The sequence below is a fragment of the Candoia aspera genome, chromosome 1, assembly GCF_035149785.1.
Source record: "Candoia aspera isolate rCanAsp1 chromosome 1, rCanAsp1.hap2, whole genome shotgun sequence".
NCBI lineage: Eukaryota > Metazoa > Chordata > Lepidosauria > Squamata > Boidae > Candoia > Candoia aspera.
The window spans coordinates 196,164,253-196,236,341 of record NC_086153.1 but is presented as its reverse complement, the minus strand read 5'-3'; the positions used below and the strand labels follow the sequence as shown (position 1 = coordinate 196,236,341).

Here is a 72,089-nt window from a genome sequence, read left to right as displayed (position 1 = left end):
TATGGCAGAAAAGGCACATCTTCTAGGACCCACCAACTGGCATTCTTTGGCCAATGGACCCGAAGCGTGCCCATCCTGCTTGACTGGATCAGACAGGTAGAAACAACTGGGAAGAGGTGGTCCCTCAAGTAACCTGGTTTTAAGCCATGAAGGGCTTTAAAGGTGACAAACAGCATCTTGAATTGCATGCAGAAGCACACTGGCAACCGATGCAGCTTATGGAGTAGTGGTGTTGCATGTGCTGAGTAACCAATGCCATTTACTACCCATGCTGCCACATTCTGCACCAGTTGAAGCTTCCAAATGCTCTTCAAGGGCAGCCCCATGTAGAGCGTGTCACAGTAATCCAGACAAGAGGTCACAAGGGCATGAGTGACAGTGAGCAGGGTCTCCCTGAATTTACCTTTCTGTGTCTGTGTTAAAAAGTGTATTATTCTCCTTTGTATACCAAGTGGCCTTAAGATATCTCACAAATTATTTCACAGTTTGTAAAATAAAATATCTGTATTTTTTTTTCCTTCAGTGATATTGATGCCATTTTGTTAGGATTGGGCTGTGTAGCCCTTTAGGCTTGTCCTATACATGTGTCTTGTCTGCTAATTGTATGAATATAAGAGTTACTGTGGGCATTTCTTTTATGTTTCCTGTAATTAAGAGAAAGTGATAAAGAGGCATCTTACTGTTTCTTTCATTTGAGTCTGTTTCCCATATATTCTGCTGAACATTATATTTATTTATTGACCTGTCAAAAGTCTGTCTTGTGCTTTTTGGTGTCTTTTAAGATATCTATGGGCATTCTCTTTGGAGTGCCATAGTTTTCCTATGATCAATAAAAAGTAAAGCATCACGAATCTGATCAGTATTGTGAAGAGCAGGCTGTGAATTCCATTACCTTAATATTTGTTTGTTTGTTTTCCATTGATGCCCCTCCTTTCCTAGTGACCTCAGGATGTCATCCTGGGTTGGGGGTTGCCCTCACAATACATATTCCATTCTTGTAATAGGCCTGCAAAGTACACTAAGCCTAGACAGTGACTAGCCAAGGACTGCCCAGTAAATATAAAGTTGATCAGGGATGTTACTTAATATCTTTTCAGCCAAGAGCCAACAAATTAACCACACTGCCTTTGCCTGTTACTGTCATTTGTTCCTGATAATTGTGTATTACACAGTTGTTCTTTATGGCCATATATCATATGTGTAGCCATATATGTGTGGCCATATATCATATGTATCTATAGAAGCATACATCTACACCAGGGTTTCTCAACCAGGGTTCCGTGAGAGGTCACTAAGGGTTCCTGGGAGATCACGATTTATTAAAAAAATTATTTCAAATTCAGCAACTTCATATTAAAGAGGTAAGTTTCATTCTTTATTTTTAGTTTAGGAAGACCGGTAATGCATCTATACAGGCCTCCACATGAAATGAATATAATAATTTTATAACTTCTGGCCTATCTTTGAGCCTGAAGGTGCAGGGGTTCCCCAAGACCTGAAAAATATTTCAAGGGTTCCTCCAGGGTCAAAAGGTTGAGAAAGGCTGCTCTACACATTCATTCAAGGGTTAAAGACATGCCTACATAAAGCCAAGCTTGATTTTTAATTCTAGTTTGACTGCTGAGCTGGGAAAATACCACTAACCAGGCAAAAGAAAACCAGTTGTATTTATTAAAAGCAAAAGGTGAAAGCTCTCTAACCCTCCAGCAATGACTCTGGCAACTTTGACAGACAAATGTTTTAGCTTCATTTCTCCTATTCCTGTGACAGGTACATGTGATAATACTGAAGGTGTGAGAGGAATTTTAATGAGGGAGTCTGAAGAAGATGGCAGCTCAACCATCTTCTCTGCGTGGGAATCAGATGATGAAGCACCTAGTGGCATAAGTGCTGATGAGGGTGAGAATGTTAATCTGTCCATTCCCAAACAGTTGATTCATAAGCAGCACAGCCACAGGGGCTAGGAAAGGTAGATCTACTGTACACTCTTATTAAGGGAACATTTCTGGTACTGTAATGTTTTCACTTTGGTTATATGTGAGCTTTTGAAAACTCAGGGTAGGACAAACAACATCTAGCCACCATTTTAAAAAATAATGAGGAGCTTTCCACAATTACAACAACCCAAAAAAAGAGAGGTCCAATCAAACTGTGCACAAATGAATACTGTTTTCCTTTCATCCACTTTGCTGATATGTCAATGACAAAATAACAGCTTTGTTTGAGTTTGTCAGTATGTCATGTCAGGTATGATCATCTCCTTGTCTTGCTTTTGGCTAATTAATTAATTAGCCAGTTAATATAAACCTTAAATCTCAACCCAGGTATGTGCAATTTTTAGCAACATATAATAAGAATTTTTTTTCAGTTAAATCAAGCCACACTGTTTATTAATGAGAAAACTATTCCATTAACGTAAAACAAATTCCCTATATCTCCAATAGCCTTTCTCAGTGGTTATGAAGCATGCCGCAGTATCAAAATAGAGTAAATCATCACACCAGTGACAGCAGCATGGCAGAGTTTAGGCTCAGCCTATCCAAATATCCTGCCACTTGGTTTGGAAGAACTGAACTTTGAGTTACCAAGATTCTTCTTTCCATTAAAACTTGCATTTTCTCTACAGAGATAGTGCAAAGTTGCATGTTGAACTGCAATTGGCCACCATGGTTATTCCCAATCAACTTTTGTGCTGATAATGACCAGATGGTGGTATTACTGATGATGATACCTCTGTCTCCCTATTTGAGACAGGGAGATTTTTAGGTCTATGTAATTGCTATTTTACTTGTAGAATTTCAAAAAAAGCCTATAATCCTTTTTTATTGGGGGATGGGGGGGATGGAAACCAGTACTGCCATGTTGTATACAGTTAAGCATGCTGCTCATACTGTAATAGTGACTGATATTATGCCGTTAATACCACAATGCTTTTAGACCTCAGAGTGACTTGGCTTTCCACTTAAATTTACCCAAGCGTTTTTGACACAAAACCCCTGGCTAGTGAGTGATTTCCCAGCAGATCTTCCCCATTATGCCATTGCTATGTCATGGCTGGCTTTCCACTTTTTGCTGTTTCCATGACAACCATGATCTTTGATCTGCAAAAGAATAATAATGCATCACTAAGAGGTAGAAAACATTTTTGGAACATAAAGTGTAGTTCCCTCAAAGGAATAGATTGCAGACAGCAGGGCACTTATCATTAATCAGTACCATAATTGCAAGAACACAGTATAAATATGAATTCCTGTTGATGGCAGACAGCAAGCAACGTCTACTAATTTTCTAGACTCCACAGAAAAACTTGAAAATACGGGAAGCCTGCTTACAATAGCAACATCATTAGCTGGCATTCAGCTCCTGCTGCTGCTAGTGACAACTACAAACAGTAATGAAATAATAGCACAAAGGAGGCTTTGCTGTAAATATAAGGACCAGAAGGGCTTAAGAAAGATTAAGGGGCAACTGAGAAACGGGTGTTGGCCTAGGTAGCAGAGAAAAGCAAGAAGTGTTTACTACTGGGGGCTTCTTGTACTGTACTCAGTAAGAAACAAATTTAAGAGAACCTGTGGTAGATTCTGGTGCTGCTGCTAGTTCTCAGGAAGAGGGGAGCTCATTCCAGGGAGATAAAAGAACTCTCAGCAGTCCAGAAAGTGTGGGTGGGAAAGCAAAGGTCTCCCCACCCTAGTCTCCCAGGTTATTTGTGCTTAGGTCAGGAACAGTAGCTTTAGTCTTGCAAGATTCTGTCTATATGGTGAGAACAATAAAGAACTGGAGTTGGAGATATTGGCTCAGTGTGATTCTTGGCCTGGTTCCTGACAGAACCTATGTCATGAAGTCTTCTTTGGGACTTTCCTGACCAGTGCCAGGAGTGGCCACCACTTATATTTCCATAATGTCTGCAACCAAATATGATTCCAAACTTTGGGGTAGCTACCTGGGACTGTGGGGTGGGCTAGGGATAGGGGGAATTGGGGTAGGCTCTGCAGAAGACAGTAGAAATTATGAATGGGCAGCGGAGCTTCTGTGCAATGAATTTGGGTAAGGATATAGCTAAACTTCAAAAAGAAATTTCCTATACTTGACAAGCAAGCATATATAAGTAAATTATAAAAACCGCACAAAATAAAATTCCAGTCTGCTTATAATAAATCAATATTCTTACACGGATTATGTGCTTGAGCACAGATAACTTGCTACAATGAATCAATAAGGCTTTATAGTTTGTTTGCAGATGGCGTTTTATTTTGCAAAGCCTACCAGGTACTACATGCTTATTTGTAAGTCCAGTAGTGTCTTGGTTTGATTTACTGAGTTTTTGCATAAAAGTAGATAACTGAAGATATCACAGCAAATAGAGTAATTGCAGCATAAAGAAACCGTGCCTTCGGGTGCAGCAAGTGCACTCTCACTGGATCCAAGGCATCATTCCTGTATCAGAGCCAACTCTCTGTACACTAATGGTTAGCAACGTAAAGTCATCGGAATGAACATTTTTGCCAAATACCTAAGCAGCTGTCAATACCTAGCTGAGCATGGCTGGTCTCAAAACAAGCTAAGAAGGGTTAGACTCATTACAAGCTGAACGAGAATCTGTCAGGAAATATCAGGACTGCGTGCGACTGGGACGTTGCAAAAAGATTGGAAGAAGACCGTGAAAACCGCTTCTGTAGTGTTGCCCAGAAAACTGCATGGGCATCTCCACATCATCATGAACAGTCAGGTTTGCCTGAATTGTATCTTTTAAAAAAAATCACCTTTGCCATCTAATATTATTGAGGTTGTTGGCAAACCTCTCATTGATTTTGTTTACATCACTTTTTTGAGAGATTATACTATTCTTCAACTTATTTTTCTTAAACCCTGAAATGAAAAACAATAAAAGAAAATCCTAGTTTGAAAGCATTTGGGGGTAAATGGCAACATTTTCATCAGTTTTTGAAACCCAAGAAACCTGCTATTTTATTTATTTATTTATTTATTTATTTATATAATGTGCAAATAAGTGAAATCAACCAATACTGTATTTGTTTCTATTGTTAACCCACCCACCCACCCCTAAAATGGCCAAGGCTGCCAATACTCTTTTGGTACCTATTCCCTGAATTTTTAAAAAATGCTTTTTAATTAAAAATAAATAAATAGAAGGCTGGTTAGGTTCCAACCTAATTTTTTCCCCAAAATATACTTCTGGATCCTTGATAAGCCCCAAAGGAATTATTGAAAATAGAAATGGTAGATGGCTGCATTCCAGTACTGCACTAGAAGAAAAACAAAAACAAAAATCTCAGGTAGCCTGTTGCGTTAGAGAGGAACATTGAGAACTAAAATAAAGGTGGGGGCAATCTGCTTTGCTTGTGATACATGTGTGTGTGTGTGTGTGTGTGTGTGTGCGCACGTGCATATTTTCTGTTCTTTCTTTCTTTTCTTTTCTTTTCTATTTTTTTAGGGTGCATGAGTTTTAACCAGTGGCATCTGCAGGCTCTCCCTGCATTCATCAGAATGATGAAAGCAGTGTCAGGGCACTGCACCATAATTTCTGCCCCTTCCATCTTTGTCTGATCTTTTTCGGATCAGTTACTATCTGTCCATTGGCATCCTTTAGCATATCAGTTTGAGGCTGGAACCTCCTGAGTTTGGAGATTGTTTTGACTATCTTGCTTTTCCCTGTCTGTTTCCAGCTTCAATGTCTTTACAGATATTATTGTAATACTGCTTCATGTTACTTGATTTCATTCCACAGTTCCTCTGGTTCCCTATTAATGAGGTTCAGGACTTTGGAATAATTCCTGATGTCTGCCTTGCAAATGGTGGGTAGATGGTCAAGATCATACTGAGGAAACTGGTTGGCTTTTTTCTTCCAATTTAGCTTAACTTGGAACTTGCTCATGAGCAGTTTGTGATCTGCTCTACAGACACTGTGTATTCCATCTGGTGTATTCCATCTGGTGATATCCATGTATATAAGCATAGTGGGGTTGTTTGAAGACTGTGTTAGCAATGAAGAAATCATTGAATTGGCAGAAGTTAAGTTCACTACTTAATTTATATTGATTTACACTAAGTCTACTTGCCAAGGAATAAGTCCCATGGAATTGAGTTGAAAAGCTTACATTTGAGTAAACATGATCAGAATCATACTGCTAGTCTGTGGTAGTCCAAAACTTATGTTTGTTAGCAATTTTTATTTCTTGCTTTTGTATCTAGCTTGTAATATATAGATAGTCCTATACCATCAGTAGCATTGTAAGTACTATATATACCCTATACTCCACACTGATTTATCCATGTTGCATTAAGGGACTTCTTACACAGTTTCAATATTCAAATAACTTATTATTCAGTATTACATGAATTACATTAATATCCACATTGTACCTAATCAAATGATTAGCATAAGAATTCCAATTTTCAGAAATGGGGGGGTGGATTTTGAGTTTTGTTTAGCCTAGATTAATGTTGGCAAATGAAAATATATTGATGAGCAGTTTTCTAGAACTTCCAAATGCAGAGGTCCCAAGAAATCTTCCAGTGAGTTGAGCTGTTTATTTGCTTTTGGAAGACTGCTTTTGAATGGTAGATCTGCTCATTTTCTTCACATGCTAAAAGGAGGACAAGCAATTTTGCCTCAGGAATTGTAGAGCCTGGGAAAATGAATATATCTAAAAGAATGTCTCTAGCTGCCTTACTCAAAAAAGGATCTCCTTTATACACTTGGCAGCTCTCATATTCTTTCATTCTTTCAACTGACATGTTGTGGTGTAAGTGCTTTTGGAAACAATTTACATATTTGTGGTGTTTGTATGTAACATTAAACCATGGTTTAAGTGATCTGCATATAAAGCTCCATGAGCCCTTATAAATCTGGTCTCTCTCACTACATTCCTTTTCCTCCCAGTCAGCTGGGTTGAGTAATAAACAAGATTTCCATTGCTATTCCTAGCTTGCCATTACATACAAACCAGGAACTGTGATTTAGGACAAACTCTAATTGAATGCTAAATAAGCCCCTGAAAACACAAAACTGTTCTGCTGGATAGTTTCACAATCTAGGTTCTTGGTTTGAACATAATGACAAGACAGAGTGAGAACATTTGAAACCCGTTTTGACTGCTCACCTAGCTACCGGAAGGCAGAAAGGGCAGAAAAGTACCCTAACCACCGTGCTTGTTTGCTTGGGTTCACAAACTCTAGTTCCCAAAATGCTACATTACATCTTAGGCACCACGTATCAGCTGGCCTGGCCCCTATCTTTTGCAACATACTCTTGCTCCAGCTTAGTTATCAACTGTTTTTTGTTGTTGTTGTTATTATACCATCACTGTGATGGGGGGAATGGGGTGCAGCCCAGCCCAGAGCTGCTGGCCTGAGTCTTACAGCCCCCTTTTTTCTCATTACGTGGATGGTTGCTCATTATCGAAAAAGGGTACAATTCCCAGCATATTATGCTGCCTGCACTCTCTGAAGAGATGAAGGCTCAGTCACATGCAGTTTGTAACCATGGTATTCAGACCGTATTCTTGTGTTCTCATGCTCAGGGTTGACTAGTTCCACAGCGCAGCTTGATTTCACAGGAAAAATGTGAATCAGCCTATGACTGTCCCTTCAGATCTTTTCAGAAATGGATTTACTCTCTCCAGTAAATCTGATGAGTAGTTGCCTACTCATTAGGCTGACCATATTTCCTTGAGACAAAAATGGGACATTGGGATGGCAAAACGGGACAGGGTTAAATGGAGGCGGCAGCACGCTGGAGAAGCACAGGAGAGTTGAAGGCGGCAGCGAGCTGGGACAGGAGGACAGGAACGGAGGAGTCTCATGAACGGTTGTCCCCAACAACCTGTTCCTCTCCGGTGTGCCCTTTTATTTTATTTTCTTCCCGCCATTTTGGTTTGAGAGCCAATCAGCTTCTTTTCTGCTGGGCACACTTTTCCAACTGTCTTCCACTGCATTGATTGGCGGCAGCGACTCTTCCTCTTGCTCACCGCCAATCAGCTGTTCCTGCGGTTCCCGCTTTAGGTTTCCCGCCGGATTGAGAACTACTGCCAAGTCAGCCTCCTTTTCAATTTCAATTTCAATTTTTTCCTGCTTTTCCCAATAACAGCTCTAATGTTTTTAAAAAAACAGGACAAAATTGACATTTATATTAAAATGACAGGACGGTCAGGAAATGTTAAAAAAACGGGACTGTCCCATTCAAAACTGTATGTATGGTCAACCTACTACTCATAAACTATAGTGTGGCTTAGTAGAATATTGGAATAAGGTGGGGAGGTGAAAGGTGGTGAAAGGTCCCCTGTGCAAGCATCGAGTCATCTCTGACCCTTTGGGGGGACACCACTTTCGTGACGTTCCCTTGGCAGACTATAGAGCGGGGTGGTTTGCCATTACCTTCCCCAGTCGTCACCTTCCCCAGCAAGCTGGGTACTCATTTTACCGACCTTGGAAGGCTGGAAGGCTGAGTCGACCTGAGCCGGCTCCCCAAGAGAGAATCCAGCTTCCGCTGGGATCGAACTCGGGTCGTGGGGAGAGTTTTGGTTGCAATACAGCCGCCTACCACTCTGCACCACACAAAGCTCAACGTGGGGAGACCCAGTTTTAAATCATTAAACCAAGTGATTGGGGGCTGTCTTTCCCTATCTAATCCAATTTGAAATGTTTCTTTGAGGATAACACTGGGGAGGGAAAAGATGTATATTTTTCAGAGTGAATTTCTTAAGAGCTTCTGCATTTTTGAACTTATTCACTGTTGCCAGAGGCTGGGAGTGTGGAGTTTTGTTTATTCGTGTTGCACATCTGTCCAGCCTCTCTGGCTTCCCATACTTTCTGATTCAAATAAAAACCAAACCAAAACAGCCCTTAGGAGGAGTTCTCTCATCATTTCTTCTTTTGGAAATACATTGGAAGGGGGAAGATGGCTCTGTGAAAGATCACTGTAGAAGATTGCCCAGTGAAAGACAGGATGCTGATAACATCTTATAGCTGAAATACAAAAATCCCACACCTTACCCTCGATCTTTTCTTCCCCCTTAAAAGAAATGAAAGCAATTTCTTTTCCATCAGATTAAGGAGAATGGTTGGAAGAAAGAAAAAAACCAGGAAACTTCTGCATAGGGCTCAAAAGGACATGCTGAAGGGAGAAAAGGAAACAATCACTGAAGGTCTAGAGTGACAAATAGTATTAAGTGTTATCTTTTCCTTGTCAGATAGCTTCCCCTTCAGCATCCCCACCCTTCATCAGATGGCATGGCAAACTCTTGTCCCAGATATAATGGTGCTGCTTTAGATTCTATTTTCTTATCCCTGGTGGATTGTCCTTCTCCAGAAGTGTCAACACCAATCAGTGATTTAATGGTATGTTAATCAGAGAGTAAGGGCAAACAGAGCCATCCTCTGATGTATGAGATTACTTTTGATACACACATACAGTCCCTCAAACCAAAACCTGCGTGCCATGATTTCATTCTTTTTTATTTTTACTTCCTCCAACATCACATTCAGGGATTTGCAGGAAAGCTTGGGTCGTTGAAAGATATGCGGTATAGTTAATTATACAGGTGCTGCTTCTGCTCCACATAAAAGGGAGTAATTGCTAGGTGATTAAAATTCTACTTCTCCTCACAACCCCCCTTTCCTGGTCATACAGTAGAAGTAGCATTTCTCCTTCAAACTTGGCAAGCTTTCAAAAAATAAAAGCCACAAATGAATTTCACCATGAAAATAGATGCTTGAAAGATAGAAGGTGAGAGGCATGAAGGTCCAGCTTGCCAGCTGATTCTTTTAAGCAGCTGTAATGCATATAGCCAGCCAAAGTCGTCTTTATTTCTGCCTGGATGTCAACAATGGAGGATGGACTCAAGATGAGCCTCAGCTGTTTTCTACCACCGTGTCATTTAATCCCGCCTTGCTAGTGGAGAGGGCTGAATGGGAACTTTCCTAAGGTCCCCTGACCTTGCAGCTGGCAAGGCTAATACTATTCTACCTTGACACTGCAAAAGGTTTCTGGGATGGGGCCGCAGCTCAAAAACAATAAGCACAGCTTTATAAATGCAGGGATGGGCTTCTCTAGACCTTTATGCTGCCCAGAGAGGCTAAATTGGCTTGTCATTTTGCTTCAGGATCTCAGAGATAGGACAGGTTGCAGAAACAAAAGGAACTGACAGTATAAGACCCTCCAAATCATCCAAGAGTCACCTTGCAGAGAAGTGTGACTGGCCAGCAATATGGCTCCTTATTTTACCTCTTTTGTCTCTTTTATATTTGAACAGAATCAAAAATGGGTGATGAAAGATTCACAAACAAAATCTGTCATCCTGCTCTAAAGTATTGGGTTTACTCCACAGTTACCTAATACTGACAGAAATGGGATTTACAAGAGGGTGTGTGTTGGAGGGCCAAGGAGGTAGAGTGATGCCAATAGAGTTGCACCATCGCAAGGCAAGTCCCACCACTTTTCTACATGCATCCAGCCATCCACAGGAATTTCCCCCCTATTCTTTTCTCTTTTGTAAGAAATGTTCAAGGCAAGTTCTCTTTCATCAAAATGAATACAGGAAGAATTGTGATGTCACCCTGGCTTGTACTTATACATACCTAAGATCAGATCTTGCCTGATTTTTACTGATTTCAGTGTGATTCTCAGGGACTGATCCACCTACAATTTGTGCAATTGGGGGGACTCCTAGGGAAGGAAGTGGATCAGTACAGGATTAAGACATTTGCAGCCTAGTGTACATCTCAATTCTTTTTGTCCCTCAATTCTCTATACCATTAAACAGGGAAGAACTATAACCTCTTGGACTGCCTGATGAAAAACTCAGAAACTTAATATCTTAGCCTGGCAAAGTCTTGCTCCTTACAATCCATCCTCAAGTGCATCAGCTCTTGGGGTTTTCATAGGAAGGAGTCTAATGAGGTTGGAAAGGTCAACATCAGCTGGCAAGACAGATCAGAATGGATTTGGCATTCATTCTTTTTTGTCGCTTAGTATTCAGCATGTAGAGAGGTGCCAGAGAAGTTGATAGGCATCTGGGCAGATAAGGGAAGGTTTTCATTGAGTGTCAAAATAATGGCATGATTTGATAGATAATCATCAATATCCTTTCCCACAGAAAGCAGTCATTATAACAGCCTTTAGAGTCTGTTTGCTGTGAATTGTTTGGAAAAGTTGTGCTGCTCCCTAAAAGTGTACAGGTCATATTACCCTTTCATGTGAAAAAATTTCATTGTAATGAGTATTTTCTACTATCTATCTTAGCCCAGTGATGCTGGCAAGGCTTTACAATTGTCTGGGGAAGGGTGTTTGCTTTCCAGAATAGTCTCTGCCTAAAAATGAATAAATAAATATCCTCACACTGATGCTGGTTTAGTGTGATTGCATGACGTCTGTCATTACTCCCTATGCCAAGGATGGGCAGGGCTTGAATGAAAAGGGGCAAGTGAAAAGTACTTTCTCCATGTCTAAGGAATAGGAAAATCCCAAATGGTCTCATCATGGCAGCCCTCTTTACCCCTTAAAAGCCATCCCCTTACCTCTGATGCCAGGGTGTATGAAACAGGAAGTGTAACTGATAAGAGTGGGGTGAAGCAAATCGGTATCTGTGAGTTTTTTTCTACTCCTTTTATTTCTAGAAATAAAGTATTAAACCATTCATCATTTTAAAACCCCTTTGTGAGCATTCATTAATTTACACAATGTGCTGTATATATGGGTTTTTACGCAGTCTGTATATATCTGTGATCAGCTCCTGCTTGGAATAGCCTGAATAATGTACAGTACAGACACACATGCACATACAGACCTATACACACAGTTCTCTACTAGATGTGATGTCCAGTCTTGTTCAACAGCTTGTTTAAGGTCAGCAGAAAAATCTCTTTAGACTTCATTAATAAAGAATCATTTTCCAGCTGGCGACCCATAAAATAAAGAACAAGTTGTGGCATATCCACACTGCCACAATGCTCAGGGGGGGTCTCCATGTTATAATCCGATTCAACCATTGCTAGCAGGGCCAAATATTAAAGCAACAGAGCCTATAATCTATCATCATTTCCAAAAGGTAAGTTATTATTAACTAGCTTACTTTACAGACCATGATGATGACATGAATGAGATTTACACAGTACATTTATTCTTGCAAAGGACGGCACCCACAAAATCTCCAGAAGATCAGCTACTGTGATACCTATTAAGATGAATTTTAAAAAGGCACACTCACTAAGCACCGCTTTGTGAGTTTTTAATATAATGCCTGGAGTTCTTCACAGTGTGGGGAAAGTGCTAGGTAAGAGAGGAGCCTATCTTTTTGTACGAATTCTACACACATACCTTGAACCCTGACCATGAAGTATAAGTGACTGGGTGGGGGGAGTAACAACTAACCATATGCCAGATGAAAAAGGAAGCTTGCCTGCAAGATCCAGTCCATTAGCATGCAAGGAACTTTCACTGAACACTTCTTATTTTGGGTCTCAAACCACAAGTGGAGCAGGATGTTTATTGCTCTGGTTTTACTTTAAAACCTTCCCTTTCTTTTGTGCATACAGTTGAAGTTGGGCTGATGAGTGTTAAAACTATCATAGGATAGCAGCAGTAAAAAAGTAGATCTCACCTCCCCGCTTCTCCCCATGTTAAAGTAGCTCTGAGAAAGGGAGAGATCTAAAAGGCACTTCTGAGAGTGGTTAATAGGAGAAAGAGTGTGGCCAAAGAGCTAAATGCTTCTACCCCAGTGCTGCTGCAATAGAAATGCCAAGATTGCTTGTAAGCAAAGCCAGGATTTGCGATGTGGTATCTCCACGTGCCAGTACCCGCCAGGGTCATATGAAAGACCAGAAGTATGATCTAAATTAGGTGACACCCAGTGCTGGCAATAATTTCTCATATGAGCCCTTCAGAATCAGAAACATTAATGCAGTTAATAAGTAAGACATGCCAGTGCATGTTAAAAAGGAATATTATTTCCACAAAGATTAAAAATGCAGTGACTCAGAACCTTAGGAAGACAGGCATCTTCAAACTTTGCTATGCCATGAACACCAACATTTCAGATGCGATTGTCCTTTCTCATTACTTTGATATCACAAACATAGGAATCCACTCTAATTCAGGCAAGATTATGCTGAAATCCTCAAGAGGTTTTGGAATGTAAGACTGACAGAAAAAAATCTTCCATATAAAGAATTCCCTTTGAACTGGGTGACATTTCTTGATAATAAAAGGTTAGAAAATTTGGTCCTAGTTTTGCTTTATCCAAAGAATGAAAGATGAAAGGGGAAACACCTTGCTTTTCCTCTGGAGTAAGGATGATAGAAAGGGACGCGGTGGCGCTGCAGGTTAAACCGCTGAGCTGCTGAGCTTGCCGATCGGAAGGTCGGTGGTTCGAATCTGCGTGACGGGGTGAGCTCCCATTGCTAGTCCCAGCTCCTGCCAACCTAGCTGTTCAAAAACATGCAAATGTGAGTAGATTAATAGGTACTACTTTGGTGGGCAGGTAACGGCGTTCCGTGTAGTCATGCCGGCCACATGACCACGGAAGTGTCTACGGACAAATGCTGGCTCTTCGGCTTTGAAACGGAGATGAGCACCGCCCCCTAGAGTCGGACACGACTGGACTTAATGTCAAGGGAAACCTTTACCTAAGGATGATAGTGAAAGGATGTCTCCTCACAGAGAATCAATCAATCAATCAATTAATTAATTAATTTAACACACATCCCTGGTTTGAATATTGCTGGTGTGATATATGGTTAAATCATTAAAATGATTTTAAAGGCTTTGCTAGTTAAGAGGCAACAGCAGCCATCCTAATTCAGTGACCACACTTCTAGTTGTAATTGGGTAGATGGAATACAGTTTTGTGCCCAGAAAACTAAATACAGGTAATCCTCACTTAATGACCACAATAGGGACTAGAAAATGGGTTGTTAAGCAGTGCAGTTGTTTAGTGGGTCACCATGTGACCGGACCCGATTTTATGACCATTTTTTCACAATGGTTGTTAAGACGCTGCAACTGGTTGTAAATGTGAGCCAGCTGCCAAGTGCCCGAATTGCGATCACGTGTCTGCAGGGGTGGTGCGAGGTTTTGTGACAGTTGTGTGAGTACAGGTCATAAAGCACTTTTTCTGAGGCCATCGTAACTTCAGACCATCGTTAAACTAACAGTCATTAAGCGAGGACTACCTGTAAGCACATGCATGTATATAAATTGGTGAGAATTTTTCACCCATAAGCCACAATAAAGCACATCTACTAAAAAGAAATAGAAGTTCTAGTCTTCATTACGTGCTAAGGCCTAGGATTTTTGGAATAACTGGAGCTAAGATGTAAGGGTTAGGGTTCCTGATTTGTCTGTATGTGCAAAGCCTGTGAGATTTTTCTTGCTCTACCTAGCTTAAGTATAATGTGTATAATTCATGAGTCCTTACAAATCAGACAGATAACATGCCTGCAAAAACCCCAACAGTTAAGAAAACTTAATGCATTTTTATTACCATGGCCAACATTTAATAAGATCAACGGGTATCATGAGAGTTTGGTCTTTTTACCTGAAATCTTGAAAAAATTGGAGCTACGGTGCCAATCACTTGCAAGACTTCAGGTGAGAACACAAAAATCTTGGTATAAAACTTCATGAAATGAATGTTGGTGTTCTCAACTGAAGTTTTTGACGCTCCTCTAACATATTGTGAGATTTGAATTTACATGTTCTTATTTCAAATCATTCTCTCTCTCTCTCCACACACACACACACACACACACACACACACATACATACGGTGTGTGTGTGTGTGTATGCATACACAGACTTCCATTTTCTTCTTCAGTAACAGTAAGAGTTCAAATCATGCTCTTTCTAATATGTAGAACCTAATATTAGGTTTTAAGGTGAATTTTATTGTAAACCTAAGAGTCCCCCTTTTAGGGGGAGATGGGCAGTGATAGAAATGTGAATAATAAATAAATAAATAAATAAATGTAGTTTGGTACTGAATGTTCCCATGATGTAGAATGTTGATGCATGAAAGATAGGAAAAGCAAAGATTTGTTGCCCCCCTGCCATCATCCCATACTCATTTTAATGGCTGAAGTGGGGCTCATTTAGTTTGGCACCCCAGCCTCTATTCTAAAATGGAGTTGGCTTGTGGAAGAAAGGCCTGTAGTTGCTTACTTCCCATTTCTCATCCCTGGATGGAGTTCAAAGGTTGAAACCCATCTCACTGCTGCTAAAATGATTAAGGGGGACTGGCTTTCTCATCCTGCAATCTTGATGTGTTCTTGTGCTGACTAACCACTAACCTTGCACAGCTTTGTGGCTTTATGTTACAGTATTATCAACAGGCATAGCATGTGATAGCTTTCAAGGGAAAAAAAGTCCCAATCCCAAGAAGTTTACAATCTCAGCACAAAAGAAACAAGATAGTGAGGGAAAATAGATGGGTCAGTGAAGCTTAATAACACTATCTTATATTGTTGCTGTGATGTGGAATAAATACAGAGACCATTATAGAAAGAAGATTGTCAGCCAAGGAATGTTGGCTGTCAGGGACCAGGAGACATGCCTTTTCTGCTGTGGCGCCTGCCCTCTGGAACATTCTTCCTCCTGAGATTAGGGTGGCCCTGACCCTTTTGGCTTTTTGGAAGGCCTTAAAGACCTGGCTTTGTGCCTGGGCCTAGGGCCCCAAGTGTGCAAAGGGCCCCGTTTCATGGTTGTGCTGACACCAATGGTTTTTAAGTTCTCTTGGCTGTATTTATACTTAATTTTTTGTATGGTTCTAATTGTTTGATTGTTTTTATTATTGTTAGCCGCCCAGAGTCACTGGTCTGAGATGGGTGGCTATATAAATTGAATTAATAATAATAATAATAATAATAATAATAATAATAATAATAATAATAATAGAAGTAGTAGTAATAGTAATAGTAATAGTAGTAGTGACTTGGGATATCAGGCAAAGGACCCTAGGAATGAGTTCAACTTGGAGAACAAGGTTACAGTAAAAAGTGGTGGAAGAGTGGGGAGACAGAGTCAGAGAATGAGGGACTAAAAGTAAGGCCTGATTTAACTACATGACGGAGGGAGCAAGGGTCTCCAAGGAATAGTAGACAAGGTGTGTGTGTGTGTGTTTTGGAGAGGACTAAAGTCATTTCTTTATTCAACTATCACATGAAGTATGATGGGCATGGGGAGGAACTGACATTAACAGATTTAAATAGGCAATATTATTCAAGGAACATCTTACCTCCTTCTAAACAGATTTGTTTCATATACAGCAATGAGTTAAGTAACATAAGGAAACTGCCTAAGAGGACTTCTGAAAGCATTTTAGCATTTCATGAAGTTTCATACCAAGCTGTGGGGGACACCTCAGCTGACTAAGATGAAATGAACCTGACACCCTACCTAGAAGAAGATATTTTAAATAAAATGCCATTTTGAAAGAGTCCTATTTATGTTTTACTGAGGTCAATGCCACAAATCAATAGGCAGCTTTTCTTATGTTCTTGGTTAAATTATGACATTTGGGAGGTAATCAAAAGTGAATTGTCACTTCATTCGCATTATATGTATTGTCAATATTTCTCAGAAACAAAACAAACTCCCATAAGCCTGTTAACATTTCGGAAAATACATTTAAGCAATTGTTGGAAAGATCCAGGAACCGCCTGAGAACTGTTGCTCATGATCTTGAAACTTCTGTTGCAATTCCTTTGGGGCTTCATTGCAGGAGGAAGTCTTACAATTACATTAAGGAAGTCCAATGTCAATTCTAATATTGAGGGGAAAGCAGTTTTATAATGGGGAGAAGGGGCCTGTAAACATGGACAGAGCTCATGCCGGTGTTCGTTCTCTTGTTCCATTGCCTGGGGCCCAAGACTGGAATCAGGACTGCGAAATGTTGACAGGAAGTACAATGTAGTTCCTGATTCAAGACATACAGGACCTGTTGAAGTCTTCTACCCAGATCAGGATTTAGTCTAACCTACTTTATTAAGTGAAACTATAATGCCATTTGTAACATCTTGTATTTTTGTTACAAAAATATATGTATTAACTGCCCTTTTAGGTCTTGAACTGTACAGTATTTAATTGGTTTTCAACCATGTTTTTTTCCAATCTGTTTTTCTCTTCTTCCCAGGTAAGTAACCAAGAAAATTTCCTCCCTCCCTCCCTTCTCTGGGACAAATATATAATTAAATTTATTCAATTGGACAATTGATTGAAAATGCAGGCTGCACTCTTACAACCCTTGGAAAACTCAGACCTCAGAGGAGCAATTTGGTATCACTGAACAGATCACTTCCCAACATCAGTGGAAACATTTGCAGGTATTACCCATCTGTACTCTAGTCGATATTTTTAGGTTGGCAAGGAGTAAAGAGCAGTGGATATTCTTGGGTTGACCAGACAGGTCAACTTCCAGTCCCAGGATATTCCTTTTTTATTTCAGTGGAGGCTGAAATCTGACTTGAAGGGTTTTCTTCCTCTGAGGAAGTAAAATCAAACAAGAAATGGCTCCCATATGTTGTGTTTGTTTGGTTCCCTCAGAGTTTCACATGCCTCAGAAACTGTGATCTCAGATCAGGATTAGAACTCCCCACTCCTGACTGGAGATGGGCTCTGTGCTCACTCTGTGGGCAGGCAGAAGCAAGTGGGAACCATGTCAGTGGACCCGAAGGATAATACCAAAGGAGCTTAGTCACAATATGCCATGCCCACAGTTAGAAAGGATGAGATTACAGCATGACAGCTCAAAGATAAACTATGTTTGAACATCACAGCCAGAGCAAGGATGGCTTTAGCATTCGAAAGGAATCCTTGATGGTGTGTTGCAGGGAGGTGGAAACACTCAGCTGTCCTCATGAGGAGGCCCCTGAGAAGCAAGACACATACAAACAAAGGAGGTGTTTTGTTGCCAAGTCCAGTTGCTTAATGGAATAAATGGAATAGCATTCTGCTTTCTGCACTGTACCAGTAGTGAGAGGCTGGCACGCTGCCTTCTTTTTCAATCAAGGCACATAAAGCAGGGCTAGCATAAAGACTGTAAGAAGCTAATTTCTTCCTTAGCAACTTAACTGCATTCCTTTAGGACAAGCCATCTTGAAAACATAGCCCAAAAGAGAGGAAGAAAACAATATGGAATACATAAAGGGTCACACTGCAGAGAAATATGCAGCCCTGTCACTGAATGTGACAAATGGGTGTTTTCTCTGCTTTAATCCTGTAAATTGATGAATGCTGAAAGTTAGAATCTTTTGCTATTGCCTTCTTATCAAAGAAATGGCTCCTCTTGAAGTTACTTATCACTTGTGCATCATGACAAGAAGAAGCCAATTCCTCAAGTGATACCCTTTGCAGCAATTTTGGTACAAGAGAAGAATATAAGAGAGCTTCTGCAAAGTGCCGATGTGCCAAGATGAAATATGGTATACAGCAGATGGGGGCATTATGCCCTAATTATTTTGCGCAGTAGTGACACAGCTAAAACAATGAATCAGCTGTGACTTCATAAACAGTATCTGCAAGTATTCTTGCTACCCAGCAACATTTATCACTATGCTGAGAGTCTCTCTCTGTGTATGTGTCTTCAGTTGTTGTGCAGTGTTTTCTATTTCCAGTTAAATAAATGATAAGTAACAGGCCAAGTTAGAGAGACTTGCAAACCAATATAGAGAAGTCTTTCTAGATTTCGTCACAATGAATTTATTGTACTTTCTTGTGTGTTGTGCACAGAGTTGGGTATTTATGCCAAACTTATTGAATTTTTACCTGCATTTCAGGAGCAATACTTGGTAGTTGAAATGTAGCATATTTACTAAACACTTAGCTCAATTTTTCTCGCTGTGATACTTCTCCCAAATAGTGCATTCACAGTGACTGTGATTACTAGTGGCAGGTGTCTGTAGGAATATCATCATAGTACTATAAGACCACACAAACATAGGAAGCTGCCTTACACTAAGTCTGATCATTTATCCAGCTATCCCAGCAGTAATTCCAGTATCAAACTGGAGTGTTTCCAATTTTACTAGGGATGCCAGGGATTGAAGCCAGAGCTTCCTCCATGCAAGGATGAGAACCTGTGGCCCTTGAGTTATGATCCTCCAGCTACTGACTGACAACTCCCAGCAGCCCCAGCCATTAGGACCAATGGTAATGGATGCTGGGATCTTTACTTCAGGAGTATTTGAAGAATTACAAGTGCCCCCACTTCTGTTTTAGCATTGAAAAATGGCCTGGTCTTTGTAGATTGCATTTTGAAGAAATTGGGACAAACCTACACATTCCCCTGTTTTACGAGCAGGCTATTACTTGGTGATGCTTTTGCTTCCAGATTTATCCAAACCAGCCACACCCCTTTCCACTTTTTGTGCTGCAACTGCTGCTGGGAGAGAATGAAGCTGTTCTTGGCTATCGCAACTGTGCGAGGCCACGAAGGCTTTCCCTCACTTAATAAGATCTGGTAGGCAGCTGGATGGAGGAAGCTGAGTGAATTGGCAATCAAGGTGAGCTTACTGGGGCTTTCAGACAACTAATTCACAATTTTTCATCAACTGGCTCCCTTCCCAGCCTGACAATTCAGAAAACCTGACCATCCACAAAGTTCTTTTTTGACAGGTACAAGAAGGCTAAAACAGCCTCATAGGACATTCTTGCCAGGACAGGTCTGAGTAATGGCCACCCAGGTAATAGCCTGCATTGAATTTCTTTTGCAAATGGATTGAGGGGCAGGGGCATGGCGGGTTGAAGAATATTTTAACACATTGGTTTACATGTTTTACATAAATCTGTAAATTGCTACTGAAGGAGAAATGCATTCATAAAACTCATTCAACAGAAGGAGGAACTGAACTAGTGAACTGGGTATTTAATAAATCTGCTTGAAAATTTATTCACATTTTCTTTCATTTAACCTTTCAGCTGGTGTCTCCCTACCTCTTTTGCTTGCTTCCACTCCCATCTTTAAAGTAACAAATTTCATACATTTAAGAAATGCTGATATTCACTTTTTTTTGTACCTTTGTTGGGGTACTTTCAGACAAGGCTTTTATTATGCAGTTGTCTTGTGCCTAATTCACAAAACTGTACGGGAAGTCCAAGTCTTTTTCCCTCTTGCACCTAAACATGATACAGCCATGCCCTGGCAACCAATTTCCAGCCATATCTTTCATCTCTTCCACAATCCATACCTGAGGCAGCTTAAAATCCAAGTTAGGTGTTCCATGGTTAAAGTACAATGTTTCCTACTTTAAGCTAGCAAAATGCATGGCAGTTTTTTCCATGGATGCAATCTGATATGTTTCACAGTCCACTTGATTGAAGTCGCAGTCAGGTGGCTCTTAAGGAGGGACATCAGCCTAGCATTTATTGGTCACTTTATGCTGGGATGTACATAACCCCTTCTCTCCAGCTGAACACTGTTTTCCAGGGCCATTCTGTCTCAGACAGTGGAAAAGTCTGCTTTTTTCAAACTGGCTCCTCTCCCAGATCCACTCTGTCTCCAAGCCAGTCCCCAGCTCAGACACCTGGAACAGCATACTGCTTTGGAACGTGATTTTAGTGCTCTTCCAGAATTTATATCTACAATTGATATCCTTATGGATATCAGCTGATAGTCATGCTTCCTTTGAATACAAGTGGGCTCAATATTTGTGCCAAATGGAAATGGATTCCCAGGCTCTTTTGAGATGTGGGTTTAGGGTTACCTCTGTGAATTCACCGATGTAAAACACTTGCCCAAAACCTGCTAGCATAGCTATCTTTCAAAACCTGCCTTTTCCTCCAATCCCAGCACCATTCCAAGTTAAGGAATGGGGTTGGGGGATGTTCTTCCACTGCTTAGTGATATTTGATGGGAGGCGAGAGAAACAAAGCTGGAGGGAGGATCCACCAAACACGGTCTTTAGCGTGTCCTGTAAACCACTTGTCAGCAACATGCCTGTAGCTGGAGAGGGACTGCCAGCAGGGACAGCAAATTTAATGTTAGTGTGGTTTTCTTCTGGCTGAAGGATTGGTGGATTGCACTTAAGTTGGCTGTGAGGAAGAATTCATTGTTGTCTTCTGTTTGTAACTCTTGTTCGTTTTTTTCACTCATTCTTCCATCCTCTTCTTCTTCCTTCTCTATTTTACCAAACATTATCTGCCAAAGAGGGAAATACAGAATAGCTGCACAAGAACTTTTGATTGGTAGCATGAAGTGTTTCTGTCTAGAGGCTGGCATGTTGACCTCAAGTCTGAGTTTTATGAGAAAGGAATAAAAATTTATGTCTGCTTTATCAACACAGTCCATCATCCTAAAAACTTCTATTAAGTCCCTCCTCGGTTGTTTTGTTTCTCAGCTAAGAATCCTCAAATCTAAGGAGAGGTGGTCCTAGGAGGCTTCAAGAGATGGGTAAATGGATGGAAATGGCCTCTGCTGTGCCCCCTTTCTATCGACAGGAACCTTCTGAAGGAAACTGCACTTGGGAGATCCTACCGCTGGAAGAAGGAAATTCTGGAACCTGTTGACTGACTTCCATTCCATTTTGCTTCCTGTTTGCCCATTTGGAGATATCCTTTGGAATATCTTCACATTCCTCTTCATATTCTACTTGCTATTTGTGTGTTGCTGTTCTTGTTGTTTTATTGTACCTGTTTGCTGCTTATCCTTGACTGCGGATCACTTATTAATTTGCCCACACTCCTCCAAAAATGGACTCTTAGAGGAATTCCACTTACTTTTCCCCATTATAAAATCTAATTTTATTCATATTTTCTTTTACTTCTTTTTAGCCAGTTCCTGATTCAAGTCACATATCTTATAACTGTTAAGTTTATCTTGAGTGAATCTGTGTCAGCCTTTCAAAATAGATCAGACCAGAAATCCAATGTCATGTGGACAGTATTACTTTTATTGGAAAGCTATAAGAATCTGGCAAGTCTGAATGCACTTTCCCTCTCCCTCCCTCCCTCCCTCCCTTTATCTTCATGTGAACTAGGGAGGGGCTTGCCTGAGACGTTTACACATGTTACATTCTTGCCCCAGACTCAGTCCTCTTTTATCTGACTGCTGTCTTGGTAGCGGCTCTTTCTCCTGTCCCTCAAGGCCATTCCCTCTGCCTTCTACAGTTTGCCAATGGCTTGCTTGGAAATCCAGGATATAATATGTATCATATTATCTGAGTCCCCATATTTCCTTACAGTCTTAAATGATAAATGATTGGTTAAAAAGTAAATGAATTATTGAAACCCAGTGTAAACAAAGGGAGATTTCTTTTTCTGAAATTAATTCCAATAGAAACCTGTAGAAAAATTCCTGCCATTGGGAGAACACTACAGTGTCTTGAATTAAACTACGATTTGCAATTCAAGAGAGTGATGATCTTATATAAGTTTTGCCATAGTACTGTATACATTTTCTTGGACCATATTTCATTGCTAGTTTGCTTAACTTTTTCTATTTTAATCAACTTTTACTAAGTTACTTGAGTGACCTATCCATCCCCCCATCCAACATTCAGTTCTCTTTACACAGGGTGCTGAAATAGCATGTTCACTTCCTATTCACATCTTTCGCATCTTTCTACATTTGCTACACATTTATTTTGCTACTACCTCTGTATGGAGTATCCAATGACATCATCCACATTTAAAAATATTAGTGGCAGCTAAAGAAGCCCCTCATAAATAAGTTTAATTTATCTTAGTTTTCCTCATTAATATATAATGCTCCATAAATCTCTGCCCTTACATATTCTCACCATGAGCCAGCTGCTCAATCAGAGCATTATGGTATGTATTCACCAGTAGGGTGGAAGTTAAAGCAATTATTACCTAAAATAAAACAAGTATAAAATTAATGCTAATTAGAATTGGAATCTAGAGCAAATTTGTCAACAGATTAATTTACTTGTGTTACTTGGAGAATTAGGGAGCCGGATGTTGTATTTTCACTCATCAGATTTAGTAAGATGTTTTGTGGTATATAATTACTGAAAAAGAGAATCTCTTTAAAGGATATCTTTTTTAATATTTTCCTTTATAATCTAAAAATGAATATAGTCCTTAATAGGAGTTTATCTGCCTCATGACAGGCCTGCTCACATTTTTCAGTTACACTAAGATGGATGGATTTCAGAATTGGATTTCTAACGTGTCATCTTTCTTAGAGTCCAATCTTGAATGAATTGAGGTCAGTAGTATCCTTTCTATCAACTACACTTGCAAAGCTTGCTCATATACTTAATGAGCAACAAGCTGTCAATTATCTATGCTAATAAGTGAACCACTGAAAGGAACAACAAAAAGATTTTTTTTAACTTGTAGAATGTTAATGAGTAAATGACATAACCATAGGTCCTTTACCTGTTTTTAAAATATAATGCTTTTAAGTTATTCTAAATGTTTGTTTTAATACAAACCAACCAAAGTTTGCTCTGGGACTGATGGAACAATTCATTATGTTGGCAGTATGTTGATATTTGTAATTCCTCTAAGTAAAGAATTTGTAGGGATTTCAGATTTTCTGTGGTAACATTACATTTTGCTTTTTCTCAGGATGATGTCACATTTTCTGAGTTGCTCTGTCACATTTCCTTTTGAGGAAGTGTTTGTCAATTATGGTCCTCCCAACAAATATCAAACATATCATAAGATAATTTTTAAAAACCTGAAAGAAGGTACTCCTTTACTTTTAAATCTTAAAAATAAAATTTACAGCCCTAGTTTCCATAGTTTGTATATACAACAGGAAAATATTTATTGATGTATGACTACTATATAATCAAATCAAATTTTACTTTTAACATTTTGGTACAGTTGAGTAGTGGGATTTCATTCACCCAAAGTATTAACTGTAACAAAAAGTGAGGAAACTGTGACTATTTTAAGAAATAGGAAATAAGGTTTTCCTTAATGGTTTTTTTTCCTAATTATGTTTTGTAGCATAAGTCCCTCTGCTTACTTCTGAGAAAAGGCTGCAACCTGAATCTTCCTCCAATATCAGCAACTTAGACACCTTATTTTCTCTTCATGAATAGCCAAACAATTGGAGATTTCCTCCAGCATAAAGACAGTATTCTGTGATGTGGTCATTAGCCTTGACGAAGCAAGCATTAATCACATTTTCAAATCTCTAATGAATCCCTGCTTTGTAAGGGATGTTGTGAAGGGGTTTTTAATGGGCATGGACAGTGGTTGGACAAGAATTTCCCTAATCTGTGTGGCTTAAATGTCTTCAAGCAGCTGTATCATTTGTTGTTCTTTCCTCTTAGCAGACCTTAGCTGTTGAGAGAAAAAAAGAGAAGAAAAGCAGCCACAGGCAGGGATTCAGTTGTATGCCCCGTTTTATCAGGCAAGGCTCCCATGTGATCAGACCGGCAGCGTCAGAGGCTGAAGCTGCGAGACGAGCACTAGGTAATGAGGCTTTGTGGAGAGGGGTAGCTGTTGTCGTTGAACAATAAAACATATGGTACCCGCAATAAAACACCAGACTGGGAAATTTAGGAAGATTCCGCTGGAACTAGGAGAGCAGGTAACACGTCAGGCCCTTGCAACATTACAGCTCATTGGGGTGCATAATTATTAGCCAAAAAGTGCATGGATTGGAAACGCAACCACTTGAACAGGTCAGTCCTTTTTTTAATCTCTTTTCTGTTGTTCCAGAATGTAAATGTTTGGAATGTAATTCGGGGCTTTGGGCTGTGGCATTTTGAGCTGTTTCTAGCCTTTTTTGAATTCAGCAAGGTGTGGCTGTTTTGAGTGGAATGGCCAGCCAAATAAACTGTGGTAAGTGTAGCCATCACTTAATGGGGATATTAAAAAAAAAACACCTCTGCGGCCAGGAATATTACAGATCCACAGCTATTCATTATAATGATTTTTTAACAGTGATCCATAGCCAATCTGAAATATCCAATTGGTTTAATACAGAAACAATCTAATATGCTGGTGTCTTGTCAGCCTCATTATTTTGAATGGGTGCCATGTGGTTTCAGTGACGGGGATGGTCTTTTTTTTGTTTTACATGAGAAATGGAATACATTGGAATGTTAATTAGGATGCCCAGAATTTTTCTAAATAACCTTTGTGAAATATTTCACAAGTGATGATGGATAAATACACAGAGATAATGAAACTGCATTTAACACATCCCAGCGGCCTTTCAAAAGAACCCATGCATCTACTTCCTCCTTCATGTTTTTCTTCTGCTTAATGATTCATTCATTTGTTCATTCATTCACTCATTTTCTTTTGACTTTGAGAAAGGAAGATCTCACCTATTTTCAGTGAAATGATCCCTTTGTTATTTTTTAATATTTAATTTTGAAAAATTAGCTTTATCACAACAAAAGTTTAACAGGATTAAAGACTCAAGACACCTCATCTTCAGAATATCTTTTCCAATTTTGAATAAATAGAATGGTTAATCTTTAATATCTACTGTAGTAAGCAAGCAGAATCTTTGAGCAGGGCTGATGCGTTTTGCAGGAAGCAAAATGGGAGAAAGCGGGGAATAAACCACCTCACTTTTCCCCCAAAATAAAACACCCAGTTCCAGATGCAACATTTGACAGGATTAATCAGAAACATCTTTTGTGCTTCTTCCTCTTCGGGGCACCCTGTTGCACAGGACGCAGGTTCGCAGAGCTTTGCTGTGTTATTTTGGTCTGAATCGCCTGAATGTGAAAATAAGAGCCACGCGTTTTCCTTCTCATTTAGATGCCTTGCTCACGCTCCTTCGCTCACCGCTAGCTGATGCCACGGGATCCTACAAAGAGCAAACGCGTTTGAAATGACACCATCCAAAGATACGTTTATTTTAAAAGACTCGGGCTTGGCTAGCTGCATTGGCACCAGCCAAGACCAAAGCTTGAGATGGTTCCCAGTCGCTGTTCTCCCTGGATGTGAATACAGCGTTTGACTATTTTGGAAACCAGCCAGCGGAACGCGATTTGGGGTAGGCTGCTGTCCTGCTGGACGGCAGGGTGCCTGCGGGCCTTTCCTTCCCTTGCGGGCCTGCGAGAGCGCGGCTGCTTCGTCTCGCGGGAGATCCGCGGATTCCGAGGGAATTGCAGCAGCTCCGCTCTCCCCGGCGCGGCTGGCAGGCCTTCGCCAGCCTTATGCAAATGAGACGGGCAGAGCGGCTTTGCCTGCAGAGGGACGGCGGGGAGAGAAGAAACCAGTTCAAAGGTCATCCAGCTAGTGGGAGGCTGTAACAGTTGACTGGGGAGTGGGGGAGGGAACGGGGGGAATACACCCAGGCTACTGCAGTGAGGACGACGCGGTTTTGTTTCCTATTGTGGGAAGAGCGTGCAGCAGCCGGAGCAGGACTTTCATAGAATTCAGGTACAGTCTCAGGACTGACTTTGGCTGGTTATTCAGTCATTACAGGAAATGCTGGTTGGTGTATGCATATATGAATGAGAGAGTGAGTGTGTGTGTGTGTATCCTTATTCTGCCAGTTGATGTAAGGCTTCTTTTGTAAATTGCAGCCTTGCTGCTAGTTTTTTGCAACGAGGAGGCTCGGTTCTGTCTTGCTGCTCTGGTGGGTGGCTTTCTTTTCATTTGAAGATGTCGTAGGAAACTTGGGAGCTTTTAAACATTTTAATGAAAGGGTTGACTCTGCGTTTAGAGAGGCAGGATGTCTTATTTTAAAAAGGATCAACAGACATAAATATGGGAGTGCATAGAGCTGACTTGTGACAGATTGGTGCCTGCAGCTTCCATGCCTTCCTGTGTAACATTGGGCTTGAGATGTAAACTCCATAGTGAGCAGGTTTGGCAGGGGGAGTCACCTGTCAGCATATATGTAGAGGTAAAGCGATGTACATGTGAACTAGAACCCATTCAGATTCATATGTAATCCTGCATGCTAACTATAACTCTTATCACCTACATCATCCTTTGAAATGAAGACCCAGCATCAGGTTACTTGTAAGCTTTGTTCTAGCTCTATGTGGTTAAGAACTTAAGTAATAATAAAGAGATGTGAATAAATCAGTCACATATTGTTAAATTTCTGTTTGGTATTGACCCTTCCTAATATTCTCAAAAATATTTTCAATAATGTTTATGACATCATAGCTACAGGTATTGAAATAGGCAAACTAGGAGTAAAATTTTGTTCTACCTCCTTTATGGTATTGCATGTTACTCTGATTAATCAGGTTTTTTTTTTTCATAAAAATGTTTTAGCTGACACACTATTGAAATTATGCATTTAGGATGTTCTTTTGGCACTAATGAACATTCCGATATTACTTCAATATATTTTAATAGCACACTGGGCACTCGGTGTAAAAGTAAAGACAAAAATGTAGAAATTCAAAATTGGCAATACCTTCTAGCCAAAATTAAATCCCACTGAGAGAATTTCAACATTCGCTTAAGGCTTCCATTGAATTTAAAGAGACCTGAAGGTACTATGACTGGGATTCACAAGCATAAATTAGAAGTGCATAAGTAATTTGTCTTTTCAAAGTTTTTTCTTCCACAAAATCTACTTTGCTGAGATCCAGAGTAATTCATGTATTCATCCTTCAAATCAGAGATCAGAAATTGGGATTACAAATTAAGAATACAATTAATGTCATAATGCTTTTATGGGACAATTTATAATAGGGGCCAAATACTTGTACTAAAACTTATCAGCTGTCAGGAGTCATCTACCAAATGTTTTGGACAGATTTGGGATTTTTGGAATACTCCACAGTTATCCTATCACTTCTATATGCTGCTTGTAGAGTTACCAAGATGTGCAGTAGGATACATTAATTATGTTCCTTGGGACAAATTGTTTTGGGATAAAGAATAGAGATTTAAATAAACAACATTCAGTTACAGATAATCTAGTCTTACTGGGTGATTACATTTGTACCCTGAGCCTTTCCATGCAGTGGAAAATATCAGTTATAACTTCAAAAGAAACATTTCTTTGAAATCTTAATGGCATTTGCCTGAAATTTGGCAAGTCAGTTACGTAGGGAGTAGTTCATGTTTTTTCCATTGGAACTTTTCTGGGGAAAGTGATGAACAAGGACTATGTCCCTAGAAAAATCTAAATTTTGAACCAAGTGTGAAAATTATATAATAATTTTGCAAAGTACTCTATAGAGAGTGAATCCCATTATCTATTCTGATTACCATAGATAAACAATTGGAGAATGTAAAGGTAAATTTGAAAAGCCCAGGAATGGTGGATAAAAGGATTAGAAGAATGGGAGAATGTCCTTTTATTATTAATTGTCTCAGATTTGGATTTTCTTTATTTTAAATCTTGTACCTATGTTATACTGGTCTGGGACCATAAATAAAGAGATCTGTTCTAGGGGAATGGAAATCAGCATGACAAAGACTGATGACTTAGGAACACACAAATCCATTTTTAAAGTGTTAGTAGCCATTGGGTACACATTTTCACCATTATTCATTATAGGAGGTTCAGGAACACCCACTCACCCACACCTACATATAACCCCCACCCAGTCAAAGCCTATAAAGAGTATGTGATGAGCCCCACTTATACTGGTTAGCTGGACATTAGTGCCTCCATTTTAAACAGAAAAAAAACATCATTTTGAAAGTCAACAAAGCTAATTTTCTATTCACTAAATGGATTTTTTTTTTCTGTCTGGCACCCAGGTGACAAAAACTGGCATACTTCTGACACTTTCATCTAGTCTGGTTAATGTTTAGCTAATAATTAGAGTCTCTGAAATATTTTAGGATGGGTTGGGCAAGTTTTCTGGCACCAAGGGCTCTTTAATTGCTTGGTTGGATGCCAGGGATGGCACATGTGTTACATATACATAGCTACCCTTGTGAATGCACCACACACACACATCTGGACTCATATCTAAACATATTACACACTATCTTTTCCTAGCAGTTCTCCTCAGTATTGTTGAATGGCAGTGTTAATGGCAATGGGAAACCAGTGATCTTGATAATGGTGTGGGGGCATGAACAATGAGCCCACCCCCTTCTTCCTAGGTCTGATGCAGATCGTACGGACTGCTGATTTCATAGAGCTACTAGGTATGGGCAACTGACAGTCTGCAGAGGGAACATTGAGAGTAAGAGGAAGCAAGATAGCTTCCATCTACTCCAAAGGAACTCCTCTGCAGATACTACTGTATTTTCCTGCTCCCATTAGCAGCCAATAACTGATGTCTTTTTCCTGGCTAGCTGATCACGTTGATCCCACAGCCATTAAGGAGGCAGCAAGGGGCTACTTGACCCTGTGGATTGCAGATGATCCACCATGTTTCAGTGGTATTCCCAGTTCTTGTCTATCCTAACAAAAGGAACAGGTGTTTAATTCCAATAAAGCCAGTTTGGCATAGTGGTTAAGGCACCAGGCTAGAAACCAGGAGACCATGAGTTCTAGTCCCACCTTAGGAATGAAGCCAGCTGGGTGACCTTGGGCCAGTCACTTTCTCACAGCCCTAGGAAGGAGGCAATGACAAACCACTTCCAAAAAACCTTGCCAAGAAAACTACAGGGACTTGTCCAGGCAGTCTCCAAGAATCAGACATGATCGAAAGGATTAAAAAAAATTTCAATAGAGTTTCATTGCAATGAGGAGTAGTAATCTCAGAATGTTTTCCTGATTGGCTTTTCATAATTTCTGCCTTGAATCACCTTTTGTAAGATATGATGTGGCTATATCAGAAGGGAGGGAGGGAGGGTAGACACACTTTACCCAATTCCAGAGGTTGTATATTTGAAAAAAGGAGGGAGGATTGGTAGCTGTTTTCAAGATATCTTTTATCTTTTGTTCTTTATGCCATTTTGGATTAACTCCAAATTGGTGCTGACCTTGAACCACAGCCATCTTGGAAACTGAAGTGGTCTGAACAAGAAGTTTGAGCAAATGGGTAAGTAACACAGATAAGCCCATCTTTGTATGACCACAGGACAAAAAAAAAGATAACTGTTAAATAGATGAAGAAATTTACTTTTCTTGTTACATTTTCCATTCCAAGTGATTTCTTAGAAATATTTTTATCGCAGTAAACTGCCTCTCAGTCTGAATTCTGAGTACGCTGCTGTAAAAGAGATGGTTTGGTTTTATCTGAGTAATTCAGACAGCACTAATGCCTAGAGGGATAAAAGAAAAATAGTCAGACCTGTTCTGATGATGATTGCAGTTCTTAACATTTTTAACCAGGAAAACTTTTGTTTATGTGAGTCTAGGGAGCTGGTAGAAACCTGTATTTCATCCAGTCTTTTCTTCAGGAACATTTTCTCCATACTTTATCTTCTTGTGTTTAACTGGCTCTAATCTCTGTAGTGAAGTTCTGAGAGCCATCAGTGTTGCTATTTTTGTATGCAGGAAAACCAGCTGTGAAATGTAGCTTTGATTTGCAAGATGCTTTTGGAATCAAGAAAGAGGTAGTGAAGTAGATTGGACCATTCATGCTAAAAGCTACCTCTAAGCCAACTGTGTTGTTTCCCTCCTTCCTCCCAATCTGTAATTTCCCTTGTCTCTGAAACTGGCTGCTGGGATCATTGGGCTTGTACATCATTGGGCTTGTGATCTTTGGACCGCACATATGGTGCAATTCCTATTACTCTGCATTGGGTCCTTTAAAAGCTGTTATATCTTCTATCTGGAACAGCTGTTGGTATTGTGTACAGAAGCTGGTTCTAAAATTCTGTATTTTTTAATTTTCCAAGAAGTCCACAAACCACTTACATTTTTGGAATAGACAATTATGTAACAATTATTTAAATCAGCTGCATCTAAAAACAGAAGTAAAGTTATTTCTATATTATTCAGTGTATTGATTTTGCTACTGAACTGTAAATTCTCATTTACCTTTTATGTTTTGTTAAACCTACCATATCTGTAATGAAAATCTGGAGAACCGCTAGATAGCAAGTACCAAAGATAATCCAGGTTTGCTGCCATCTAGTGGTTATATGGAGTTTTGCAGCCTAGAAAGAGTAGCTCTAATTTTGTGCAGTAATTTGTAAGCCAAAAAATCATGAACTTTATTTGATATTTGATTTGGGGAGTACAGGGTGTTACCTCAATTTCCTGACCTTTATTTATTAGAATTTAAAAAAAACCTTTTGTCCTGGAGCTCAGAGTGATTCTCAGTAGGGGTCTCCTTTCATTTTACCTTAACAACACTATGTGGTAGGTTGGGCTGAGTCACCCAATAACTTTTTGAGGCTCAGAATGGACTTGAAGTTGGGTATTCCCAGGCCTAATGCAACATTTTAACTTCTACATCATACTAGATCTTGATTGAAATTCTTTAATGGCCATTGTGATAGCAGTCCAGACAAGCTTTCTCTGACCCATTTTTAGAATCAACTTTAGTATCCAGAACCAGGGACGCGGTGGCGCTGCAGGTTAAACCACTGAGCTGCTGAGCTTGCCGATCAGAAAGTCGGCGGTTCGAATCCATATGACGGGGTGAGCTCCTGTTGCTAGTCCCAGCTCCTGCCAACCTAGCAGTTCAAAAACATGCAAATGTGAGTAGATTAATAGGTACCGCTTCAGCGGGCAGGTAACGGCGTTCCGTGTAGTCATGCCGGCCACATGACCATGGAAGTGTCTACGGACAAACGCCGGCTCTTCGGCTTTGAAACGGATATGAGCACCGCCCCCTAGAGTCGGACATGACTGGACTTAATGTCAAGGGAAACCTTTACCTTTACCTTAGTATCCAGAAATAGTTGCTGTGCGTTTTCAGTAAACATTCATATAAAATAAATAAGAGATGTGGGAAATATTTACAAGGATATGGATTCATGAAATTAATATTGCACCAATTTTGAATCTTCTGGTCTAGATGACATGAAAATAGTTCTTTACAGGGGGAAAGCTACAGTTCCTTATTATTCTACAATTAAATTTAACTGCACAGTCTTCAGAAAATCTTTCTCACAGAACTAAAATCACAAGAGGCAAGCCTCTGCATAGCTAGTACTTATTTAATTAGCTTTTTTTTTTTTTTGGTAAAGGAAAAATTGTAGATTTCAAAATGAAATATATATTAGCTTGTCAAATGCTCATAATAAAAGCATACTTCAGTGGCTCTTCTACTATTAGAAGAGGAGCATTACAATATGGGAGCATACACAGTGCTATCACGGTGTACCATATTTAAGAGCTGGACACAAAAGCATAGGGTTTTTGTGGGGGGTGGGATGATAGGCTGAGGTAGAAAAATGGCTCTTAGACCTGCAGCTTATTTATTCACAGATTTCTTTCAGAATCTGCAAGTGAAAAGGGTGAAAGATGCCTAGCAAAGTGGGGGAACATGGCTAATGCAAAATGGACTGCAATATCAATTCTGCCTTCCTTTTTATGTTCATCTAGTTGCCAAATGAATGGCTCCTTATATGCTGCCCAGTTAACATAAAAGGGCTCATCCTGACCCAGAGAAACATCTATTTGCTGTGAATAACAGCACTCTGTTCTCAATAGATACTTAGAGGAGCCAGCTCTTTTAAAGGCCCTCTCCCACAGAAAGAGCAGATGGCTGCATGCACTTAATGAGACAGGTGTAATCTGTTTGGAGATCAAGAAAGGTCTTTGGAAAGAGAGATTTGTTTGCTGTTTGTCCACTGTCAGTCTTTGTCTTTGCTCAAACCCAATTATAGAGCAGAGACAAGTTACATTATAAGGATGCCACTAAACCAGGGTTAGGAAATACATACGCACAGTAAATGCTTTGTATTTTCCATTTAGGTAGTTTAGTCTAGTGTTTCCCGTATAGATGGTTTAGCTTTTTTAAAAAGATCTCTTGCAACAGTGCTTGATTCCAAGCTGTGGACAAATTATCAACAAAACTCAAAACAATGATTTTTTTTGTTTTTTGTTAGCCACCATATACTGTCTGTGCAATTTAATTTGGTTGTAATACCCTGGCATTTGTTTTTGCTGACCCCTACTGAAAATTGCTGCAGCCTGTTAATTATGTTGATAATCTTTTCCATGAACTTCTTTTAAAAAGTGTTTAAAGTCGACTATTTTTATTTTTGGCTTCTCACGTTCATTTTGTGGGTACATATTTTTGTATTCTTATGCCTATTTTCTTCTGTTTTTGTTTTGTTGATTTCCCCATTAAAAAAAAAACCAGAACTCTGTTCAATTGGAAAAGTAGAGCAAAAAACATAATACAATTCCCTTTTCTACCTCAGTATGGCCAGACACATAAAGTTTACTGCTCTGTCCCCAGTTCATGCACAAAAAGTGTCTGAATTGACAAATGGTAGGAGGAAACTACCACATCTGAATCTGCAGGTTAATTTAGGTGGCTCAGAGTACACCATGAAACAGACCCTGCTTTCTTATCCAGTAGAGGAAGTTCCAGCTAGGGCCAGGGGTTAGGGTTAATTTATTATCCATGTTCCTTAGTTTCTGCTTTACCAAGTAATTGATACCTAGGAAAAGCCCCTAAATTTTCAAAGGTATCTGTATAGTGGTTAAGGCGCTGGGCTAGAAACCAGGAGCCTGTGAGTTCTAGTCCTGCCTGAGGCCTGAAAGCCAGCTGGGTGACCTTGGGCCAGTCACTCTCTCTCAGCCCAGCTCACCTCACAGGGTTGTGGTTGTGGGGAAAATAGGAGGAGGAAGGAGTATTAGGTATGTTCACCGCCTTGAGTTATTTATAAAAATAATAAAGGTGGGGTAAAAATAAAATAAAAAAGAAATAATCATCCATGGTTCTGGATAAGGATGTTTGATACTGGGAATCAAGAGAGATCAAATTTTCAAATGAACAGGGGGCTCAGATTCAGACCAAGTTGAGCTCCATTGTAATCAAATTGAAAAATTAGTTGTCAGTCATGAGAAAGAGATTAAATAAATCACTTGTAGTCCGTGTTCGTTCTTCATTGGATCATTTAAAAGTCCATCCCATAGAATTGGTACAACAATTGGCCATTGAAAAAACATATCAATCTGTTTCAGATACTCATCTGGAGAATTTGACGTATCTTTAGTTGCCAGCCTTAGAGGCATTTCCAACTCTGAAAGAACATTGAAGATGACCTCTACTGCCATTCTTGGTGCTGCCTTAAGATTTTGGAACATATGCAGTTAATTCAATCTCAAGGCCAAGTTGTCTTCCAGCACTATTGCAGATTTATCCTGTTGGACTGGCGAACTATAATAAGTGTCAAGTAGAAGTTGGTGAGGAATTGTACATAGAATGATTGTGTTCTACCAGGAAGTTATTTTTGCATTTCTTCTTTATAGTTATTATTTAAAATGTTCCTTCACTGCAATTAACTTTTCTGCTGGGTAAAGATTTAGAGGGAGAGAAAGAGAATTGTGCAGAATGGGAAACTTCATGTAATCCAGAAGGAAAGCAGACAGTGAAGAAATGCAGTAAAGGCCAAATTGTCCAGCACTAATTGATTTTTACCAGAGACAGTACTAATTTATACCTTTGCCCTTTTAACCTTCATTTGTCCTTCTTCCTCCCAATCCTATCTCCCTCCCTCCCCCCCCCGCTTTTCAGTTGGCCTCCTCTCTCGTTCCTACCCATGTTATCCTCCCATCCTGAGCTTTGAAATAACACATCTATTCAGTTCAACTTTGTAAAAATATGTCATAGGCACTTTTCAGTCCTTTAGCTCATATAATTCAGCTTCATTCCTTACTACAAACATCTTTGGATTTTGCTTTATTTTTGGTTCTATTTTAATTTTACCATTGGTCAGATTACTTCCAATGATGGCTGTAAGTTGCCTAAGTATAATACCTATTAAATATGTCTTTATTTGAGACGCCGTTAAATACAAGTCTTCATTAAGTTATTAGAGAAGCTTTGTTCTGAACATATTTAACGTATATGATCGAAAGTAATTTCTGTTAAGCTATAACTATTGATATAAATGAAATGTAAACGAACTATATAAGTGATAGAAATCAACCAATATTTCTCAAAATATATAGCTGATTATACAGGTGTTTATAAAGTCTGTTCCGTAAATGAGCACCATTCTGCTGTTTAGAAAACATATCTGATGGTTGCAGGTCCACCAGAGAACACAACAGGGTAGAGCCAGCCCTGCAGTTTGTTGAACTAAGGTGGCCACTGCAGGCAGCAAAGGCTGAAAGCCAGAACCCCAGTTCTCAGCTGTTCCTCCTGAGCATCCCAGCTGTTGGAGGAAGAACAACAGGTGTCTGTCTTGTATCTCTTAAACGAATGGGCGGCTTCCAGGAATGATGGAGGCCGCTACCAAGTCATAAGTAGAATCACTTGGCAGCCTTGTCACGTTCTGAGGAGAGACCACATTTTGCTCTACATTTCAAGCAGCAAAATGTTTAGAGGCAGCCTTGAAAATAAGAAAGCCGCAAATTTTGGAACAGTGTCCAGCACCAGTTGTTGCCATTGTAAGTGCTTATTGCAAGCCAGCCTGAAGTTGCATAATGGTACGTGTGCAAAATAGAAAAGAGTACCTAAGCAGTTGTCCTATCTCCTGAGTGTAACCTGAGGAGCAGTCCTGTTTCTTATTCCAGTAGCCTGAGCAGAGGATTTCTGACCCTGTATTCCCTCACCAACACCCTTTGTTGAATAATTTTTTCTAAATAATTTTACTGTCCCTGGAGATTTATTATCAGCATGCTTCCTAAACCAATAAATATAACATAGGTTATGCATTAATATTGATACTGATTGATTGGCAGTGCCCTGGAAGAGCAAAGGAGAAAGCAATCCTTAAAAAAAAACTGATCTTATTAACAGCAAACACAGTCTGGAAATTTAGTTCATACAGGTGCAGTCTTGACTTCCTTGCCACCTTCTTGTACTTTGTCTTTCTTTGCTACAGTATTTGCAGTGCTGTGGAGCACAGAGAAATGTTTCTCCTCTCTCTCGCTCTCTCTTTCTCTTCATATGCTACCTGTCCCATTCTTTCTCTCTCGCATCCCTCACCACCACTCCAGTCTAGCAGCAGAATACGTCTTTATATTTAGAAGAACTCAGAAGCAATAGTAGGGGTCATGGTAAAAGTAGAGTTTAATGCTTGACCATGGATTGAGATCTATGGGTAGAGAAGTCCAAGGCCATCTTGACTTGTGCACAAGGAATCTTGAGTATTGTACACAGAGAAGCACTGTATTGCCTTAACGATCTGCGGGTGGTGGTGGTGGTGGTGGGTAAGGAAGATCCATGATAAAATGCATCATGACATTGCAATGCAATTCTGTGCTGTTTTATACTTGTGTTGCATGCACAGATGGGATGGAGCATGTGTCATGATGTCACAATAGGTGTTTCATCATTTTGATGAAATCCCAGTTGCTGTGGACCAACTGATGGATTTCTGGGTACAATATTTGGAACAGTAAACAGCAAATGCTGTGGACAGAGTTAAAGGAAACAAGGTGCTGGGAAAGCTGGAGCCAGCAGAGATTTTATTTTAAACATAGGTGTTTAAGCCACACTTTACAATTTGTTACTGTTTTTCAAAGTAATCAGTACTGATAGTAAAAAAAATAGAATACTTTAGTTGTAGATGTTATAAATAGATAATAATCCAAATACTATTACTGTATAAGAAGCTATTATGTCAGAAGAAAAATACAATTGAAAAAAACGCTTTTCTTCTTAAAAATAACTTTAGCCATAGACACAGAATCATATATTTTAATACTTCCATGCCATGTTTTGATTCAGATCTACTGGGTTTTGATGTTCCTGGATGGTATTGACAATTACATGGATGAATAGATTTCTTATCTTTTAAAAGTGAAATGTATTTTTAAATGACAGTGCTCATGAAGCATTTATCATGGAGCATCCTCAGCTTACAATATACTCTATACCTTCTGCAAAATACCAAAACAAAAGATGAACTATTTAACAAAATAGCCTTCCACTTTTTTTCTGTAGAATTACAGGAGTTGCTAATAATGCTAGTAGTAATACTGAATATACTGTAATAGGACAATAAAGAATTCTTTTAATAGTCTGAAATCTAGACATAAAGCAGCTAATGACTTTAAAATGTCCTCTCCTCTCTTATCCTTCTGTTTACAATTTACTACATAAAGATTTCCTCTCAATATTTGACTAGAAAAGATTAGATTATTCCAAACTCATTATTATAGAATGTTCTCCAACAGAAATAAGAGAAAGTATTTCCTATAAGCAAATGCATTACATAAGGTTTGGGTTAGTTATGTTTTATCTCTATGGAAGTGAATACTAGTTTCCTTATTTTTTCTGGAGAAGCTGATCTAGCCATGGTCAAATATGCAATTTAAGGACATCAGGATGTAATGACTGTAATGCATTCTGGGTAAAATTATCCTCACAGAACATCTGGAACTATTTAGAATGCAGAGCAATGCCAAGATTGCATTTGTTACCAGTTCATTTCCAGATACAATTCAAAATGCTTCATGTTACCTTTCAAAGCTATAAAGGGCATCCTGTCATGTAACCTGCTTGTGTATTTAGGTCAGTGGGAAGTCCTTTGGCCTGATCCACTATCATTTTGAACATGAAATGAAAGGAAGAGCATAATATGTAGTGTCCAGAATTAAGAACTTTCTGAGTGGGTTCATCCAGTTTGCCTCTTAATTACAGAGATTTTAGGGCTGAGATCCTTTAATTTTCAAGGGAAGATATTTCTCCCATTTTCTGTAGTTGATTGTTGTTGTTTTGGCTGTTTTTTTAATGGGAAGGAAAGACTGTGCTTGCTTATTATCATTTATCTAACATGGCAAAGTGAGTCCTTCCTTTTTCTGGGCTTGTTCATGGACTCAGAGAACACTGACTATGAAATGAAGGATGTCCGTTCAGTAGGCTACCTGTCAAGATGATGACACAGATGGCTGGCTTCTCAGGATGTTCTGCTGGGAGCTCACCATTCCTTTTACAACATCAAGATTCTCTACATACAGTGCAGGTTCTCTGTGGATATCATTAAAGCAAGCTGCTAGCAAGCAGCTGGCCTGTAGCACTTATCTGGCTTCCTGAGAGCTAACTGGCTGGCTAGTTCATGGTTTCCCTTCCCTCCTATATATAAAGAGGGAAAGGGGATAGGGAAAACTCACTTGGACATAGCATAGAATTTTCTTTAAATGCTGTTTCCTCATTCCCGGTAACAAAAATATAACAATTCCTGTATCCAACTCTGAAAAATTAGAGAAGAAGCTATAGTTTGCCATTCACACTTTTGAAGAAGTGACCATCTCCATGCATGCCCATTTCAAAGCACTATTATTTTGTTTCTTTCTCACACAAATAAAGAATTCTAGATGTTACTTAGACTGTATGTTGTCTGTATGCTTCCTGTGCATCATCCTTAATTTACTTCTACTTTGCATGTTGCCCAGAACATTTTGGCTACGAATGGTTGATATGCAGAAAGTCCTCCTGCCTTAATACAGAGCTGATTTAGTGACCTCCAATTTTTTACAGTCCTTTTTGTAGTGTAATGCCTTTCAAATATATATGGAATACAGGATTTGAGGATTGATCATATCATACCAACTTTCTATATGAGTAAGTTAAGAAATATCTTAGTTTTATTGGACCATTAGTATTTGTTCAAAATGGCAGTCTTCCCCATACAGCAGAGGCTTCTTTTCAGGCAAAGGTGCACAGAGACATATAAAAAAAATCTGTTTATGTTGTAATGTATTTTCAAATGGGACACCACTGCATGCTTATGCAGAGTTCAAACCAAAGCCGTTTTAGAGGAAGCCAAATTGCCATTAAATAAACCTAACCCAAGAAACAGGCAGTTTAACTTCAAGTTCAGGCACGGTAGTAGTCAAGGATTCTTCTCTCAGAAAAATTATGAATGCTTCACTTTCATACCCATATTGTTTATAAACAGTTCGATAGAAATGGATGTTAGAATGGAAAGGGTTCTGCTTGAGAATGAATATGCTCACCCAAGTATGACCTGAGCCATCCTCTTGTGACATCATAATGTTGCCTATATTGATGGGGCTAATTTTTCACTCAGAGCTTTTGGTTACAAACTTTGCCTGTGGGCTGTATAGTATTGTGCATACAGGAGCATCTTGGGTAAGGCTATAATTGGACAAGCGATGTAAGGGAATTGAGCAAGGGATTCCCAGAGCTGCTTGCTGGAAGGAATAAGAAGGAATTCATAGCAATGACAATAAATCAATAAAACAGAAATGGTTTTATAAAATGGGGTTCTATCAGAATCATTAAGGGCTGGATAAGAGGCATCCCCTTGCCAAAAATATTCATTTAAGCCTAACTGAATATAGTTTTACATTCTGAAAATGGCTTGAATCTGTAGTACTCTCTATTACTAGCAAGGCTTTTTCAAGAGGGTATTTAATCATCTGCATTAAACAACTAAAAAAAAAAAAGATAATGCGCAGTAGCCTCCGCCCTGTTCAGCACTTTTTATTGTACCTTATTCCCTCAGCAATTCTTGAATCCAGATTCTGGCTCTGTCCCTGATTTGATTTGACCTTGGAAAACCCTGCAACTTCCTTTTGAGACATGTTTGGTGCCTATGACAGGAACAGATTAATTTGATTGTTTCTCACTGGATTGAATGATAAGACATTTTAATGAATATTTATAACCACTTTACTTCTAAACATAGAGGTAAAACCCAACGCCCTCCAAACCACAGAACCTGTAGTCATCATTCATCACAGGTAGAAGGTCAGCTTCCCACAGTGAACACAATAATGGGTAAACACGCAGAAATGTGTGCTGGGAAATGTAGAGCAGGAGAGCAAATCTACTGCCGTAAATTTCTGCAGAGAGAAAAACAGGAGAGGAGGCCCTGGATACAATGCAGAAGGAGTGAGGAGGAAAAATCAGTAAAATTGCCTGCCCTTTCTGATAATACAAACCTCTGCAAAAAATTAAACACAAATGAAAACAAAGCCAAAAGAGATGCTTAATTAAGGGTTCACTGAAAATACTAGGCATGTATGCTAAAGAGTTGTCAAGATTTTAAGTTAAAGTATTTTTAAAAATCATTTCTATACTAAAGCTTTGATTTTTTTTAAATACAGTATTTTAACCACCTGAAAGAAACAACTGCATGGATCTGAGTCAGTATCTGTGAGGTGATGTTTTGCTCCTCTGGGGTCTGAAAGAGAGCTCTGAACTTAGAGTGGGAAATCTGACATCAGTGTTCCTCCCTGGTTGTCTTTCAACTCCCAAGACCGGTTCTTTCCAATGTGGAGATTCTCTTAATATTCCACCACACTTCTGGCAAAAGGGGAAAATTTAGATTAAGCATACCATCACATCTCTGTAACTCTAGATATTATCAGATTTTATATAATTTTAGAGTCTACTTTGTAACCTAGGCATAGACTGCCTTTTAGACCTCACTCACAGATTCTAATCAGGTTGTTTTATAAATGTATTTTAACTTTCTTTTAAATTTTACTGTATTTACTATCTATTAAGACAGATTTATAAATACTCCCTGAGCGCTTGTGGACACATTGCTTGGACTGGTCTTAGACTGCAATAAACTGACTGACTGACTGATTAACCATTAAATGAAATGAAATTAAATTAATTGCCTCCCATTGTGACAGCAGAAGGTTTTTTCTTTTATGCAAAAAGTAGCATACAAGAAGAGTCAAGGGCAGCTCTTTCTCTTCCACATTGCAATAGGCTGTTCTGAGAATCTTTGAACACTTCAAAATAGTCAACACAGCCTGTTTTGAACATAAAAAAAAATGATTTGAACTTAAACGGAAGCATTTCAAATTTAAAATATTTAGAACTGGGACACACACACACACACACACATATACACATACACATCAATTCAAGGATTAGTTTTCCATGAGGCTAACCTTAGTGAACCACAGTATGAATGGTACTGGGTATTTTAATTTAGATATACAGTCTTTCTGTTTAAAACATACCTTTTACGGCAATTGTTTTAGCTCTCAGAGTTTTTCATTTTTTAATAAAAAAAGGAGGGAAAATCACAGTAGGTTTCCTTGGTCCAGATATTAGTGCTTGAAGCTTAAGTTTTTTTTAATTAAAAGGAAGGTTTTTGGGGGGAAGCACAGTAAGTTTCCTTGGTCCACACATTAATGCTTTCGACATCCTCTTTGTTTGCCGTAAATTAATTCATTGAGGATGAACCTAAAGGCCTCGACCGCTTAGTCTGCAGCCAAATGTTCCTTTGCTTCATTGTACCTGTTCCCCTTGCAGGTGCATGTGACAGTAGTGCAGCTATGAGTGGAATTTTAAAGAGGAAGTTTGAAGAAGTTGACGGCTCCTCACCCTGTTCTTCTGTGCGGGAGTCGGATGATGACATCTCTAGCAGTGAAAGTGCTGAGAGTGGTGATAGTGTCAACCCTTCCACTTCAAATCATTTTACCCGTAAGTACGACAGTTACATTGCAAGGGCCCTTCATCGTTACGGACAACGAAGGTCAGTGCCAGGTTCATTTCCTCCTTATTCACCAAATCTCTCCATTCAGTGGAAATAGATGGAGCACTAGGGCTGGCACCTCACATCTGGGGGCAGTTGGGAGGTGTCCTCTATGTGCTTTCCATCATATACAGCAGCTTATTTGGGACCAAATGTATGAACTGGGCTTAGATTGGAGTTTTTAGACTGCAAGAGCCAGAGCCTTACACGTGAAGAAGTGACTCTGTCGGATCATCAAGGAGGTATGATCTCTGTCTGATACCTGTCAGACGCGCGACAGGCAGACATGAGCAACAAGTCTGTTTTATAACGTTTAGGCTGATAGGCACATTTGGAATTTTGAGAGGATGTTGTGGGCACTCTTTTAAAAAAATGTTTGCCGCACTGGACGTAGCCAGTCTCAAAACACCTATCCCCAGAAGGCAAATTGGTAAGCGTGTTCCACGCAATTCATCTAGCATCCCAATACGTTCCCAAGACTTCAGCTTACCTTTGCATTTTTTTCTGGAGTAGTGGGCACGCTTTCAAATAAAACACCAGCCTCCAAGCCATCCACCATTTTATTCACTAAGAATGCTTCTAAGGTCAGTGTGGCTCCAGGAGATGTTTTGGGAAGTACACATACAATGAAATATACAATGTCATTTATGATTGAGGCTGTTCCTTTCATTTGCAATGTGTTTACTTCCAATTTATTAAAAAATAACTTGGTCAGGGAGCCTAGCAGACACAAAGGAAGGTGATGGCAGGCACATTGATGCCCACAGGTGTCATGCTGGGGAAGCGGGGTCTAGCATATGAAACAGCCTCCAAAGAGGTTTCTGTCAAGTTTTGCCATTGCTTGTCTTTCAGATGGTTGTTCAACTGTTTCATTTGTCATTCGGTTGTTGTCTGATCCATAGAAAGCGTGATCTGCAAAGAATTTTGTGGGTTCCTCTTCTTAATGTCTTACGTATGCTTTAATCTGATGGGCATTATCAGTTTAAATCATTTGTATTTTATATTGTTTTGTCTCACTGGCTGCTGTGAATATTCTGTTTAGAAAAGCAGGGGAAGAATTCATAGAATTTCAAATAATTAAATAGGATTAGTAGAAGACTTTGGACCCAGGTGCAGCAAGTGGTTCTACAGCCTAGCAATAATTTACCTACATTCGTTTATGGGACAGTAGAAGTGTTTAATTTGCTTATTTAAAATTTTCTTCAGATAACTTCAATAATAACTCCAATAATCCAAAGCTATATTATGGTATAACAGTTTAATTGGTTGGGTAAGGTAGAGAAGCCTGTTGTTCTACATCTTTGCATTATAAATTGTGAGTAATCAAATACTAAGCACAAAGTTTGTACAATGAACTAGGCTCTGCTGTCATGCGCTGCCTACCTCCGAGTAACACACAGACACTGATTCCGTTGAAGCAGGCTCTGGTTTATTCGTAGTGTAGATACAGTAGTAGAAAAAAGCTGAGAGTGACAGAAGCGCACCGGTGCGGGGTTTAAATACCCCGCGCCGGTCAGCGCCCCCTCACTCGCGGTTACGTCACCCCCCCTTTGTCCAACATGCTGTCTTGCCGGTAGGTGAGGGGTTGCGAGGCCCCGCTGGCGCTCCGGGATCGCCCATCATCGGTTTCCCTATTCCTCCGGTGATTGCTGTCAGCTGGGCGATCTCCGTTGCGCTAGCGCTAACAGCTTGGGTGTGCCTCGCGATCCGCTTAGCCATTGTATCTTGTTCTTTAGTCTTTGTAAGTTGATGGCTACTTATCTTGAGCCCCTTCCCCTGTTTCCTTGTTATTGTCATGTGTGCCATTGCGCTGATGTCTTCAGCTCAACGGCACTCATGACATCTGCAAAGTCTAAGAATGCCAATTTAGTCCAGTCATTTGAATCTTACTCATGTGTTCTCATGTCTGTAAATCATGTTTATTGGTTTCTGCTTATGAGAGTAATCAAATAATTAAGGATTGATTGAACTAGATACATTTAAGTGTGAAAGTATGGAAGACTGAATATCAATTCTGATGACTTCCTGGCAAGAAAAGAAAAAAAGAAATATTCTAGTCTGTGAATTATAGATGAGAAACAGAGGGGGGAACAATGCTAGAGCATCTGCTTTGCATGCAACTTCCTCTTATTTCCTGTTAAGACCAGGAATAGAGCCCTGACTGAAATCCTGGAGAAGTACCACCAGTAGGGTAGAGTCTCTCTGGCCTTCCAGATATCATTATAATTTACATTCCATTATCCTTGGCCATTTACTATGTTGAGTAAGATAGCTAGGTTTGAGATACAGTGTGACTACTCCTTGCCTAGGCAGTATTGAATAAGAGGGACCAGTGGTCTGATGAGTTATATGATAACTTTGTTCTTTTGATTGGGGGTGGAAAGGAGTGGCAAAAGGATAACCATCCATGTGAAGGTAGGGATCAGTGGGATATTATTGGCAAGAAACCATAAAGTGAAATGTATTGGCAAAACCCCTGGGAAGTAAGGAGGAAGAAAATTTACACAACACACATGGGATGAGTTATACAAGGAGGAATAGCATTTATAAGCACATGTTGGCTATATTCAGTTATAGATTATGATAATGTCCGTTGAACTGGGGCTGGAGTTGAGTTGAGTTGCAGAAGAATCCTTCACTTGGCATCTACAATAGATACCACTATTTGCCAGGTATGCTGGTACGTAAGGTTCCATTTTTAAAATATAGTTTGTATTGAATTGTATGGGAAAAGCCAGAAATGAATAGTTAGATAACAGAAATGAAGGACAGAAATGTACTTCTAAGCATCTAAGAAATGAAAAACAAAAACGTATTTCTAAACATCTAAGACCTGAAGAACAGAAATGTACTTCTGAGTAGTGTTATCATTACAATATGAGTGTAAGCTTGAAGATTCAGTTTTAAGCACCGTACAAGTGTGGTTGTAAATGGAATGAGGTTGACATGTCATTGGCTCAACCTTTCCTACCTGATACCATCAGATACATTGTGGCCATAACGCCTAGAGTTCCTGGGCAGCTATCCTCTGGCTATGTTTATTTTTTAATTAATTTTATTTATATGCTGTCAGAATTGAAAGACTTCTGATGGTTTACAATATATTGTCTCAGGATTCTGGGGCTGTGGCCTCAGCAGCTCTGGGGGACAATAAATAGAGGAAAGCTGCATGACAGATGCTTGGTGAGTTTCCAGTATATTCGGAACAATGCGAAGGACAGTGCTGATAGTACTTCATGTGCTGTATTTTCAGGTTATCTCATGAAACTAAGCATTCATTTCTGTTTGTTGCTTTATATACACGAGTGGCATGAATCAAATTACACTTTCCTAATATCAGAAAATGGAAAATGTAATGCTATTATAAATGGTGCAGTCCCTGATGTATATTGACAGCTGCTTGATGGAAAGATATCGTACCAACTTACCTCCTCTGGACTGGAGTTCTCTTATTACCACGGTGATAATTTATAGCTGTAAGAAGTTGTCTTCCAGTAGCAGGAAGGCCAACATTAAAGTGATTTAATTTGATTGGCTGAAAAGTCTGTTTTGTATTTTACAGTTACATGCATTGAACCTAAACATTTTGACTTATACACAAATGGGCATTTCTATGCCTGTCTTTCTCACACAACACATGCACACAGACATATTTTAAAAACTAACGCTGTACAATGTTCTTCCCCCTTCCTCATGCCACAGGCATCTCATTAAGAGACCATCGTGGTAGATTTACTAACTTCGTTCCTAACTGTAATCAGATCTAGCTGTTAATTAACCAGAAAGAAAAGAGACATTTTCCAACTGAAGGCCATCCCTGTACTCCAAACTCTGCATCATTTTCAGAAGTGAACTGGTAAAGTTCCTTGTAGTCCATGTATATCCTCAGATATGCTATAGTCACAATAGCTCAGAAGAGAAGCGTTTGAGTTCAGGGACTGCATTTATTCCAAGAACCATGAAGTCTCTTTAAAAATGAGACCCTGGAGTTTACAAAACATTAAGAACACCGCATATTAATTTTGTATCTATAATAATCTGTTTAATAATATTAATTACTAAGATAATTGTAATGCTGGTATCATCATAGTAATCACATATTTTCATTTTCAAACAGACCAATTTCTCTTTCATAGATCTTATATATATAGTCTTGCATATACGATTTGTGTTGATTGATTGATTGATATGGTTTATATAGCCACCCTTCTCACCCATGTGTCTCTCGGTCACTTACAGGATTAAAACACACAGACGCACCAAACAATGACCCCACTTACCTTCAATAATAACAGAACTCACCTACCCACTGACCCCAAACCTGGGGAAACTGCCAGGTCTTGAATGCCTTGCGAAAGGCTAATAGGACTGGGGCCATCCAAATCTTGCAGGGGTTGCCATTCCACAGGGCAGGTGCTGCCCCTGAGAAGGCCCAGATGTTGTTGGGATTCAAATGCACAGTGAAGAAGTAATGAAATGAACCTTTCTGACATGCACTTTGGCCTATCAGTGGTAATCATGGTGAAGAAGTTAAGGGAAAGGCTTTGGCGCTAAGAGTTGGCCCCTAGTGCAAAAGCAGGCAGTGGCGGTCTCAGAAGGAATCTCAGCTGGTTATTAATCTAGTCAGTGAAGAGAGAGGTTCTCTCCTGGGAAGTACAGGTAGTCCTCCCTTAGCGACCCCAGTTGGGACCAGCAACTCAGTCACTAATGCCGCAGTTGCTAAGCAGAAAATCACATGACTGTGATGGACTTACAGTCTCACTTCCCCATTGGTTGTTAAGCGAAACTGTCGCTAAGCAAAAAACCATGTGACCGCAACTTACGATTTTACTTCTGCCTTCTGTATTAACTTTGCTTGTCACAAGCCGGTTGCAAAGTGTGCAAATGGTGATCACGTGACTGTGGGAAACTGCAACAGTCATGAATGTGAGGATTGGTTGCAAAGGTTTTTTTTTTGTACCGTCGTAACTTTGAACAGTCGCTGCACGAAGCAGTCGGTAAGCAAGGAGTACCTGTATGTACAGATCTCAGGCACTAAAGCAACGTGAGAACTTCTGGCAAGTGCACTGCAAAGCAGGCTGCATCCTGAGCTAGAAGAGCAAAATACAGCTTGCAAAAGCAGCAGGCAGCGCTTGAAATCCTGACTCCGTCCCTTTTGTTTCACAGGAGCCCCCCAAGCAATGCCAGTATCAGACGTGGATAGCCAAGGCATCAAAGTCTTTAAACAAACAGAGCAAGCCGCTGCCTCCCTTACAGAAGTAGCAAAGGGGAGTCCTTTGGTCATAAGGCCTACAAATGGATTTGTGACTTCTGGCCTCATCCATCTGCCAAGAAGAAGAAGAATTGCTTGTAAGAAAGAAGAGAATGTGGTTCAAACCACACTTCAGACAGACAGACAGCCTATCTATCTATCCATCCATCCATCCATCCATCCATCCATTGCCTCATCAAGTTAATTCTGTACGTTAAGTGGTATACAAATATGAGACCTATTAAAATGTGTGGTGGTTAGGTCATTGGACCAGGATGAGGAGCTCCGGGTTCAAGTCCACTCAGGCTTGGAAATTCACTTTCAATCACTCACTTTTAGTGCAGTCTGCAACTTAGGGTTGTTGTGGGTAAAATGAAGGAGGGGATACTAAGTGTGTTACCTGGAGCTGCTAGATTTATCTTTCTAATAAGTGAATAAATAAATATGGAAAAGCCATCCAAAACAGTGTAGCCCTTCATATGTAAACGCCACTGAGTGTGATAGGGTTAACTGCAAGATACAAGGGCATAGAATTGGAGCTTTAAAAGACAAGTGAAAAGGGAAGAAAGCCAAATACAGACATTTCTGCCCACTGGTAAACTTAGCTAGCTGTGGCTGCTTCTCTGAATCTTTGCAAGTATCAGAACCATAGCTAGAATAATTCACTTGGATTTGTGGAGAGCAAAAATAGCTATTGATGGACATTCTTTGTGTGACACAGTAAATTTTCCCAGTCTGATGCCTTCTAGACAGGTTTTACCATGCATATTGTAGTTCATTGAAATAAATGGAATGCTTTGTCTAGATTAATGTTGTATCAAAATCTGCTTTACAGTTTCTCAGTTTTCTTCCCCAGTAAAAGGCACTTTCTATTTTTCTAGCTTGCTCTCAAGATGATTGAAAATTTCTTTCAATTTCTCTTGGTGATATTTTCAACATTATTATTGGAGATGGTGGACATGCTACTGCTGGCATCTTACTATTTTGTCACTCTGAAGCCTCCCTGGCTGTCCATACTTCCAGCTCTGGAAAACAAAACCATGAGAGGAATTTCCAGAGAATATCTTCCATTGGTATTGAATTAAAATACTGAGAAGTCAGGAAGATCACTGACTACTAACTGTCATGACTGTCTGTATTGGAGGGGAACTGAAGGCAAATAATGAAATGTATGTGAAGCTGTCAGCTTACAAATACTGCAACTTAGGTACTTGGGTCAGATGGCAGGGTGCAAGTACTTAACTGCAGCATGTGCATGATGATGTCACCATGTGTATCTCATCAACTTGGTATCATTACCAAATTTCAAATTTTTTGAAGAAAATCCCTTAAACTGAAATCCTATATATACTGATCTGAAAGTAGGTCCCACTAAACTCAATGAAACTAACTTCTGAGTAAACAAATATCAGATTGCACTGTTTCTCTAGCTTTTGTATCTCTGCTCATCCAACATGATGTCATAAAGGACCTAAGCAGGTGAAAGCACCTCCTCTCTGAAAAGAATGCTATATAAACTGATGAGCCCAGGGATCTTTCTCACATCGAGGTGTGGTTACGTAGACATGTCTGATAAATGCTTTAGTCTGTCCAGGGTTCTTACACAACTTACATGGGTATCCAGAGGGGACAAGGAGGATCCAGTAATGATATGTGCATCATAATGTCATGATATGTTTGATGCAGCTTACATACTTACATCAGATGTTATGCTGCGCTTTAGATAATCATTTCATTTGTGCAAAGATGCCATCATTTTGCTGTCATCATGATTTCCTATGGTTGCTGCTGAGTGGGGAGGCAATAATTTTTTATGATTATGCCATGAAAAAAGGGTGCAAGAGAATTTTTCTTCTGGGTACCAATCTAGATATTGCAAAGAACTGGCTAGGAGCCACAGCATCTTGTGTACATACCCGTAGTGCTTCTGCACCTGCATCTTTGCCCCCTTGCTGAGATTTTCTCATATCTCATTTCACCTCTTAAAAACTTCTGAATGCCAAAAATAGGGCAATTAGGAGGCAAAATAAGGATCTTAATCTCTGTATTTCACTGATTTCAATCCTTAAATTATCCTTCCAAATCTGACAACCCCCCAAAAAAGAGGCTCTGCCCATTCATTGATATCATAACATCACCAACTACATCTCCTGTACCCTCAGAGACCTAACTAATTAAAATGTAACCCATTGCTACAAGTTATAAGTTACTGTCCTCTAGTTTAATCTGGATTTTATATGAGTGTGAATTACTCAAGCAAATTATTTATGTCTAATAGTAGCTGCATCGCCAGCCTAAACCGGTGAAATCCATTTGCTGCCATGGTTACCATTTGAGCATCTAAAATAAAAGTTTGATGTCATGGCATGTACAATCTACCATGTTTCTTCAAGAGGAAACTAAGTCTTAAGTAGAAGTCCCCAAACACTGAATTGCCAACTAATAAAAACTGTCCTTTCTCTGAATGAAATTTCACTACGTTAGCCTCTAGCCTGTTAGTGATTCCAGGCATCAGTTCAGGATTTCTTTCTCTCTTTATTTGATTTTAAGGCTGCCTGTTCACCTGTCACAGAGAAAAAGAACTGGTTGTCATCAGATTTTTGATGCCACTGTATTTCAGCGTTCTGGATGGCAGCTAATAATTTCATGCAGATATTTAACAGGATAAGGGACAAATGCCATGTTGTTTTAATACATTCCTTGCGCCATCAACTGGAATCTGTCAGCTAATCAAGAATGTCACCGTAGTAAGAAATGGTCCTGTGTCCCTTGTCTGGATAGACAATCCAGCAGTGTTTTGTAATCAGTGATATTAGATGCCATTCAGAGAGTTGAACAGCCTCTATCTGCTTTTCCTTGATTTGCATTGCATCCAGTGTTTATTTACATAAGACCTATATAGTATGAGTCACCATGTGTGAGTTGGGTGGCCTTATAAATTTGTTTAATTATTATTATTACAGTTAAATCTGAGATTTTTTATGAATCTTGCATGTCAACCGAATCCAAAATGTGCTCTGTCTTAAGAAACCACCTTCTCTATAACATGAAATTAACACATTTATGGTAGGCGAGTATGAGATTGATTGAGATACAGGTTGTCAAGCTCACCATGGAGGAAATCATGCCTATGGAATTAAATTCAGTCCAGTTAGGATTAAGTTTGGGAATAAGCCTCTACGAATCCAGTACAAATTCTGAATAAAATGTTAATGCTTGGGCTTCCTTAAAAGTATATATAAATAGACAGCTTCAGTTGTGAAACAACTAGAATCCTCAGGAATATATTTTCCATTTAATTAAGGCTACCATATCTGAGCTACAAAAACTGAGAGGAACTAGATGGCAACAAATACTTTTGTCTGTTAAATTCGCTTTTTTCCTTAATCTAACCTGCTCTGCCCTGCTCTCCTGCAGATATGTTGGGATTATGACTCCAAAAATTCTTTGCTAGTCTGTTGACTGGGAATTCTGGGAATTATTATTTACTTTCCTGCATGTTTACCATTTTGCCTTATATGCCATTCCATTACTAAAGATTCTGAGTGGCTTACAAACTACAAAGTTGTATAAATTAAAGTATAAAAAATTAGTAACATAAACAACAACAACAGATGGATCACTATTCAGGCATAGGATTTTCAAGTGTTCCCAAATGCCTCTCCAGAGAACCATATTTTTACAGTATTCTGAAAATACAACAGGGTATGTTCCAAATATCTAGGTGTTTGCTAAAGCGGGGGGTCATAACTGAGAATACTCAACCACAAGGTCCCTGTAGATGACATTGCTTTGGATCTGGGGCTCTTGGCAAGACCTCCCTACTAGATCTCTCTGGTTGGGCAGATTCACCTTGGAGAAAGGAGCCTTAGAGATATCTAAATCCTAAGCCGTATAAAGCTTTGAATGTGATAATCAGCACCTTGAGTTGCACTGGAAGCTGACTAGTAGCCAATGCAGCATCTGCAGTAGTGGTGTTACATAGGTGGTTGTAGGTACTGTCATAATTACTCAGGCAGCAGCATGCTAAGGTAGCTGAAGGGTCCAAAAGCCCTTCAAGGGCTGGCCCATGAAGAGAGAATTGCAGTAGTCTATCCACGAGGTGATAAGGGCATGTGTGATTAAAAGCAAAGCTTCCTGTTCCAGAACTGGCACACAAGAAGTAATGACAGAAGGCCCTTTGTAGTTCCAACAGTTCTTAGAGAGTTCCCATCAATCACAGTTGTCTAACTCAGTATTAAGGCATCTTTTTTATGTAACAAAGAGCAAAATCATATTTGGAGTAAGATTTAAGTCAGCGTCTGGTTTTGGTAGATGTATGCAACTGTTGGATTTGATTTTTTTACTTTATGGGTTTAAAGTTGATAGTAATCTTTTATCCAGGTTTTTCTTCCTTGGATTGTTATCATGAAGGCTCTTTTGGAAGGATGAGATTCCCACTGGAAAGTTCTGTCTCATTAAAGTGGCTGTGACACCTATATTGTGCCAGCTGTGCTGTTTGTCAGAACATTTGCAACCAAATTTAAAACATTAGTTTTAATCTTTAAAACTGTAAACATCTTTGAGCTAACTTATGTGAAGGATCAGATTCAACCTGCCTGCCCCTTAAGATCTTTAATGGATGTTATTCTTGCTCGCTTGCCTTTTGGAGCAGATAAGTTAATGGGTGGGGTAAAGAGGATCTTCTTTTCAAATGCCCGGCATCTCTGGGAACACTTTCTCTATGGAAGTTGCCAAGCTCTATCACTCTGGGAAAGCTCTCAAAATTCACTCCTTTTCCCATGACCATGGTTTGAATTGTCTTTTATGGGACTGCAGTATTTTCTGATTTGAACTGAATGAAATGCCAGTGTTACTCTTGTTACTGGCTTTTATTAATTCTATATTCATTTGTACTGTTTTAAAACTGTATTATTTTATTTGTGAATTACTTTCTATGGGTTTAGTACTTTGTAAAGTGGTCTAAATTATGTTAAATAAATATAAATAACAAAATATATACAGGGGAAGAAATACATGGAATGGAATGGAGGATGGAGAACCCTACAAAAACTTTTGATAGTGCTAAGCACAGCACTATACAGGAAAATAGACCAATAGCATTATAATCTGCCCAAGCAATAACATTTTAAGTAAATGCTGTGTTCTGTGTTTTTAGTCTTCCTTGCCTCAAGATTATCTTTCTTCGTAAACTCTTTTTGTGAGGGCGGTAAATGAGTTGTACTGTCCTCTGGGTTGTAACCTGCAGATACTGTGTAGAGGAATCATACGGTTTACATTTATTATAACATGCTTTTGACATGAGGAAAATAGCTGAAATTGTGGAGGGAAGTGTTCACACTTTGGATTTCCACCAGACAAATCTCTATTTATGTTTGTAACTGAGTAATTTCTTTTTACAGTTAAAAAAAGGTGCTTGAAAAAGATCAAAAGGAAGGCTTGACAGTCGTTCACACTAAGATTTGTGCAAATGAGGTAGTAACAGGCTTTGCCTTCCTGCCATAGGTTTATTTTTAACTAGGCTCACAAACTCTCCCCACACACCCACTGCACCGAGCCACCCACCCGCTTTCCAGCATCTCCTCCTGACTCTGGAATTCCCTGAGCTGTTTTTGGAAAGCTTGATAGAATTTACCTGCCAAAGATTATGTGTAAAGAGCTTCTTTACAGAAGAGTTCGCTCCTGGACTTCCGGAAGAACCTAAAAACCTGGTTCTGCCACCTCACTTGGGGTGGGAGGGCCGCCAGTTCATCTTGGGGGTGGCTATTATAGATCTCTCCCCAATAAACAAGTTCTATACTGCTGGATTTTATATTTTTTACTCTGTATTTATTCTATTTTTATATAGTATTTATATTGTAAGTATGTGTTTTAATTTTGATTGTAAACTGCCCAGAGTCACCTTTTTTGGGGGAGATGGGCGGTGATGGAAATTTGAAATAAATAAGTAAGTAAGTAAGTAAGAAAGAAAGAGTTGCTGAAAGTCTGGCTGATTCCTGAAATGTCACAGAAACCTTTCTCAGAACTAACCCTTGTGACTTTCCGGAAAGCCCTTAAAACTTTGTTTTTTCAGCAAACCTGGGGATCCCCTGGTAATAGGCAGCCTGTGCATTAGATGCAATATCTTTCCTCTCATGATCTTGGTTTATTTATGTTCATTGTTTTTAATTGGTTTTATGGAATGTTTTAATTGCCAGTTTTATTGTATGCCACCCAGAGTCACTTCATGTGAGATGGGCGGCCATATAAATTTGACAGATAAATAGATAGATAAATAAATAACGCAGTTGAACCCAGTGGACCTCTAAAAATGCCAAGTGCTGAAACTAATCATGTATGAACTCAAAAAGAAGTGTTGATAGGAGACTACTGGAAGACCCAGATGAGCTCTAAAGTGACATGTAATGCATAAAACATATCCAGGCGATCTTTTATTTAGAGCTAGAACATGGGTAAACAATATTTTTTAAGGGGGCAAGCACCATTTTACACTAAGTCATAGACATTCCTAAGTAAATAAACAAACAAACAAACAAATGTTAAAACTGTACCTATAACAAAGGATCAAATTCTCATCACATTTATTTATTTTATGCAATCTCAGAGAAATATTCAAATCTTGCAGATTTTGTAATTCTGGGCATTCTTAATTAAAGTTTTTTCTTTAAAAAACTTTGAAAGTCAGTGGGCACCCTGTTACAGAGATGATGATATCCACAGGCACCTCGTTTTCAATGGCTGAGATAGAACCTGTAGTTTCACACTTGCAAAAGGCACCTTCTGCTAGCAAATTAGAGCTGTTAGCCAAAAAAAAAAGTTACAAGATTTTGTTGGTTGCCTACTTATCTGTGACGAAAATGATGCATGCAGGTGACTAGGAAGGAAATTTCGTGAGGATCTTCATCTCTATTTTCCAAGATGTTTACCACAAACATCTTAATTTAATTGACCTCCATCTGCAATCTCCATCTTCAGACTGATTCCATCATTTCATGTCTGCAGCTTCTGGCCACATAGCTTAGTGAAGTGTTGTAGAGAAATTGAAAGCTTGCACACCTTTGGGGGGATATTTTGGCAAGTGTGCTCAATGGCGGGTTTGGGTTCCACTGTCAGACTTTGCTAAGAGATAGGTGCTTCTTTTCAATATTGTGCTTTAATGACCAAGCTTGGAAGGAGTGTTGCAAAACAGGACAGAACTTCCGTGATTTTGAGAGCTGCCTGAAACAGATTACAGCTGATGTTGCTTCCATGACAGGCAATACCTGTTATGTTTCCTGCTTCTGCACAAATGTTAATTCCAGATGCAGGGATTCCATTCTCTTTTGCATCTGGCCACCTGAGATTGAGGACATTATTGTGGTCCAACATGTGCTGTATGTCAGTATGTGAATGCTTGAGCTCTTCATCCTTCCATCATGTTTTGTAATTTGCGAGGATTGCAAACTGAACAACGTGTATTGGTACAAGTTGTTGTTTATTCATTTAGTCACTTCCGACTCTTCGTGACTTCATGGACCAGCCCACGCCAGAATTTCCTGTCGGCCGTCGCCACCCCCAGCTCCCCCAGGGACGAGTCCGTCACCACTAGAATATCATCCATCCATCTTGCCCTTGGTCGGCCCCTCTTCCTTTTGCCTTCCACTCTCCCTAGCATCAGCATCTTCTCCAGGGTGTCCTGTCTTCTTATTATGTGGCCAAAGTACTTCAGCTTTGCCTTTAATATCATTCCCTCAAGTGAGCAGTCTGGCTTGATTTCCTGGAGGATGGACTGGTTGGATCTTCTTGCAGTCCGAGGCACTCTCAGAATTTTCCTCCAACACCACAGTTCAAAAGCATCAATCTTCCTTCTCTCAGCCTTCCTTATGGTCCAGCTCTCACAGCCATATGTTACTACAGGGAACACCATTGCTTTAACTATGCGGACCTTTGTTGTCAGTGTGATGTCTCTGCTCTTAACTATTTTATTGAGATTTGTCATTGCTCTTCTCCCAAGGATTAAGCGTCTTCTGATTTCCTGACTGCAGTCAGCATCTGCAGTAATCTTCGCATCTAGAAATACAAAGTCTTTCACTGCTTCTACATTTTCTCCTTCTATTTGCCAGTTATCAATCAAGCTGGTTGCCATAATCTTGGTTTTTTTGAGGTTTAGCTGCAACCCAGCTTTTCCACTTTCTTCTTTCATCTTCATCATAAGGCTCCTCAGTTCCTCTTCGGTTTCAGCCATCAAAGTGGTATCATCTGCATATCTGAGATTGTTAATGTTTCTTCCAGTGATTTTAACTCCAGCTTTGGATTCCTCAAGCCCAGCATGTCGCATGATGTGTTCTGTGTACAAGTTGAATAGGTAGGGTGAGAGTATACAGCCCTGCCGTACTCCTTTCCCAATCTTAAACCAGTCCGTTGTTCCGTGCTCTGTTCTTACTGTTGCTACTTGGTTGTTATACAGATTCTTCAGGAGGCAGACAAGATGACTTGGTATCCCCATACCACTATGAACTTGCCACAATTTGTTCTGGTCCACACAGTCAAAGGCTTTAGAATAGTCAATAAAACAGAAATAGATGTTTTTCTGAAACTCCCTGGCTTTTTCCATTATCCAGCGGATATTGGCAATTTGGTCCCCAGTTCCTCTGCCTTTTCTAAACCCAGCTTGTACATCTGGCAATTCTCACTCCATGAACCGCTGAAGTCTACCTTGCAGGATCTTGAGCATTACCTTACTGGCATGTGAAATGAGTGCCACTGTTCGATAGTTTGAACATTCTTTAGTGTTCCCCTTTTTTGGTATGGGGATATAAGTTGATTTTTTCCAATCTGATGGCCATTCTTGTGTTTTCCAAATTTGCTGGCATATAGCATGCATTACCTTGACAACATCATCTTGCAAGATTTTGAACAGTTCAGCTGGGATGCCGTCGTCTCCTGCTGCCTTGTTATTAGCAATGCTTCTTAAGGCCCACTCAACCTCACTCTTCAGGATGTCTGGCTCTAGCTCACTGACCACACCGTCAAAGCTATCCCCGATATTGTTATCCTTCCTATACAGGTCTTCTGTATATTCTTGCCACCTTTTCTTGATCTCTTCTTCTTCTGTTAGGTCCTTGCCATCTTTATTTTTGATCATATCAATTTTTGCCTGGAATTTACCTAGATGTTTTTAATTTTCTGGAAGAGGTCTCTTGTCCTTCCTATTCTATTGTCTTCTTCCACTTCCATGCATTGCTTGTTTAAAAATAATTCCTTTTCTCTTCTGGCTAACCTCTGGAATTTTGCATTTAATTGGGCATATCTCCCCCTATCGCTGTTGCCTTTTGCTTTCCTTTCTTGGGCTACTTCTAGTGTCTCAGCAGACAGCCATTTTGCCTTCTTGGTTTTCTCTTTCTTTGGGATGTATTTTGTTGCCGCCTCCTGAACAATGTTGTGAACTCTGTCCAGAGTTCTTCCGGGACCCTATCTACTAAGTCCAGTCCCTTAAATCAATTCTTCACCTCCACTGCATATTCCTTAGGAATATTAGTGGGCTCATATCTAGCTGATCTGTGGGTCTTCCCTAATCTCTTTGATCTGATCCTAAATTGTGCAATAAGAAGTTCATGATCTGAACTACAGTCAGCTTCCGGGTCTTGTTTTTACCGACTGTATAGATGTCCGCCACCTTTGGCTGCAAAGGATATAGTCAATCTGATTTCGGTGTTGTCCATCTGGTGAAGTCCATGTATAAAGCCGTCTCTTAGGTTGTTGGAAGAGAGTGTTTGTTATGCAGAGTGAGTTGTCTTGGCAAAATTCTATCAGCCTATGTCCTGCTTCATTATGTTCTCCCAGGCCATGCTTACCTGTAATTCCAGGTGTCATTTGACTGTCCACCTTAGCATTCCAGTCTCCCGTGATGAAAATAACATCTCTTTTAGGCATGTTGACCAGTAGGTGCTGCAGATCCTCATAGAACTGCTCTACTTCAGCTTCTTCAGCATCTGTGGTTGGGGCGTATATTTGGATCACTGTGATGTTAGATGGCTTGCCCTGAATTCAAATTGAGATCATTCTATCGTTTTTTGGATTGTATCCAAGCACTGCTTTAGCCACTTGACTATTAATTATGAAGGCTACTCCATTTCTTCTGTGGTCCTCTTGTCCACAGTAGTAGATCTGGTGGTCATCTGATGTGAAGTGGCCCATTCCAGTCCATTTCAGTTCACTGACGCCCAGAATGTCTATCTTTAATCTTGACATCTCCCCAATAACCACATCCAATTTGCCCTGGCTCATAGATCTTACATTCCAGGTTCCAATGGTGTGTTGACCCTTAGAACATTGGATTCGCCATTCACCACCAGCACCGTCAGTCGCTAGCCGTCCTTTCGGCTTTGAGCTAGCTGCGTCATCACGTCTGGGGCTAGTTGAACTCATCCTCTGTTCCTCTCCAGTAGCATTTTGACCATCTTCCGACCTGGGGGTTTCATCTTCCGATGGTATACCAACACATCTCTGGTCGTACTGATCCATTTAGTTTTCACGGCAAGAATACTGGGGTGGGTTGCCATTACCTTCCCCAGGGATCGCATTTAGTCTGACCTCTCTGTCATGACCTTCCCATCTTGGGTGGCCCTTCATGGTTTAGCTCATGGCATCATTGAGGTGCTCAAGCTCCAGCACCACGACAAGGTAACGATCCTTTGCTGAAGGTGTTGGTACGTACGAAGTCCTTATATTGCAAGAGAATAGCCAGAGCTTGCAAAAAATTTATTTCATACTCCGTGTTTCAAAGCAATGTGGATTGGCATTATACATTCACAGAAGCCCACTTTTTTTTCCATGGTTGACCTTGCTGAGCTGGGGTGAAAATGTAACAACATTCAAGGTTACAATTCAGAACCAAAGTATTGCAACAATAGTTGTAAAATAATATAGATCCTCTGTGACATTGGACTGAATTACTTATGAAGCCAATGGAACATACTATTTGGAGATATAAAACAAAAATCTGTTTCCTGGAGTAGAAAATGATTGTATTGTACGAGTTGTATGGCTTAGGAAAGTATTTTAGTTCACAAAGGCCAGAGCTTTAGCTTCAGGAAGATTAAAAAATAATATGAGAGCTCCTTTTTCTTCACTACTTTTCCTGTAGCAGGAAAAGATTATACTGCATTAGGACGATGTCTTAGGAAAGTATTTTAGTTTTCCTTAGAAAATTTCAGAGCTTTAGGTGCACTGAAAGTCTAAAAGTAATATGATAACCACTCCTTTTTTATATTAATTTTCTAGGGAAGTAATACCCTTCCTTATACTGTCAGCATCTTTCACTGATCAATTTTAGTGATCAAATCACTTGAAATTACCTCACCCTGGAGTATAAATTGAGAGTAGCTTCCAAGAGAACTGTTTATCTGGTTTTGATAGATGTGTTTCAACCTGATTGGCATGAAGATGTAGTCAAATTGGTTGAAGAAGTGAAACTAGCCTTTATTTGTTCTGATAAGTAAAAATTGTTACAGAATTGTGTGTTTGACTTTGTCTCAATCTTGACTCCTGGTGTCTACCTGGACTACTCCCTGCAGTTTTCTTGGCAAGATTTTTAGAGCTGGTTTGCCACTGCCTTCTTCCTAGGGTTGAGACAGAGGGACTGAGCCAAGGTCAGTCACCCAGCTGACTTTTGTGCCTAAGGTAGGACTAGAACTCAGTCTCCTGATTTCTAGCTTGGTGCTTTAACCACTGCACCTAACTGGCTCTCAGAGATAGATTACTCAGCTGGATAGTAGAAATTGTGAATGCTTCTTAGAGAGTGGTACCCCAGTTCTTTTACAGGGAACAGTGGTGAAATTACTACTGAAATAAAACATCATTCAATCCCGCCGCATTAATTATCTAATATTTCTCTTTTTATTCATTCCAAGCCAACAGATTGTTGGAAATTATTTATGGAAAGTGGTTCAGAACTCTGTCTGTCATCAGGCCTGGTTGAATAACTCTCCAAAAACTGAACAGAGCAGGACCAAATTTGGTTTAGTGAAAGAAGCCAGTAAAAAGAAAGATTGATTTCAAAAATGGGCCAGATCCAGCCAGGGCCATAATAGGAAAAACATTCCAGAGAAACAATTGGGCAGCTGCTTGGAAAGCTGATGACTGCTCCATTCTTAAGGACCACTCCTGCTTCCTTCTGGCCACATGACCAAGAGCAGAGCTGCTGTTAAGGGGTATGAAAGAATTCCAGAGCCAAGCCCTGAAGACTTTCCCTATTTGTTTAAGCAAGAGCAAGTGATGACTAGGGCAAGGATTTCTATGACATGTCATATTTCTTCTGGAACCTTTATTTGAATTTATAAGTAAGTTAAAACATGTTTTAGAGTAATCTGATGAGAATTATATGCTTTTATTTTGCCTGAAAAGTCATATTTTGACTTTTTAAAGGTCTTATGTCATATTTCTGCTTAATTTTGTAACAAACGTCCTATTTTGGTCAATGGCAACCCTCCTGATAAGCCAGCAAGTTTGAGCCAGCAAATAAAGTGAGAATTTTCCTGTTTTTTTTTTTCTTTTTCTTATTCACTCCCCAACTCAGGGAGGTGTTTGTGTGTGTGTGAGAGAGAGGAAGGGAGGGAGGGATCGGTGGGAACAAAGGCTTCTCCCCTGACCAGGCCTGAAAAAAAGGTGAGAATTTGCCTGTTTTGTTTTCTTTTTCTTATTTGCTCCCCAACTCAGGGCTGTGTGTGTGTGTGTGTATGAAGGAGAGCAACCTTTTTTGAAATGACTTCAGCAGGCAGAGGCTTCTCCTTCAACCAGGCCTGAAAAAGTGAGAATTTGCCTTTTTTCCTTTTTCACATTTGCTCCCCAACTCAGGTGTGTGTGTGTGTTCAAGGTGGTGGAGTCACATGAGAGCTGCAATCTGATTTCAACATGCCTAAAAGTAGATGTTCAGCAAGTGTGAAATTACAGTGTCTTGTTCAAGAATTTGGGGAGCAGATTTTCAGTAGTGATAGTGATATTTTGTTTTGTAAATTGTGTGAAGTTAAGGTATTGACCCCAAAGTGTTTTAATATTCAGCAACATTGTGACACTACAAAACACAAGAGTTGTTTAGCAAGATTTACCTTCACTGAGAACAGACGTCTCCTTTTCGAGAGAGCTGCTTCTTCAACTGCAGCTTCATCAAATACCCAGTCAGAATTTTGTAAAGATCTCTGTACAATGATGGTTACTTCAGATATTCCCTTAAGGAAATTAGGTAGTGGTAGCCTCAGGCATTTTGTGGAGAAGTACACCAGTCACCCGATTCCAAATGAATCAACTGTAAGGAAAAATTACATTTCTGCCTGCTATGAAGATGTCTTAAGAAAGATAAGATCTGCTGTTGACAACAAGATATGGGTTTCAGTAGATGAAACAAGTGATGTAAATGGAAGATACGTAGCCAGTATTATTATTGGCACTCTGAAATGTGACAAGCCTGGTGAACTATTTCTTCTAAGATGTGAAACTACAAAAAGTAAACAATTCCACTATTGCTATGATCTTTGACAATTCTATCAAACTACTCTGGCCAGATGGTGTAAAAAGGGGAAATATCCTTCTCTTTGTAACAGATGCCACTCCATACATGACTAAAGCAGCCAAGGGACTTAAACTTCTTTATCCAGAAATGATCCATATCACATGCCTTGCACATGGTTTACACAGAGTGGCCGAAGAGATTTGAAGCAATTATCCTGATGTAGATAAGATAATTTCGAATGGGGAAAAAATGTTCATTAAAGCTCCATTTCAAGTACAAAGGTTCAAAGAAATTGCTCCTACTTTGGCTTTCCCTCCTCAACCTGTTGTGACACATTGGGGGACTTGGCTGGATGCGGCTATGTATTATTTCACAAATTATGCTTCCTTGCAGCAGATAGTTAAAGAATTTATTGTGAATTTTCCTCCATCAAGATTGTGCAAGATTCCTTTTCTGAAACCTTGGCTGGAAATTTAGCATATATAGGATCTAACTTCAGTGGATTATCAAGAGCAATCACCCGCCTTGAAACTGTAGGAATGGAACTTAGTGACGCACTGAACATTGTAAAACAAACTGAGAGTGATTTAAAACCAGCAAAAGGGAAAGTGGCTGAAAAAAATTAGTGATAAACTGCAAAGAGTGCTGCAATCTAATCTGGGTTATTCAACACTTTGCAAAGTAACATTCTAAATGGACTTGAAGCAAAATTTGAAGACTTTGAGCCAGAATTTTCTCCAGATGAGTTTGCTCTTTTCAAATTTGTTCCTATAACTTCTTGTGACATCGAACAGAGTTTCTCCAGATACAAGAACATACTGGTGGACCACAGAAGGAGTTTTGAGTTTGATAACCTCAAGATGCACGTGGTCATTCAATGCAATTCTGCTGTTAATGGAAACTAATCCAAGGATGACCATTTTACGCTCAAAATGTTCATTTGATTCCTTCAGTACTAGCACTTCTGCACTGGAAGTGAAGAAGAATAAACCTTTTAGTGCGTGTGTGTGTGTGTGTGTAAGCACAGATTTTTAAAAATTGGGTGCCAATTTCAGAAAAATTGTAAAGTCATATTTTTGGTTTAAAAGTCATATTTTTGATTTAATTGGTCATATTTAAATGTTTTTAAGGTCATAAATGCTTGCATATTTCTAAAAATTTTAGGTCATAGAAATCCTTGTCCTAGTGATGACAGTGCCACATTTCTTGGGAGAGAATTACTATGTGGCTCTTTTTACATTGCTAAAGATTCTGTGCCTGTTCTGAACTATTTATTTAAATGCAGAGGTGGACTGGATTTGGGAAAGCATACTTGGGGTAACGTGATGTCAGCCTTCAGGTACATTGAAACTACTATAGGGAAGATGCTCAGGAATTCTTTTCCATTGCAACAGAAACTAGAACCAGAAATAATGGGTACTGGTTGCAGCTACCTAGATTTTGCTTAAATATAAGGTTTCCTATTGTTCAGTTTGTACAGTATTAATTATTATTATTATTATTATTATTATTATTCATTGATCAGTCTATTTGACCATATCAAAGCTTGTACAGTAGTAAAGGAATGCCCACAGAGATGTGGTTTCTCAGTTTCTGGAGATTTTTAAGAAGAGTCTGGACAGATACTTCTCTAGGATGGTTTGTTTGTGTTTGTTTGTTTTGCACATTGCAGAGGGTTGGACTAGATGATCCTTGTGGCCCCTTCCAACTCATGATTCTATGATTCTGTTACTTTTGGGTCAGTAGACAGGCTCATCCAGGTTGGGGGCACATCTATCCTAGACAGGGTCACTCTCCTGGAGTTCAGTAATGATGGGAAAGCTGTCTTTCAGGGACATTTACCAATAATTGCTGTCCTTCCATTGAAGAGGGCTGAATAAGCTTCTAACACTGAAACCTTCACCAGAGCACAATTTGAAAAGCAGTATTGCATGATATGCATTGTTCTTTCTCATTTTTTAAAACAGAATTGGTTTTATTCTGGTTGCAAAACCTTCACTCCATTGACAATAAAGGGCTAAAAAGCATCTGTAACCTAAGTTTAAAAGCCCTGGTAGCATTCCTGATTGATTTGTGGTGTGATGGAAAAACAGACTGCAAGGCCAAAGGACAAATTTCCTGAAACTGTTTTGACTAGCTTTGTGCTTTTTGCCAGGCTGAGGCTGTTAAAATGCATAGCTTCTTATTACAAAGGCCGTCAGCATCTTTTACAATCCTTTTAGTTCCTTTCTTTTCACATTACGTTTCTCCCATCATACCTGTGCAACTGTCACACCTGAATTACATAAGTATGATTCATCATCTCATGCTTTCAGTGTCGTATTGCTACCCCCAAGTACACCAGGCGGAAGAGTCAAAACAGCTTCTGCAAGTGCAATTCCTATTTCTTTCTTTATAGGCTAAGTGCTGCTTATGTTTGTGTGCAGAAAACAAAAGCATTCCGGATTTCTGCAAGAGGCCTGACTAGGCAGTGGTACAAGCAAACAAAGTTTAGATGGAGCATTTTTAAAAGGGGGGGCACTGTTTCAAAATGTATGCACATTACCTAGACTGCTTGTTAATTTCTTAAGGAAAGGAGGAATACCCATTTGTAAGAGGAGTCTGGAAAGACTGTAACCCTAATTAATTCATTTATTTCTGATATAATGATTGCACTGAATAACTTTCCCCTGTAGTCTTACAGGATCTTGTATGAGAATGCCAAAATCTGGTACAGTACAGGATCTAACAAGATGATTTAGGCATTCTCATATCATATCTCAAAAGATCTACAGATTAAATTGGCAAAATCTTGCAGGATTAAAGAATTTCTGAGATTTCTAATGAAGATGGTAAGGAAGATGATATTGATGATTTTGGCAGCCCTGTCTTGAAAATGTTGCCAAATCAGAAACAATGTTCTTATTTCAAGAATAAGCATAAATGAGCTAGATTTGATGGTAAACAAAAAAGTTGTTTATTCATCCCCTGATTATAGTAACTTTATATGAAACATCGAGCATATGAAAACCTAATTAAGACATTTTCTATTATTCCACTTCCTAGCAGACACAGTATTTCACAAAAGTAGATATCAGGTGAAGTTGATGAGTGCCTGGATATGTTCTGATTGACATCTAGCAGTATTTTTTTTAAAAAATGAAACATCATTTTCCATTCTCAGGTATTTTGCTATCACCAGAAAGCTGGAATAACAGCATCTTCTGTAAACAATCACATTTAGAGCTCTGGGCCCATTTCACCATGGTTTTTTTTTTTTTTTAATCTGTTCAATTGTGTCCAATTCTGGGAGACTCTCTGTAGTTTTCTTAGCAAGGTTTTTCAGAAGTGGTTTGCCATTGCCTCCTTCCTCGGGCTGAGAGAGAGGGACTGGCCCAGCTGGCTTTGTGCCTAAGGCAGGACTAGAACTCATGGTCACCCAGTTTCTAGTCCAGTGCCTTAACCACTACACCAAACTGGCTTTCACCATACTTATTGTTGTTCACTTGTTAAGTCCGACTCTTCGTGACCCCATGGATCATCGCACGCCAGGCTTTCCTGTCCTCCACTGTGTCCTGGAGTTTACTCAAATTCATGTTCATTGCATCGGTGATGCTATCTAACTATCTCATCCTCTGCGGTCCCCTTCTCCTTTTGCCTTCAGTCTTTCCCAGCATCAGGGTCTTTTCCAGTGAGTCCTCTCTTCACATTAGGTGGCCAAAGTATTTGAGCTTCAGCTTCAGTATCTGTCCTTCCAATGAACAGTCAGGGTTGATCTCCCGTAGGATTGACTGATTTGACCTCCTTGCTGTCCAAGGGACTCTTAAGATTCTTCTCCAACACCGCAGTTCGAAAGCATCAATTCTTCAGCGCTCAGCCTTCCTTACACTAGCATGATCTAATTCTGAATTTCTTCTTTTGAGAAGAAGACAAAGTGGTGGGAACAAATGGGGGGAGTATGTTATTCTGTGTATAATCTCATTGTACCACCAACATTCGATGGCTGATGGGGAGTGCCCCAAGGGACTGTGTAAGGATACCTTGCCCAAGGAGTTATATGAAAGAAGTGGGCTATCTACTCGCTCCATTTAAAGGTAACAGTGTAGGAGAAAATTATGCTACAAGCAAAGTCAACTAACTTGAGAGGCAGCCCCAGCCCAGTGCAGGGAATTCTGTTGACCTAAAGTTACTTGTGCATTTCTTAAATCATCATTTTCTACCCTGCAGTCTTTGTGTTGACTCGTGGACAACCACATTCAGACTGTAAGTTCCTCTGGACATAGGTCTGCCTTTTGAGTTGTCCTTGAAAGTTGCTATGTTACTACCTAACAAAAACAACAGTAGTCCCTGCTGCTATCCAGTTAAGCAATTTATGAATCATAAGAGCTGGATTGATAATCAATTATATCTGCATAATTTTTTTCTGGGAGGTACTGTCAGCCAATTAAGTCTGAATGCATTTGCAGATGATTAAAATAATTCTTTAAAAAATGTTTTTTAAGTGATGGATAGTTCAGCAGACAACATTTGCAGCAGACTTTCCATTTCTCCCCATACTGAGATTAACACCTTTTCTAAAATGGCACTTGGCATTTGCAGGTTTTATAAGTGTAGGAATTAAAATTAATTTAAATAATTTAAATAGTTTAGCAGATATCTAATCCCCAGTTAAGCAGGGCCATCTCTGTGGTCCAGTTCCCACACACACTTTACTAGGTCAAGTGCGTGTAGTATATTAGGAGAACACTAAAATAAGTTTCAGTTGACCCATTCAGTTAACTCCCAGGGATTAAATTTATCCCCAGACTCATTGATGCACAGGATTAAATTATTCCCCTCCCCCAGTCAGTTATACTTTGAGAACACCTAAACCCAGTCAATTAATCCATTTTGTCTCTCTAGTCCTCCAAGAAAAAGAGTTGGAGATTAAGAGCAGCTGAAAGCACAAGTCTCTCATTTACTGAAGTGATTGCCAAGGTCTGTCAGCACAAAACACTCCCAAACCCTGAATGGCTGCATTCAGATACCAGGCAGGCTTTGGAGAAAGTTGGGGGCTGTGGGGGGGAACACATTGGATTTCCAGAATTGTGATGCACAAGCCAATTAGTGTGATGGTGTGTTGTCCAAGCCTCTGATAAGGAGATTTCACTTGATTAGTAGCTCACTTGGTGAAGTCTGTTGTGAGGACAGAGCAATTACTTTACCACACTGTTTTTAACTAGCTAATTGATTGACACTATCAGTAATACTTTGTAATGGTTGTGGGAAAGACCTTGGGAGACTGGGACCAGAGACGCTGCCTAGGGAATGATCAGATAAGAGACAGCATAGCCCGCAGCTGGATAGTGGGTGGGGCAAGAGGCTCAGAAGGGACCCTCCCTAGCTCCCCAGGCTGTAAAGGAGATGGCGGGAGAATTGTACCTTCAGACTTGCAAGATTCTGTTAATGTAGCTTTACAGTAAAGCAAAATTAGTTTATCTGGTCATCTTTTCTGTCTGGTCTACCTGGTGAAGGCTGACATACTTTGACTTATAAAAATGAATTTGACATGCTGAATTAAGCTTGTATGCTGCCTTTAGGAGGCAGGGCAAGATAGCTGCAGTGTGTCAGGTCAACCCTGGACAAGTGGTTAAGGAAGGTAATGAAGCAGAGAACTTTCCTGTCTGGCATTTCCCCTGTAGCATTTAGACATGCTTCCAGAGGCATCTGGAGCAAACCACAGTTTGTGTGTTGTGATGTTACAACACAGGCTCCAGCTCTTAGGTATTTATATGCAACTTTGTGTCACAAGTACAAAAGGAGCAGAGTTTGTGTTGCAGAGCTGCAACTGGTATTCTGTCACTACCCTCTCTGTTGTACACTTCCCACCCCATCCGTTTTAGCCTAGTGGATTGCAGTGTTAAGGGCTTAAGACATGGATAAACATGGCTTGATTGAAACTTATCATTTGTTTCCATTCTAGCATCCTCAATTCTGAAGAGTGAGAAAAGGAAGAGGACAAAAAATGTACATTTTAATTGTGTTACAGTATACTACTTTACCAGGAGGCAAGGGTTCACAAGTGTTCCCAGCCAAGGAGGCAGCACCTTGGGCATGTCCACTCGCCACAACAGCATACGCCAATACACTCTGGGGGAGTTTGCAATGGAACAAGAGCGGCTTCATCGGGAGATGTTAAGAGAACATCTCAGGGAGGAAAAGCTGAACTCCTTAAAACTCAAGGTAAAGAAAGAAAGAAAGAAAGAAAGAGAAATGAAATCCTTCCCCCCTTCCCCGACATATGGTCCCAAAACACTAACAGTGGGATTGGCACTTACTATCCTTGGCAAGGCTGCCTCTCCACTTCTAAGATGGCTGCAGTTCAGTTGTTTCCCACAAGCTGGCATTGACCCTGTCTCTCACATTAGCTCATCAGAAGTTTAATAGGCTTCTACCTGGGCTCTTTAAGATGATCACTTTCTTCCTGCTATGCAGATACGATGGCAATTCGTTCCACTCCATCAAAGTTACAGCTTTGATCAGAATGAAAATAAGGTTAAGCCAGCTGCTATGTGTGGATTGTTCTGCACAAGACATTTTGGGCTGATATTCAGGAAGTTTTGTTCTTTGTTTTTTTTTCCCCCCTTTCTCTTTGAATCATATAATAGGCTGCCGGGAAAATTGTAACAGCCAACTATATTTACTCTGTGTGATATCCAGTTGCAGAAAACGCTGAAACTTATACCTTTCAGTTTACACAGGGGCTTATTTTGACTCTCTAGGACAGGGTTTCTCTATCTTGGCAACTTTAAGATGTGTGGACTTCAACTCCCAGAATTCCCCAGGCGCCAGAACCTTGGGAGTTGAAGTCCACACATCTTAGAGTTGCTAAGGTTGAGAAACACTGCTCTAGGAGGTGATTCTTTATACTGGACACATCTGCCAGTGATAGGTCTGATATTGCTTACCTGGATATGTATAATTGATTGCTGCATGCAAGCTACTGTTCTTGATACATCCCCCCCCTTTTTTTTTTAAAAGGAAGTCCTAGGCAAATGGCAACATACTAGGGCTGTGTAAAGCATTTGAAATAGGTGTTTTGCAAAGTGCATTAGCACAAACAAAACATCTCTCTTTAAAGTATTAAAGCAGCTGCTTCCTTTACAAGGCTGATATAGCTGCTTCCAAACTGTCCTCAGTAGTGGATGCACAAAACTAGTTTCTCCTGGACTACCAGCAAAGAGAAATGGCTGGGCATCCACTCCCATGCAGAGACAGCAAGGGGGTATATCAAAGCAGCTATGTGAGCTTTGCAAAAGGCACAGCTGCAGAGAAGATGTGCTCTGCTCATGCTAAGGGGTTTGTAGAGCATCTTTCTGAATATTTTTCCAATCCCAGAGGCTCCTGCAAGGGAGGGTCAGAATCAGCAAGATGGCAGATGGAGCTTCACAATGTAAGCCCTGTTTTTTGTTTTGTTTTTTTGTACATGCCCATTCAAGAGAGGCAGGAAACATTGTGGCATTCCCCAGAATACAGTTGATGGGACACAGTAGTGTGAAGAGCACCATAAAAATAAAACTGATTATGTGTTACCCTAAACCAATGTTTCTTAAAGTTGCCAAGTTTGAGAAACACTGCCCTAAACCCTTGATTTAATGGACTACTGGGAGAAAGGTGCATCCCTTAAAGCAGAGTATTCATTAAATGCAAATGGAATTTTATGCATGCTCACTTTATACACTCTTTGCATGTGTAAAATAGGAATAGGATGTTACACATATGCATTTTATGAATGTGTAATATGGCAAATAGGATTTTACCCAGGCACAGAAACATACAGTAGACAGACAGATTTTGTTCATTGAATCCAGGGTCTGCTAAACCAAAATTGTTACAGGGAAGATTTATTGTGTGTTACCAAAGCTTGGTCTATGGCATGAGCTGTTTGTAAATGCTTTAAAGCGACTTCAGTTGTTCACTTGTTCAGAAATAGTAAGAGCCATCAAAACAAAGCAGAGAGATTTTTTAAAGATGGTGTGGTCCTCATAAATCAATTCTACACTCTTGCATAACAAAGCTTAAGCTGTGTAAATTGTTTCCATTGTACAAACATTCTGCTCAGTGGAGCTGTGACCCATCTTTAATGTTACTTACTACAGATGACTAATAATGGCACGGTGGAATCTGAGGAAGCAAACACTTTGACGCTGGATGACATTTCTGATGATGATATAGATCTAGACAACACTGAAGTAGACGAGTACTTCTTTCTACAACCTCTGCCAACAAAAAAACGAAGGGCGCTCCTGCGAGCCTCTGGAGTCAAGAAGATTGATGTGGAAGAAAAACATGAGCTGCGAGCCATCCGCCTTTCAAGGGAGGACTGCGGCTGTGATTGTCGAATCTTCTGTGACCCGGAAACTTGCACTTGCTGCCTCGCAGGCATAAAATGCCAGGTGAGAGGGCTTCCCTAAGGTATTTTTCACCAAAGGGTAGCTCCAGGTGTTTTATTCTCAAAAAAGGAAGGACATCCTTCCCATTCATACTCACCTAAGCGTTCCAAAGAGAGGCACTGCCCAAGTTTCCCAGCCACTGTGGAGGGAAACGTAAGGTGGCAGGGATGTCGTATGTCCCTCCAGATGTTGCTGAAACACAAATCCCAGCAGTTACAGCAAGCATGTCCAGTATTGAGTGATCTGAGGAGTAATTCAGCATCATCTGGAGGGCCACGGATTCCCTATGCAGCTTTAAAATGTACTTGCTTAGAAGTACATGGCAAAGTACAATAAAGAAGATATGGTATATTCATAAGGCAGATAGCCCAAGTTTTGGTCTTGGATCAGCACTTCTGAGAGCTGTCTTCTCCAACTCAGAATTCCTCATAAGCACAGTAATGTTCCATCCAAGCTTAAGGGCAACAGGTTGAAGGAGGTTAACTTAAAGTTTTAGAACCCCATTTTTGTTAGCAGTAGGGTTAGGGTTCTCCTGACATACGCTTCAGCAGTGCTTCTTCCTGGATTACCAGCATGGCTGTAAAGTTCTGAGTTAAGGTGGGCAGTCCAGGAAGTGCTGATGGAACAGAAGCCTTCTGGAGAAGAGCTCCATTCTGTTTCCAGGTTTAAAAAAGATTAAAGAGACTTTGTCCATCTTATAAACATCATAAGGGAAATAAAACCAGCCCCCTCCCTGCTTTTGTGTTTGTGTTTGTGCTAAAGAAGACAAACACTAGTCAGATTTCATATGGTGCTGGTGTTTTTGCTACTTCAAGATCCATTTGGAGTGAAATATCCAAATTCACCCCCACCAATTTCACAGTGGAATTGGAAAAAAACAGAGCAGCAAATGGGATCACCTCTCTAACTTCTGGGGCATAACCTTATCCCATCCATGAATATGTAAGGCAGCTAGGGTTAACTAAAATGCCCCATCAAGCCTGAACATCTGAAACAAGAATCTACTGTTCTGCTACTTAGCAGTCACCTGGATTAATCCTAAACGTTGGCATAACCATTAGGAGTCATTAGACCAGCACAGTAAGGAGGGGGTAGTGATACTAAAGCAGAACAAAGGGACAGGAAGTCCCATGGCCCATTTGTCATTGCTTAACCGGACCGAGCTGTCATTCGTCTCATAGCCACCTTGTCTTCAGTAACTGGATTCACCATCCACAGGGAGTCATCATGTGGTTTGTGTGTTTTTGGCTTAGTATGATATGTGAAAGCCATTCTCATTTATAAATCATAATTTTTAATGAGGTATGAAATATAGCTTCTTCTAAAAAGTAAACAAGGGCTCAGGCAATTTGCAAAGCCAGACAGCTTTCCCTTTCCAACACCTCTTATCTGGGTTTCTTGCTGCCAGAAAGAAATTTTGTAAGACTAGTTTTTATTTAATGTGATTAATTTATTTTGTATATCAGCCTTTAGTGTGGATTCCAAGGCAATTTTCTTTGATGAAGATTCCTGTTTTACTAACAGTTTCTAGCACGTCAAGTTTGATAGTTCCCAACCAAACACTTAATCCATCATCTTTTTTCTAAGGTGGATCGTATGTCTTTCCCATGTGGTTGCACTAAAGAAGGATGCAGCAATACAGCTGGTAGGATTGAATTTAACCCCATTCGGGTTCGGACTCACTTTTTGCACACTATAATGAAACTTGAATTGGAGAAAAACAGAGAGCAGCAAGTCCCCACACTGAATGGTTGCCACACTGAGCTAAGTGCTCACAGCAGTTCAATGGGCCCCACCTCCCACCCACTAGAATTCTCGGTCCCAGAGAACTTTGAAATAGAGGCAGAACCTCGGGCTGCAGTGATGCATTTGCAGGCAGCAGATGACTTGGATTGCCCAGGAGAGGAAGAGGAGGAGGAGGAGGAAGATGCAAGTAGCTTTTGTAGTGGGGTTACAGATTCCAGCACACAGAGTTTAGCACCCAGTGAAACAGATGAAGATGAGGACGAGGACGATGAGGAGGAAGAAGACGAGGAGGAGGAGGAGGAGGAGGAAGAAGAAGAAGAAGAAGAAGAAAAAGTAGATGAATGTCTGGAAGGTTTGGGTGCTCATGCTGACGCAGGTCAAGCCCTTCCTTCTGTCCTTTGCTATTCGGACAGCACTGCCTTGCATGAAAACCAGCCAAAGGCTATTTCCTACTATCCTAGCTCCTCATCACTGTATTACCAAATTGAGAACCATGGCCCTGGCACTCCTAACCAGATTCGGGACACTTACTCTGAAAGAGAGACTGTTAAGAACGGTACTCTTTCTCTGGTGCCTTATAACCCAACTCCAGAACTGTTTGTGGACTACACGCGGCCCTCAGAGGAAAATTACGGCAGCTCCCTGTATCCTCCTTCAAACCCATCTGTCATAGTTTGCTGCTCCTCGTCAGAAAGCGATAATGTTGTTCCACGTAGCAGTTTATATGCTGAACACCGGCCAAGGCATTCCCAAGCGGACTTTCCTTCATACTTGAAGAATCCTTCGCAAGATGGATTTGTTTCTACTTTGAATGGTGGCCCTCACCTCCCAGAGCGTCCCGCTGAGAATTCACTCAGCCTTTCAGAAAAGAGCAGACTACATGAAGAGTGTATCAAATCTCCTGTCATGGAAACAGTACCTGTTTAAATTATTTTAGGATTGGATTGCTCTATTTCAAATGCACTCTATTTTAATTGGATTCCCTGGAACCATTCTTATTATTTTCTCCTTGCAGTGGAGGTAAGGGGAAAGACTGTAGTTAATGTTTTGATTTTTTTTCATGGTTGTTTTTCTGTAAAGCTCTATTGGCTGTGGCCATTGCACAAAAACAGTTTGTGTAAAAAGTAAACTTTTATAAAAATAGAATGGTCCTTTGATAGAGAATACCCAGATTTTAAAATAATCCAGACAGACATATATAGCCACATCCACATACATAAAGTACAAATAACAGCCCACATATTGATTTATGTTGGGCTCTCTAACTTACAGCATCTTATTTTATTGTTGGGCCTGTGCAAGATAATAAAAATATTACTTTGGGATCTTTATGTTTAGGGTATTAAAATATCTCCTATTTGAGGTTGATGATTTTTTAAATATAAATGTGACTGCAAACAAAAAAAAAACTGAATTATTCAGTAATGTATATTTTATTTATTGTAGCTTAGTACTCATATCTTGATAAAAATGAGCCGCTTGCTCCTTGGAGCAGAACAGCACAACCAGATTTCACTAGGCAAGTAGTTTTTGTGAGGGCAGCACGGCTGGCCACAAACCCTGTTCTCTGATCTGCACTAGGGATTATTCATATCTGCAACCCAGGAATGTAGGGGATAAACCCGTCATTTTGATGACACTGGTGTGGAGTTCTTGTTGTAATTCCTGCCCAGTGCCCATCTCAAGGAGAGGAGGATGTATAATAATTCTGTTCTCTAAATTGCAGGTGGAGGCAGGAACGTTTTCTAGAAATGTGTAACGTAAGACAATCCTTAGATTTTCTGGGGGCGGGGTGGGGAGAAAGCATTAGCATTACAAGGAAGC

General features: G+C 39.8%; 1 protein-coding gene across 1 annotated transcript; it reads left to right on the top strand.

Moving 5' to 3' along the window:
* Positions 1 to 41,157: 41,157 nt before the first annotated feature.
* Positions 41,158 to 71,610, top strand: CSRNP3 (cysteine and serine rich nuclear protein 3). The gene is made up of 4 exons (XM_063318239.1): positions 41,158 to 41,319; positions 66,050 to 66,309; positions 68,226 to 68,522; positions 70,107 to 71,610. The coding sequence occupies exons 1-4, from the start codon at positions 41,172 to 41,174 to the stop codon at positions 71,190 to 71,192; spliced, it is 1,791 nt and encodes a 596-aa protein (XP_063174309.1). The 5' UTR covers positions 41,158 to 41,171; the 3' UTR covers positions 71,193 to 71,610.
* The last annotated feature ends 479 nt before the right edge of the window (positions 71,611 to 72,089 follow it).

Excerpts from the sequence above, each read along its gene's own strand:
- CSRNP3 (XM_063318239.1), top strand. The coding sequence starts at position 41,172 with ATGAGTGGAATTTTAAAGAGGAAGTTTGAAGAAGTTGACGGCTCCTCA. Across the intron at positions 41,320-66,049 it reads CACTTCAAATCATTTTACCC|CATCCTCAATTCTGAAGAGT; the intron begins GTAAGTACGACA and ends TTTCCATTCTAG. Across the intron at positions 68,523-70,106 it reads TCGCAGGCATAAAATGCCAG|GTGGATCGTATGTCTTTCCC; the intron begins GTGAGAGGGCTT and ends CTTTTTTCTAAG.